Source organism: Juglans regia, chromosome 1 (genome assembly GCF_001411555.2).
Source record: "Juglans regia cultivar Chandler chromosome 1, Walnut 2.0, whole genome shotgun sequence".
Classification (NCBI taxonomy): Eukaryota; Viridiplantae; Streptophyta; class Magnoliopsida; order Fagales; family Juglandaceae; genus Juglans; species Juglans regia.
The window spans coordinates 31,896,354-31,962,204 of record NC_049901.1 but is presented as its reverse complement, the minus strand read 5'-3'; the positions used below and the strand labels follow the sequence as shown (position 1 = coordinate 31,962,204).

The 65,851-nt window shown below is 34.5% G+C and overlaps 3 protein-coding genes and 1 non-coding gene across 6 annotated transcripts; 1 reads left to right on the top strand and 3 right to left on the bottom strand.

Annotated features, from left to right (window-relative positions):
• Nucleotides 1–8,291: 8,291 nt before the first annotated feature.
• Nucleotides 8,292–17,652, bottom strand: LOC108993579 (protein FATTY ACID EXPORT 2, chloroplastic-like). The gene is made up of 3 exons (XM_018968557.2): nt 17,088–17,652; nt 15,482–15,616; nt 8,292–8,673 (listed from the first exon to the last, which is right to left on the bottom strand). The coding sequence occupies exons 1-3, from the start codon at nt 17,536–17,538 to the stop codon at nt 8,534–8,536; spliced, it is 726 nt and encodes a 241-aa protein (XP_018824102.1). The 5' UTR covers nt 17,539–17,652; the 3' UTR covers nt 8,292–8,533.
• A 10,070-nt stretch (nt 17,653–27,722) lies between these two features.
• On the top strand, nt 27,723–28,756 carry LOC108993570. The gene is made up of 3 exons (XM_018968543.1): nt 27,723–28,037; nt 28,161–28,415; nt 28,493–28,756. The coding sequence occupies exons 1-3, from the start codon at nt 27,723–27,725 to the stop codon at nt 28,754–28,756; spliced, it is 834 nt and encodes a 277-aa protein (XP_018824088.1).
• A 4,514-nt stretch (nt 28,757–33,270) lies between these two features.
• On the bottom strand, nt 33,271–33,377 carry LOC118344438. The gene has a single exon (XR_004798221.1). It is a non-coding gene; the product is annotated as a small nucleolar RNA R71 (small nucleolar RNA).
• Nucleotides 33,378–51,731: 18,354 nt separating this feature from the next.
• On the bottom strand, nt 51,732–55,817 carry LOC108993580 (protein FATTY ACID EXPORT 2, chloroplastic-like). 3 transcript variants are annotated; one of them, XM_018951055.2, is made up of 4 exons: nt 55,295–55,813; nt 53,697–53,831; nt 52,255–52,429; nt 51,732–51,904 (listed from the first exon to the last, which is right to left on the bottom strand). In XM_018951055.2, the coding sequence occupies exons 1-3, from the start codon at nt 55,728–55,730 to the stop codon at nt 52,293–52,295; spliced, it is 708 nt and encodes a 235-aa protein (XP_018806600.2). In that variant the 5' UTR covers nt 55,731–55,813; the 3' UTR covers nt 51,732–51,904; nt 52,255–52,292. The 3 variants fall into 3 exon arrangements, with proteins under 3 accessions (XP_018806600.2, XP_018824105.1, XP_018824103.1); XM_018968560.2 differs by lacking the exon at nt 52,255–52,429 and having other exon boundaries at nt 51,846–51,938; nt 55,295–55,817; XM_018968558.2 differs by lacking the exon at nt 51,732–51,904 and having other exon boundaries at nt 52,059–52,429.
• Between the last annotated feature and the right edge of the window lie 10,034 nt (nt 55,818–65,851).

Below are 65,851 nucleotides of genomic sequence, written 5' to 3'. Positions count from 1 at the left end.
GAAGGTTTCATATCATGAGTGAAGCAGATGAATAATTGGAAGTCGCAAAGTAATGAAAATTAGGTTTAAAGTCACATGGATAAATAAGATTAAGTTAGGAGGATGTTGGACTTCATTGGGTAGTCTTTCATGGCACATTTTTATATTTTATGTTATATTTATCACACGTGGATAAACCCATATTCAATTGTATGATTGCTGATAGGTTCTATTTGACGATTGTGACGCGTGCATTAGACTAATTATTGTATTAGACTTTAGGTAAGTGACTATTATCATACCTTTTGTATACTTTTATGTGACTATTATCGTACATGAAGTTGAGTGTGATGAGGGGCTCTGGTTTAGGTGTCTTGTAGCGACTTTGAAAGGGAACAAGTGATTAGATTCATGTTATATTTGAATAAGGGGGAAAGGCTAGGATTTTTGCTCGAGATAAACATTGAACCATCGCTAGAAAATATGAGTGAAAATGACATTTGAAAGAATAAGGGACTTTCGGCCACCATTAGGGTTCAACTAGGATTTTTCATTTTGAGAAGTTTTGGCTATGGGAAGTGATGATCACCATGTATGGCCTATACCACACACACACACATGTCATGCATGCCACTAAGACCAAGCCGTTGTTAAATGAGAATGAATGTCATTCGGCCTAGGGCAACCCCTTGAGGCCGAACACATGAGGAGTTACACTAGGCAAGGAAGGAGCTCTACCATGGAGAGGGACGGACCCTAAGCACGCCGCACACTCCCTCTCGAATTAGGATTTCATTATCTCATTTGATCTAATGCTTTACATGATATATTCATAGCTTGTATATTGTTGGTATTTCAATTCTTCGGAAATTTGTAAGTTAGTTATTAACCTACCTTTGGATAATGTTTGTATGCATTGTGTGAACTTTGCATTTTATTGAACAAATTGGATTATGGAATTGTTGACTGTCGAATGCTTTATATGCGGTTGCTCTTGTCTTTGCCATGTTTATATGTGTCGCCTATGGATATTGTGATATTCAGCCATACCTAGTTTGACATGATCAAAATATGTTTGCTCAACATGCTACATACCAATTGTTGTTTTATGACAAGTGTATCATTTGTTATTGTTGTTTTATGACAAGTGTATCATTTGTTTTAATATTTTCAAGCTGTAAATGTGCTATGCTTAGAAGTGTTGCATGAAAATGTGTAACCCACGGCCATGCATGATCGAGTCTCTCATAAAAGAGAAAGAGTTTTCAAAGTATATGTCACATCCATTTTGGGTTGTGCATCGTTTTGTAAAGAAAATGTTATTACATGATTTGTCATTACTCCAAATACTAGGACGAGAGAATGTCCTAGTGGAATTCCTATGTCCACTTTAGAGTGTATAAATTGGAAGTGGTAACCCCTGGGTCGATGAAGCACAGTCGGCGGGTCTCAAATGGGTCATTGCTAAAGGATTCCAAAACGAGGTAGCACCTAACGCTAGTGGATGCCATAAGATGGATGCAGTGAAGGCGTAATGCGAACTGCCGTATAATAAGAACTCTGATGTAGTCACCACTGATCAAGTGGGCTGAAAAGTGATGTGGTAACTAGCAGGGAGCCCATGGTGCATAAGGGAACCATGAGGTGTCCACCCATATGTTATAAGGACTATAAGGCTATAAATAATGTGAAATATGAAAATAAGAAAAGTGTTTCACTGAAAAGTCAAGCTTGATTTTTTGTTACAATATTCCACTGTCAGCGATTTATGAAATGTACATGCATAAGTCAAGTTTTTGGGTCGAGTACATGTCCATGCATACATTCTCATGGTTTGCCTTTATATATTGATATTATTTGCTTGTCTATTATTTGTTAACTTACTGAGATTTCTTGAAATCTCACCGTGGTAGTTTTTAATACTATTCCCCACCTGGAATGGTAGAAGTTATAATAAGACTAGAGACCGAATATGTAAAAGCGCAAGAGGCAAGATCCCCTAATAGTTAAGGAGGCCCCAAAGAGCCCTAAGCACTCGGAGGAGCCATCCCTAGAGAACAGGCTAGATGCAGCCAACCAATTCATATGTGAAGTATTGAAGTTATTTAAGGAGTTGTAGAAAATCATCAACAAGGACAAAGCAAAGTAGGCTCGAAGGAAAAGCTTGAAGATGGCTGAAGAAAGAAAACAAAAAAAAAAAGAGAAACGACCTTATGAAAATGATGAAATGGACGGATATGGTTTTGAAACCCTCTTGTATTTTGGTTGTTTGAACACATATGTCATTTTGAGATTTTAGTTAAATGGTACCATGCTTTTGGAATTGCTCACAATTTGACTTAGAATCGAATTATTTTTCTCTTTGATTATTGCATACTGCTAGAAATATGCTAAGTACATTACATATTATCTGTCATGTACGAGGGTATGTAGCTTTGAATTACATGTCCCGATGTTTCAGTTACCGTCCAATCCTAAGCGGGGGCGAGTGGCATCAGATAAGAGCCAAGACCTCAAGGGTCCCTAATTCTAATACACAGGGTTAATAGTATGTATTGGTCATTAAGGATAAGAGGATGTTTGTAATTTCGAGGTTGCTGCTATTTATTGCAATATGATGATGATTGACACAGTTCTATGTATGACTGGAACCCAATCTTATTACTATGTTTATTGTATGATGTAGCACTTATTGTATATTTTACTCATCTTTGTTTTTATGGATGTATATTCCAAGTGATAATCTTTATGATGAAATTATAGGACAAGACTTGGCTTAGGGGAACAAGACAGAGGCTTGAGGACTTGAATTTTTTAGTTAATTTTTCATAATTAAGTATTGCAGTACATGATTCTAAAGTTTTTCAATAAGTGCTATTGAGGATCTCTTTTGGATTTTTAAATAATGTATGTTGTTTTATGACTATTATGATAGAAAATTTTATATCGGGCTTCTAAGTGAATAATTTAAAGTTAGTAGCATTCGATTCATCTAAGGTGTCACATACTAACCCCAATTATGAACTTGAATTCCACCTCAAATAAAGTACAATCTATGTAATGTTGGCCACTGGTCACAACAACAAAAATGAGCTTAGGACATGACTCGCAAAACTAGTTTTGATATATCAAAACCAATTTTGATGCAGGCTACAAACAAAGATCAACATCTCACTTGAAAGACTTATTTATATGGACTAGAAGCAATAAAATAAAAGACAATAAAATGCAATATAATAAGAATAATAGAAAATAAAGTTGGATAACCTTGTGATGCCACTTGACCAAGGGTAGAGGATGTCACCCAACGTGACCAAGCCACAAGTTGATTAAAGGAGGAAGTCGCTCAACATCATAAGAGAATAAACTCAAGTTTTGAAAGCAAATGGGTGTTACTATTCATTCCACTTTCCATTGATACTTATAGCAAATACATCATTTAATGTTTACTACCACCAACTACTATATCAATGAACAGAACACCACTTGATGAGAAAATTAATGCTTAAACAAGTTCCTTGGATGCAATAAAGGCTTCAACTACCTTAATTGATGAAAACAACTTTTAATATCCTAATTATTGTTGTAGACAACTTCCAACATTTACTCTTAATAACTAGACAAATTTCAAAGCAAAATCTAAAATTAAACAACTTTCAAGACAATTTATTAAAATGAATCTGGATAACCCAAGTCAATGTCACATATCGCCCATGCATATGTCATGTAAGATTTGGATTGTGCAATTCCATCATTCTTCTCTTATTCAAAAAACAACTTAACCTCAAGTTGAAAGTTATGTCCTTTAAAAGTGGTTTGTCGATGATACTTTTTTCTAAAAATCACAACAACGTGGGGTATGCCCTCCGCCTTGCAAGTCTACTCCTGCTCGTTGTAGGACAACAAGCTAGTCTTGACTCTTTGGGAAACCAAGCTTTCAACATGATCTTCACTATACTGTTTGTCTTAGTCTCTTTTAACTTCATCGGGTAGTCATCATAGGATGGATGTTTAGACTCATCAACAACAACTTCAACTTCACTTTTGAGATAATTAAAAACGATCTGCAAAAGAAAAACTTATTTTTGACCCACATTGAACCAAAAACGTTAATACTAATTTGATGCAAGCCATGGGTAGCAAGCCCAAAGGGAGCCTGACTCGTGACTTGCAAGACAGATTTTTAGGGATCAAAAGCAATTTAGGAATGAAAGACAATGCAATAAGAACAATGAGAAATAAAGTTTGATAGTCCTAGGATCTCACTAGACTAGGGCAGAGGATGTCACTTGATTCTTCTAATCGCATAATCACTTAATACGACCAAGCCAAATGCTTGAGTGGAGAAGGAGATACACTCAACTTCTAGGAAAGTTAATTTTTCAACAAAAGATGCTTACTATTTTTGTCCATTTCATTTTATTATCGAAAAAATATACTAGCCAACCTTTAACTACAACAATAAATGTTTCAGACACCCCTTGGTAGATTATTAATGCTACATATTCCATAATTAAGATTTAATAAGTTTCTAGGACTTAATTAATACAAAAACAAATTCTAAGTAACATTAATTACAAATTACACTTGAATTTAGAGTTTAAAGTTGCCAATTAATTTCTTTTGACCATCCTAACTTATTTATCTATTTTAATTAACTCGTTTCAAGGGGATCCTCCCATTGAACCCCCTATTTCATGGGGCACATCCCCTCGAACCCCCTATAAGAAGACCTACTTGGCCTAGAAAGCAAAAAGTAGGGATGAAAGTGCTAGCCATTGTGAGAGCATTCTATCCCTGAAACTGTAATAACTCACTGGTCTAGCTCCATGGCACCGGGCAAAGTGGTAGAAACGTGACCTGCTCCAATTAGCTCGGGCATGGGGCATACATACCATAAGGTCTTGATAGTACTATAGGAAGCCCTCAAGTGAAAAACTCCAACCTCATAACTTTGTAACTTTGCACTGAATTAGTTTACTGCAAGGTAAGGGCAAAGTGGTAAAAATGTGACCGGCTCCGATTGGCCTAGGGATGGGGCATACATACCATAAGTCATGATAGTACCACAGGAAGCCCCCAAGTGAAAAACTTCAACCTCATAACTTTGCAAATTTGCATTCAATTGGTTTACTTACTAAGCAACAGTAAAGTGGTAAAAATGTGACCGGCTCTGGTTGGCCCGTAGATGGGGCATACATACCATAAGGTTGTGGTAGTACCATAAGAAGCCCCCGAGGAAAAAACTTCAACCTCATAACCTTGCAACTTTGCACTCAATTGGTTTACTACTAAGTAAAGGCAAAGTCGTAAAAATGTGACTGGCTCCGACTGGCACGAGGATTGGGCTTACATACCATAAGGTCTTGGTAGTACCACAAGAAGCCCTTAAGCGAAAAACTCCAATCTCATTACTTTGTAATTTTATATTCAGTTGCTTTACTACAAGGCAAGGGCAAAGTGGTAAAAACGTGACAACTCTAATTGGCCCGAGGATGGGGCATACATACCATAAGGTCATGGTAGTACCATAGGAATCACCCGAGTGAAAAACTCCAACCTCATAACTTTGCAACTTTGCAATCAATTGGTTTACTTACTAACCAAGGGCATACACTCAGACTACCATTGTTTGGATCCCTTTACGGCCCGAGTTTATAACTCTTGTCATGTTGTTTTTGACGAGTCTCTCTTCCCATTTGCAAGTGTCCACCCTCGCTCACCACCTCCTACGAACCCAGCTACTCTCTCTCGATGGTTTACGGACCGTCCAGGCTCTCTGCATAGCTGTCCACTTGAACCTGACCAAATTCGATTTATTTGCCCCCGTATTCTGGGCATGTCATGTCTCTCTCCTCACCATTGATAGATGCTACATCTACTTCATCTCAGCCATCTGTCCTATCTCTGTCACCTACCAATTATCCAGTGCAACCAATTGCTCCTTGCTAGTCTTAGCTTTTATCTTGTGATGTCTTGTCTTGCCCTCTTCTGCTTCTGTTGTTGCACCACTCCCCCATTCATCACATACTATTACTACGACTAAGGTTGCTTCCTCTGGCTCTGATGGTCCTCCATTGACCTTGGATCCTGGTTCTAGGTGTACTACAACTGACATGACTACACCACCACCATCATCTTCTGCCGCCGTGTCACGTCATCATATGATTACTCAGTCAAGGGATGGCACCAGGAAACCAAAGGTCTTTTCTGCCACTTGCTACCCTGTTCCGGCATGCTTTCTTGCTCTTTTGTCCGATGCTTCTTTTCGTGAACCGACCTGCTTCTCTTAGGTACGAGAATGGCGCGCAGCCATGCAGAAATAATATTTAAAAAAATCATATTCTAATAATATTTTAACTTTATAATATTTTTATTTAATTTATTCTCTCTCATTTTCCAAAACCCCATAAAACATCATAACTCAAATCATTTTACTACTATTTACAAATCATTTCATTACCATTCATAGATTTCTCATCTCATCTCATTCATATATTCATTAGGACTCCAAATAAACCTATCTTCAAGGAAATTCAAAAAGAAATCCAAACCAGATTACAAGGATGGAAATAAAGAATCTTAACTCAAGTTGGTAGAACCACTCTAACTAGATCAGTAGCTAGTTCTATTACATCATTTATTATGTTATCTCTTTGAATTCCAAAATCAATTACAAAGCAAAGTAATGATTCCTTAAGAAAGGACTACCAAAAACTCGACAATCCATTTGTGTGCCAAAATCCTTTAGGGACCTTGGCCTAAAAAACCTTTCATTGTTCAATTAAGCCCTCCTTTCTAAATTTGCATGGTTCCTCATGGTAGCAATAAAACCTACTTCTAACATTCTTTGGCAGGTACGGGACAACTATCAATTCACCCATTCACTTAGTTGCGTATGAACACCCATTCATTTCGTAGCTTGTTTGCCCTTGGTTTTGTTGTGGTTGGCGTTTCGTCAATACTTTGTGTGCCCTTGGTATTTGTTGTGGTTGGCCTTTCATCAATACTAGTTTGTCTCTAAACTAGTTGGTAAACCAATCATGAGTGGTAATATCAAAGTATCCGGTCTTGTTGACAAAGTAGACTATGAATTAGTAATATTGTTTAAGTGAACACAAAGTATTCATAAAAGAATAATGCTAGTATACCTTCTCATTTTGACCGCTCATGTATTTATTTATTTTTTTTACTTATTGATTAAAGAAGTGCTAGCATTACTCATTCATAAAATTGTTCAAGCGAACGACTATATAGAATAATAATGAGCAACCGATTGAGATGGCAAAGCTTGATGGAAAAAAAACTTTTGTTTGAGTTGCAAAAAATAGAATTTCATGATGCCTTGTTACAAACTGGTCAACAAAATGCTTTACTTAATAAAGAAAGAAGCCAACAAGTACGTCAAACGAAAGATGGAAAAGAGATGGATATGGGCAGGTTTGGGACAACAAACAAAACACAAAATTCTCATCTCATCTCATCTCATCATTACACATTTTTCAAATCTCCATACAAAATATAATAAACAATTCAACTTTTTAAAATCCTAATACACCTTTTTCAAATCCCAAAACAATAATAATATTAGAACTTAATATTTTAAATTTCAAAACAAAACACAAAATTCTCATCTCATCCCCCAAACCTACCCTAAAGCCGTCTCGAATGAATCTACACTAAATTTTATAGACTACTAGTATGATTATGAAATATCTCTCTCTCTCTCTCTCTATAACGAGTTATATGCAGTGAATGGTAGCGTATTGTACACATAGTAAGAAAAGCAGAGACACTGAAGAATAGAGTTTTCTTACAATGGATTTGGTCCAAAAGCTATTTGATGGTGCTAGTAACTTATTTCACCACGAGTAAATTTGTCCATCGTCGATTACCCATAGACGTAGATCTTAATACTAGACCACGTAATATTGCATATTGCTTGTAGTTGTCGTGTTATCTACTTTCCTATACGCTTTGTAACCTGTTTGTAATCAGTTTGCCTTGAATTCACACGAGTCCTTCAGGTCACAAATTGATCCTCATGCAAACACATTCTGTTATCGAGCCAACTGCTTATGTCAATGCATGGCACATAGCATCAAGGTCAAAACAACATTCTGGCTAGCACGACAACGTAACTATTGTAATTTTTTTTTTTTTTTTTGACAAGTCACTTCCAAGTAAATACACGAGTTCTAGCCTTATTTGAGCTTCTAAAGATCATACCGACAGTTACACTAACTTAAAAAGTCAAACAATCCAAAGTAATTTCTAAGGGTAGGGCAGGGGGAAGGGGGGAGGGACAAGGCTTAAGTAGAAGCATCCATATAGAAATATGTGTACGTGAACATAAACAGCTCTATTAACAAAAAAAAAAAAAGATGGAACACTAACACAGCAGACAATGGTCCAAAAAAAAGTTCAATCCATACTACAACACAGAAGACATGTGAAAACACTGATCCTGGTTACTAGATGAGATATAATTCGATCAAAGTTGGTGAGTACCATACAGCCTCAGCTGAAAACTAGAGTCTCGCTTGTAAACATTTCAGTGTAGACTACGCATAATCCCATGTAAGTAGCCACCGGTCATTATAAGCGACACCAGAGATACGACACCTGCTGGAAATATCTTCCCAGAATTCTTAAAACGAGTACCCATCACTCCCAAAAGTGCAGCAGACAGGCCTAGCAAGTAGGAGATAACAAAAGCACTTAAAGTTAAACAAAGTTTAGATTGGAAATGAAGGATTCAGAAATTGACAGCCTTCAATAAGTAACTAAACCTTAATAAGATTAGGAGGTAGACAAACAATTAGGAATTCAAAAAATTAAAACACCTACCTTTCCATTCAATTTCCGCAAAATGTTTTAGAAAAATAAATGTAAGGAAAGGCATTTTTAGTCAAAAGTCAACTAATAAGAATGTATATGTCAATTTGTGCATTGTAACGTCCAGACCCAGATTTTTTAGGCTATACAAGTTTGGACCACAAGCCCAATTTTGTTACAGCTAGAAGGAAGATTATTTTATTGGGCCATTAGCCTGTACGTATTATTCGAGGAGATAGGATCGGATATGAAATTATGGTCCAAGATTCAAAATGGAGTAGGTTCGGGCCATTAGGCTCATAAATGGAGAATAAGCCCAAGAATTAACTAGCCAAAGCCCAATTTTTGGCTGTTAAATATGTTATAATTGGAAACCAGCCGTTATTGGATAAGTTAGAACTAGATTAGGTGCCAAGAAATCCTCTAGATGAAGGTTATCCACACTTAGGCTATTAAGTAAGAATTCTTGCACCAATAAGAGTCCGTTGCAGCCTGCCAGGACTCCTTTAAGATAAGATTTGAGCTGTTCCAGCTCTCGAGAAGTAGAAATCACACCCATTTATGACTCTTACATGGATCCAAATAATAGCAACATATTTACCCAAGAACTCCTAGCCATTAGGATTCTTAGAACCCCTTTTCAAAACAAACGGAGTTAAATTGGTACAAAAGCTGCTGAGTATGGAAAGCTTTTATGGCAATCCCTTGTGATGTTCTTCAAGAAAATCAATCCCTAACCCTAGATAACTGCTGCAATTTCAGGAGATTGAAAAAAGAACCATCCTCACCCTATCAAGGCCAACCCTTTTCCAGCAACTTCAAGTAGCTGATTATTGGTGTGTTTGTTATCAATGGAAGCAAAGAGGTAAATGAGTAATGATACACTCACACCACACATTTTCACAGCTATCTTGTAAGATGAGGGTATTTTTGTAAAATGATGCTACTTTTATAAGGTATTTTACAAAAACAACCCTCATTTAAAACATAGTTGTGTAAAGGGTTGTGAAAAATGTTGTGTAAATCATTTTCCTTATTGAAAGCCCTTTTTACGTATCAAGTTATGATGAAAGTGACTTTTCAATGTCAAGTTATTATGTGTTGTATATGCATCATGATAGGTTTTCATTTCTGATTACGACGAGCTAGGTTATTATGTGTTTTACATGCATCATGGTAAGAAATATAAAAGACAAGATATGAAAGAAGCTTTAAGAATGTCCATAAGAGATGCATGGCACCAATGCAGTTATTGGTGGATGTGCAAGTCATGGACCTAATAAGCATGGTCCACCATAGTATGTTATGATAAGTTAATTGGTTCCCCTTGTGCCCACTGACATTGGAACCGGTGCACAACTTTGCACACAGGGGTTAAGGTGTGCTGGCCATTAAAGAAAGTAAATAATGAGCATAGTACATGTTTATGTTAGTATTAGTATTAATTATTAAATATTATGTTAGTATTAATAATGAGTTATCCAACTAATGAGTTATGTTAGTATTGAGTATTAAATATTATCCCTTGTTATTTGTGATAATATTCTAGAAAAAAATGGAGGAAATTGGCTAGTTGGAAAAAGATGTATTCATCCAAAGGTGATAGGTCACCGTAATCAAAAACACTCTTTCCAACTTGCCAACATCTTTCCTATCATTATTCCCACTCCCCATCAAAGTGGCTCATCACATGGAGAAACTCCAACGTGACTTCTTTTTTTTTTTTTTGGGGATCAATGATGAGTTCAAATTTCACTTGGTGAAATGGGACAAAATTTACTCTCCTATTCAGGAAGGAGGTTTGGGTATTTGGAACTTGCAGTTTTTCAGCAAAGTTTTGCTTGGTAAGTGGCTGTGGAGATATCACTATGAGAGGGGACTTTGTGGAGAAGCAACATTGAATTGAAGCATGGGGAACCATGGGGAGGATGGTGTACCAAGGAGGTGAGTGGGCCTCATGGGGTGGGATTATGGAAGAATATAAGAGGTTGGGTCACATATTCAAGATATACCCGCTTTAAAGTGGGTGATGGATCCAAAATTAAATTTTGGCATGATGTATGGTGTGGCGATATGGCGCTCAAGGAAACTTTTCCACAAGTTTATGGCATAGCAAGCATGAAAGAAGCCTTGATTGCGGACCTCTTCATACTCTCTAACGACACTCCACAATGGAATGTCACATTCCTTAGACATGCACAAGATTGGGAAATTGCGGCTTTTTCAAAGTTCTATAACCTAGTTTACTCCACTCGGTTGTTGGCAGGAGTTGAAGATAAAATCTTTTGGTGCCCTTCTAAGATAGGGAAATTTTTAGTCCACTCTTTCTACAAAGCCATGACAATGCATGGTACAAATTCATTCCTATGGAAGAGTATTTGGAAGACAAAGGTGCCCCTGAAGGCAAAGTTTTTTGTATGGACGACTTCCTTGGGGAAGATCCTCACTCTAGAGAATCTAAGAAAACGTCGAATCATAGTCTTGGATTGGTGTTGTATGTGTAAAAAAAGTGGAGAGTCGATTGACCATCTACTACTTCACTGTGAGATTGCCAGGACATTGAGGAATGAAGTTTTTGCTTGGGTGGGATTAGCTTTTGGGTGATGCCAAGATGGGGAGTGGACCTCCTAGCTTCTTGGAAAGCCATTCAAGGTAACTCTCAAATTGCCTCTATTTGGAAGTTGGTTCCAATATGTTTATGGTGGTGTATTTGGAGGGAGAGGAACGAAATAAGTATTAGAAATCAAGAACGGTCAACAGAAGAGCTTAAAAGTCTATTTTTCAATACTTTAGTCCATTGGTCGATTATAACTGATTTTAATGGCTTGTCATTTCATGAATTTCTTGTATCTCTAAACTAAGCATGCATAGGCGTTGCTCTTGTATATATCGTATACTTGGGCTTTTGCCTAATCTTTTGATCAATAAAATCTTATTTACTGATAAAAAATTTTTTTATTAAGTCTTTGATATATAATATTTTTTACTTATAAAAAAAAAAGTTTTATTAAGTATGCAAACTTTTCAAGAAAACTCTATGTTTATTATGTTTATGGTATGATGTACTACTTATTGAATATTCGATTCTTTTGGGTGTTTATTTATTTTTTTATGTCTTCAAAATGTCCAAGTAAAGACAATAGTGCTGACAAGCTGATGTCCATGCATATATACGTGTCAAGGGATTTCAAACTTAGGCCTTGTTTGGTTACACAGATGAAATGAGATGAGATGAGAAACTTGTGAATAGGTAGTGAAATGGTTTGAATTAAGATTATAAGATTTTGGAAAATGAAAGAGAAAAAGTTGAAAAAAAAAATTATAAAATTAAAAGAGTTAGAATATAATTTTTTAATATTATTTTTGTTTTGAGATTTGAAAAAGTTGAATTGGGACAGAGTGCTTTTGATTAAGGTGGGTGTGTGTCGAGAGAGAGAAACAAGTTATCAGTTTTCTCTTCGTATGAAGCCTAACCCGTGTGTGAATAGTGATTCGAGAGAAATGCTAACCTTCCTATCCCACCGCCACCCCCACCCACCATCGATTAGAGAGGGACACCGCAGTCACAGATGAGGCCAACGAGCCCTGGCATCCTCACTGAGGGTCATCGGCGTCGGTTCCTCGCCGTCGAAAGTGTTTGCCGACGCCAGTCTCTGTGCACTTTGAATCTATCACAGAACTGATCGACAGACCCAGGCGTCTCCGTCGTGGGGCCTCCGACGTCAGTCCTTCTCCAACGACTGGTATTTTTTTGCTGCTCTTCTATTTCCTCCTCCGGTGATCTGCAATCTGAGCTTTTCCATTAGCCACCGCTACAGACTATTTCGATGGACTCCGGAGACCACATTGTGGGGCATCCGACGTCATCCTCCAGCAATTGGAAGTTCTCCGTTATCTCAAGGATTTTTTGCAAGAAAATCCGTGAACTCAGGGCCTCCAACAGATTTGTGTTTTACCTTAGGATGAAGTAGAAGCAGTAGGGAGTACTAGGAATAGATTTGCAGTGGGATTTGACAATGACGACGAAACACGATGCGGTTTCATCCCAGTTGGAAGGTGAGAGGTGGTTGAAAATGGAATAAAAAACTTTCATTATTACGAAAGAGGGAGGAAATATCTTTCGTATTTCTGAACGTAGCAAAAGGATAGCTAAGTTCATGTATCTAGGGAGGACGACAGCTTCGTGGGTAGCTAAGGGGATTGAGGATTGTTTAGACCTTAACTGCCATGAAGGTTTCTTCAGAGAGCTAAGGATGGGTAATGGAGTATTTAGCATTCAACATCATGTTAATGCAAGGGGCAGTTTTCTACAACTCTCAGAATTCCATAATAGGAGGAGGAAATGTTTGTTGGTGATTTCGGAGGGCACAAATGGCATTGAATGGATAGGCTTTCTGCAGTCCATTCTAAGTGTCACCGAATCCAAAGCCACTTCTCAAAGTGGAGAGTTTGTTGATGGGAAAACAATGGGAAGGCCTTCCTGAATCAAAGGTGCTTCGTACACAGCGGTGTTGAGATCACTGGCGGGTAGTCAGGCCTAGAGCAACTCAACAGTAGAAAGAAAGGGCAAGGCATTTGTAGGAGACAAAAGACCTCAAGTGACTTTGGAAGAGTTGGAAGGGGTCTTGTGGGATGTCAAATCTCAATTGAAAGGAATTACGGATTATGTAAGAGATCTAATGATTAAGGTGGATAAGGGGCTGGACCTAGTCATGGGTAAAAGTGTGCCAGCAAGTGTGTCGGAAAGTGTGCAGGCAAAGAGTGTGTCAACGATAGAGTCGTTGGACGCTGACATCTTTGTTCATGCCAGTGTCACTATGCCTTCTGAGGGAGCTGTAGGGTCTCATGCACCAATTACAGATGTAGTTGGTCTTTCTGTCCAGGGTTCATTTGTAGTTAAAGATGGGGGTCCCTCCAAGGTCTTGAGTATTTTGGAAGAAACAATCGAGCCTCTTTTAGAAGATGCAAACAAGGTAACAAATGGTAGTGCTTCCCCTCTTGATGAAGCAGTAGGGTCAGACAAAGTGGCACAGCAAGGATCGTCGAAGGGTGGAGCATATACACAAAATGTTAATGGAGGGGAGGAACCTGTAATAGTAACAGATGGAGGGGAAAACAACCATATACCTGTCAAGCAACCATTTGGTGAGAAGGAAATTATCGATTTGTCATTGGTGCCTCGTGTGGGGGAAGGTTTAGAGACGGGAGTGCAGTTGGGTACTGTGGTTGGGGATAACATCGTTTCCCTGGTTTTTCTTCCTCCGATTAACGATATAGCGAGTTCAATAGCGGATTGGATTCTGAATAAATATAATGGGTTTCTACAAACCTTGGGACTTTCATATGGAGAATAGGGAGAATATGAAGACCAATTAAAAGCACTACTCACAGCAATCGAGGCGAGCCACATGCTTGAAACCAAATCTAAGTTTAAGAAAAGCATGGAGTTAAAGAATCTTTCTTGGGCAATCAACTATGATGCTAAAGGAGCTAGCTCAAGTCGAGGGAAGGCTAAAGGGAGGGCTTTGTGAAGACGTTCTCGTAGTGGGATGTTTGGGTAGAGGATTATTTTCACGGAATCTAGGGGATGGGGTAGGGGAGGTGTATTGATAGTTTTCCAATTCGGGCTTTGTGTATTTTGGGTAGGTTTTCATGGGCTTTTGGATCATTAGGGGCTTTCTTGTAAGGGCTAGGTATTTTTCTTGTATACGTCCAATGTACTGGGTTACTCATATTGATATATATATATATATATAATATTATTACTTATAAAAAAAAAAAAAGTTGAATTGTTTTTTGTGTTCTGTTTGGAAGTTTGGAAAAATTCTAATGATTAGGTAATGATTAAATAAAAACAATGAAAATTTAAAAATTTGAAATTAAAAAATATTTGTGTTTGAATGGCATTTGGATGTTGTGATAAGATGAGATGGGATGAAACCAAATCAGGCCTTAGTTAATAACTCACTTTTTTTTTTCACAAAAAGATCGGTTTTATATTTTCTTGTTATGAGATTATATTTTTATGCTATGTTTTTTGGGAATTTATTTTTGAAAAATTAGGTGTTTTTATTATGTTGGGTCTCTTTACCAGGCATAGTTACGAAAGTACGTAACAAGCCTAACCTACGGGAAAGGGGTGTTACGTGCACTTACCATTGCGATGTCCCTTTCATTAGTTTCCAAGAATTATTTTGTATAGGTAATGCATGCATGAGTAGGATTACAGGGGTATGAGTAATTACTTTAGTTACTAACTTTTTTAAATCCTTTAGAAGACCGTAACTTAAGTTTGCTTCAAGTGTTATATTTGCAGGTCCTTCAAGTCTCACTAACTCAATAAGGCTAGAATAGATATGCATAGAAGGCTAACAGAATGAATCAATACCATAGGAGCTATTTCCCCCTTTTTCTCAAAAAATAAAAAATGCATTGATCTTTGCTCTCAATAAATCTTCTGCAAAATTCTAATAACCATGAAGTCCACTAAAATTGAGCATCCTTTAATAAAAAGATTTTAGTAGGGACCATGCTAATGAAAACAAAAACAGGTCTTATTCATACATGCATAGGATAAATCTCTTGAAACATGGCTCTAGCAACATAAATATATAATAAATATGGAAAATTTAACATAATTGGGAAGAGTATGATTAAGTCTTACCAAGCCCTATGGATGATGCAAGAACGGGTTTTGTGGGAAGCGTAGCATAAACATAATACAGTAGTGAGGCTGATACTCCTCCTGCCAGGAGTGACTTCTGGCTGCCACTCTTCATGTAGCCCATAGCTCCACCCACTGTCAAATATCAGTCATGCTTCAATAATAATTTTTTTTAATAAGATCATGCTTCAATAATATATACAGATTGGAACAGAGCAAAAAAGGTGAAAATACAGTAATAATTTAGTTTTGCTTCTTGATTAGTTTACTTAACCAAGGCTAATAGACATCAAGGACATAGATATGACTCATTTGCATAACGATTCAACTAAATAAGAAAAGAGTAAGACTAGATACAGTCCTAGGATGTAAAAGCTTCACGCACTTTCTTTGAAAAAATGGGGTCCACCATGAAAATGTTGGTCTTTTCACGTGGATCCCAAATTTCCTCTACTTTTTTCAAAGAGAAGTGTGCAAACTTGCACACTTAGAACACTAGCATTGGTTTCTTTATATGCATATGCAAGATCACATCTTTTGGATATTGATTTTACATATCAAGAAAAACTCTCACATTGAATTATGCATCTTTGAGCCAAAAACTCCCATTGCAAATTCTATCATATAGCACCTACTAAAATTTTTTTTCTTAAAATTCTATCAATTGGTGGAGAGAGAAAAAATTAATAAAATAAGATTTTAAGAGTGAACAGTACATCTTCAAATTTGTAGAAATACTGTTTATAGCTATGCAAATTTTTGGATATGCATAATCCAATGCAGTCCATTTTAAGGTAATATTATGCAAATATGTATATGCATATGTAGATGCATAATCCAATGCTAGTGCTCTTAAGGACTGTATAAATCATTTTCCACAACAAAATATGCTCAATATCATTGTCTTTTTATAAATAACCAAAGCTTTTAGTAATAAACACGAAGGATGCAACCTGAGTAAACAGGCAGTACATTCAAGACCTAATTCAGCAGTCCCCAATGGTGCAAAGCAATTATTTTTCAAGTAATTCAGTGGTCTGCCAACTTTAGATGGATAATTAACCCGAATTAAGTCTTACAACCGAAGATGGAGTTACAAAACTTAATTCCTTGCACCCACCCATTACATGCCATGCTCGAATTATTGTGAAATATTATGGCCCAATTTTTCCACAAAACTTTTTCATAAATTTTATAATTCCGGATTCTTTAGTTGTTTTATGGTAAAAGTTTGTAAAAACTTAAGGGAGATTTGGATAATAAGTTGAGACGAGATGAAAGTTGAAAATTAAATAAAATATTATTAGAATGTTATTTTTATTTTAAGATTTAAAAAATTAAATTATTTATTATATTTTATGTGAGAATTTAATAAATTTATAATGATTATATGAGATGAAATAAGTTTAAAGACTCTCTCAATCCAAACAACTCCTTGCTGTTGTTATTAAACCTCATGCAACTATTTTTCGTTTGCTTAGCCAGAAAGATATGAAATGAATCCTTCGCGGCTACACTCCCCAATCAAGCAAACAAAAAGAAAGGGGAGAAAAAGAAGAAGGCGTCAATAAATAAAGTATTTATGTTGAAAGCGTTAGTTCTTTACCTCCAACAAGAGCGGCATAAGCCAGAGTTAACTTTTGAGACATTGACATGCCAGCCATCTTCTTGCTGTTTTCGTCTGAGCCGTCTCCGCACTCTTCGTCGTCTTTGTTGTCACCACCGCCGCCTCCGCCTCCGCCGCCGCCTCCGCCTCTGTTGCCGAATTCGTCTCCGTCACCACCACCGCCAGTAGCAGTATCCGGACCGGAGGAGTATATGATGGGCGCTTGAACTGGGTCAGAAGAGACGGCCCCAGAAGCAGCCAAAAGACACCGTCTTTGATCCGATCTGACCCCAAATCCCCAAGAAGATCGCAGTTCTGAAAGCCGTCGGCTTGAACAACAAATGGTGCTGCTACTACCACCGTTGTTGCGTGTTTCCCGATGTAAGCGAAATCCAACCCTACGCCGCACCACAAGTAGAGAAGACTGAGAAAGACCAATTACGTCCGCCATCCCTCTCTTTTTTTTTGTTTTGTACTTTATTCGCTGCGATCGCCTTTCGTTTCAGTGTTCTCGACCTTTCCAAACCCGAAGTTCTCAACCGGGTCTTAACTACGGATCGATTGCTGTCCAAGGCCCGAAAAGATTTGCGATTTCGGTTTTGTTTTTATTTTTTTTCAAATTTTAAAATCAGTTAAAACTCCGGATCAAAGTTTTAAATACTATTTGGATGGATGTTTCGGTTAAGGTACTGAAATAAAATATTTTAATACTAATACTATTTTGAATATCGTTTTTAGATAATTTATATATAATAAATTAATTATATATATAAATTTTATTTCAAAATAATATCAATAGAAGTCTTAAAAAGTTAAAACAAATATTTATAAAACTCAATAATGTTTTTAAGTTCTCAATCTAATTATTTTAAAAAATAATCATTCATCTTCATCACGAAAATGAGAGTAATGATTTAATTTTCAGCTCTCGAAAAAAGAAGATTAAAAAAAATTAAGAAAATAATCTTCAGATGTGAGAATTAGAGTGAAAATTAAGAAAAATTTAGAATTTTTATATTGATTATAAAAATCCAATAATTTCGGCCGGTATATATCAAAACACACTGATACGACCAGTATTTAACCCGGTACAAAACACATACATTTTCTGTACCGATCACTATCTCGGCAAGATAAATACCAACATACCAACTAATAGGGCACAATATTTAAAACTCTACTCCAAATACATATGCACATTCAGATTTGAATATTTGCATATGTATCTATATTTGTATGTGCATCCGGGCGTTTCAAGATATCCGAATTTGGATCTAGATGAAGAGTACTAATTATTATAGAGAGGTCTAGTTGAAAAACACTCACTATAGGCACAACCTGTTTGATAAAGTAGATTGAACTTAACATCGGGTTGCAAATTATCCAACCCGTTAGGGGTATAACCAGTTCAGTTCAGTCTGATTTTGTACATTTTTTTAGTATCAAACCGGTATACACCAGTTTTAAGAATTTAAGAACCGATTCACTACTAAATCAGAATTTCTGATTTTTTCGATTTTACAGATTATCTATGTTAGTTATAATATAATATTTACATATACTAAACTATTAATATATTTGTATTATAATATAAGTACATTATTTTATAATAATTAACACATACTAGGATAATATTGAAATTAACTATAGTTTATATAAGTTCTAAACTTTTTATATGAATATATATGATCGAATGTATAAAAATGTATTTATAAAAAAAATATATATTATAATTTATTATACCAAAAGTGTATTTATCCTTGATATATATTATATATACTAGGTCGGGAGCAACGTGCAAAGCACGTTGACTAGTTGCGTGAAACAATTTTTCTTTTAAATAATATGGTTTTAAAAAAAATAATTAATGAATTATTTAATGATTGAAAAAAAATAGCAAATATAGAAATAAAAAGTATAGTAATTAAAGAGAATGGGCCAGTAAATCAATACTGATCAATACTGTCATTTTCAGAGTTGATGGAGACATAAGAAAAAAAAATCACTTTTACCTCTTGTCACATAATATCTTATCATTGTTTATAGGTCTTATGATGTGATATTTGATTATTATATGTAAATTATTTATTATATTTTACTTATAAATCTATCATTTAATTAAAATTGATAATGAATAAATTTTTTTATATATAATTATATATATATTGAAATGAAGAGAGATGACAGTAAATAAAAAAAAAAATCTCTTATGCAGATACAAAATCACTGACATAAGCAAAATGATTTCTTTTCCATAACTGATGCATTGGCTATTGACCCACTCACATAAATTGAAAAAAAAAAAATCTTTTTATGAGATTTTTCTCTTAGTCTTTTCTTACAGTTTTGGTGTCTTTCTCAGCTTTATTATTTTTATCTTTTCTCTTTCATTATTTTAGGTGTTATGTCAGGAAAGAGATGGGTTGATCGAAAATTTACTGATATGAGGGACAAAACCATAAAAGTATGAATAAAACAAAACAAATTAAGGAAATAGAGAGATAAAATTGTAAAAATGCGAATAGAAGAGCACCATTCTCAAAGAAGTCCTTTTATGGGTCTTTTTCTCTTAGCTAGTCTTTTCTCACAGTTTTGGTGCCTTTCTCAAGCTTTACTATTTTTTTTTTTGTCTTTTGTCTTTCATTCTTTTTAGGTGGTGTCAGGAAAGAGATGGGTTGATAAAAAATTTACTGATCTAAGGGACGGTTTAGGGTACGTTTGGGTGTTGAAAAATGTTGAAAAGTGTTGAGAATGTTTGTGAATAGTTATGAGTAGAGATTAGAGTAAGTTTGTAGGTCCCATTGAGAGTATTTTGAATTGTTTGGATGTGTGAAGTATGTTGAGTTGTTGACTTTTGAGTAGGTAGTTGAAAAATGTGTGGGTCCCATAAATATTATAGTGATTTGATTTTTAGTAATAAATATTATAATGATTTTATTATAGTGATTTTTTAATATTAATAAATATTGTAGTGATTTTATTTTACTTTATATATAATAATGATAAATATTATAATGATTTTATTTTTAATTTATATATAATTGTGATAAATATTATAATGAGATTATTTATATATATATATATAATAGTTATAAATATTATAGTAATGTTATTTTTTATTTATATATTATAGTGATTTTATTTTTAATTTATATATAATAGTGATAAATATTATAGTAGTTTATTTTTTATTTATTTATAATAGTGATTTTATTTTTTATATATATATTATAGTGATTTTTATTTATTTATATATTATCATGATTTTTTTTATATTTAATAGTGATAAATATTATAGTGATTTTTTATTTATTTATATATTATAGTAATTTTTTATTTATTTATATATTATAATGATTTTATTTTTTTTTTTATTTATATTTATTATAGTGATTTTATATTTAATATTATAGTGATTTTATTTTTTATTTATATATTATAGCGATTTTATTTTTTATTTATATATAATAGTGATAAATATTTTTTATTTACATATTATAGTGATTTTATTTTTTATTTATATATTATAGTGATTTTATATTTATATATTATCGTGATTTTATTATTTACATATTATAGTGATTTTATTTTTTATTTATATATTATAGTGATTTTATTTTTTATTTATATATAATAGTGATAAATATTTTTTATTTATATTATAGTGATTTTTTATTATTTTTATATTATAATGATTTGTTTATTTATATTTAATAGTGATAAATATTATAGTGATTTTATGTTTTATTTATATATTATAGTGATAAATATTTTTTATTTATATATTATAGTGATTTTATTTTTTATTTATATATTATAGTAATTTTATTTTTTACTTATATATTATAGTGATAAATATTTTTTATTTATATATTATAGTGATTTTTTATTATTTATATATTATAATGATTTTTTTATTTATATTTAATAGTGATTATTTATATATTATAATGATTATTTATTTATATTTAATAGTGATAAATATTATAGTGATTTTATTTTTTATTTATATATTATAGTGATTTTATTTTTTATTTATATATTATAATGATTTTATTTTTTTATTTATATTTAATAGTGATAAATATTATAGTGATTTTATTTTTTATTTATATATAATAGTGATAAGTATTATAGAATGTTTGTGAATAGTTATGAGTAGAGATTGAAGTGAGTTTGTGGGTCCCATTGAGAGTATTTTAAGTTGTTTGGTATGTGAAGTATTTTCAAAAGTACGAGAATACTTGAAAAGTGTTGAGGATACTTCGTCACCCAAACACAGCCTTGATTTACTGATCTGAGAGAAAAAACTGTAAAAGTACGAATAAAATAAAACAAATTAAAGGATAAAAAAGGTAAACAAATAAAATAGAGAGATAAAATTATAAAAATGTGAATAGAAGAGCACTATTCTCAAAGCTGCAATAATAATTAACGTTGATTTAACCGAAGCTAACGAAAAATAAGAATTTTCGTTTAACCTTCATTTGATAGCTACTTATTATATAAGTAAAGATATATATCAAAAATAAGTTTATATTAATAATCTAATATTAATGTTTATGTTTCAAATTAAAATTTTATGTAATATTAATTTTATATTATAAGATGAATAGACTTGAATAATCAGATTAGGATTTCATGTTATATTAATTAGAAACTTAGTATATAATATAAAAAGTTATAAATATATATATATCAGTCTGGTTTGATTTAAACCAATTTTCAAAATATGAAAACCGAAACTGCACCAGTTTAGGACTAGTTTCGATTTTTAAAAACAGGTACCGCACTAGACTGCTTATAAATCATACCGAACCCACTAATTCGGTCTGGTCGAATCTGATTCAACTGATTTTTCAATTTTTTTCAACTAGTTCAGTCCAATTCAACTGATTGTTTATCAGGTGAAATAATAGCCTGACCAACCTTAAACTTCTGTTCTTTCTCCAAAACCCTAGCCCCCCCTTTCATTATCCCATCTCTCTCTCTCTCTCTCTATATATATATATATATATTTATATATCCTCAACCGCCCCTCCAAGATCACCTTTGTTTTCTTTACCCATACTAACCCTCCTCTCAATTTTCTCTAGATTACTTTCTTCACCAGGTGAGGTTTGTGTTCAACAACTAAACATCGAGGGTGCCTTTCTTTGATGAGGTATGTTACGTTCTTTGATAAGGTATTGACCCAGCTCGTGATCGTGAAACCCACTAATTAAAAGACTCGAGATCCAAAAATCGCTTGTACTTACATCCCCTTTGCTCCTCCTTGGGGGAACCTAATGACTGAACTTGCAGGTGACATGAGTAGCGTTTACATTGCTGATCCAACACATCCGAGATGCGATTAAGTGCTCATACTAACTTGCCATCTCTCCCCTCATTCGAAGTCTCTCCCTCAAAACCACCCATGCTCATTCTTAAACTTTGTCACATAACCCAAACCTATCACTTTTTATCTCAACACTCATTTTATAGATGCAGATTTAAGCCTAGGGTACTTTAAATTTCAAGCTTACAACACTAGGATCAATTCCTACAACATGGTACTATTCCTATGTAAACATGTGGCTTTTACCCAAAATCTTGTATACATGCTCTGATACCATGTTGTAGCGCTTTGTTCCTCAGCAAAAGACCTGGAGAGGATCCGTGGTGCCAAGGGTGCCAACTAGTCAGCAACACCCAAGGTTCTAACTGGGTCAGGTGTGCAACATTCACATGGAAGTGCACATGTAAGGATATAGATATTGAATCCCAATCAGGAAGCTAAACATTGTAGTATCAAAAGTCTAATCCATTTTTAAATTCACATAATATTCCCTTTTTTCCAATAAATACACAAATACTTAGTTCATACACTCAAAACGAGGTAGACCGAATACATATGGTCGTCTGACTAAAGTTTTAAATTTCATACCATACCGGCCGGTACGGTCGAAATTTTTCGTTTCGGCCGTCCGGCCGGTACAGGTACTATATGTGTTCCGTACCGGCCATACCGGACGGTACCGGCCGTTTCGGCCTAAATTTCGGCCTGTACCGGCCTATATTTCGGCCGATACCGGCCGATATTTCGGCCTATGTGTTTTTTTTTTTTTTCGTTTTTTCAAATTACAAATTTATTTTTTAACCCCTAATTCAGACTAGACTATTTATAATTTATATATATATGTATTTATATATAATTTATTTATATATATACTATTATTTTGAAATATAATTTATATATATATTTATATATATAATTTATTTATATATCGACTATCCCGAAACGTTATCCCGAAACGCTATCCAGAAACAGTACCGGTACCGAAATATTTCGTTCTAGTGTCTTGACCGGTACGTCGTCCGGTACGGTATTCAAAACATTGCGTCTGACTGGGAAATATGCACAACTCTCCAACAGGGTAAATAGATTCTACAATGGAAGCATGCTTCCGTGCCAATTCCTCAGGCAAGGCCGACTCTTCATCCTCGGGTATCACTCATGGATCTATCATTGCATCAAAGTCTATGGTTCTATTATTAAAACCATAGGTAGGTTAGATAGCTGTGACAAAACTGCTAATGAGAGGGAATGCTTGTGCAATGTACAGTTTCATGCAACAGAATTGGTGAACACATATATTAGTGCATGGTGAGGAATCACCCTCTTTGGCAAAAACACAAGTGTTCTTAAACATGGCAAGGAATCACACTCTCAGCAAAACACAACTATATAAGCATTGCGAAGAATTACCCTCTGAGGAATTACCCTTTATGCAAAACTCAGTATATTGTATGTATAGGTTGCTGAGGCAAGGAATCACCATCTTCTCAAGCATTAAAACTCATCACATTCATCACATATATGTTCACATTTATCACACAAACATTTGTCTCCTAAAATGGCGACAGGGGAAGCCACTTTATCATTTGAAACATAGGAATTATTCCCACCCTACGAACGTGCAACCTGGCTCGCCTATCCCACACAGATCGACACTCACACAAACTTTTCTCACACACAGATATACATGTTGCACCCGAGAATGTCTGCCCGACCAACCAACTCGAAGACACCACACGTGATATGCCTGGAGTATCCTCCTTGTCATCTATCAGGTGAGGCCAGCATGATTCTGTTCCACCCTAATCATCACAAGGACTCTCTCTACCTGTATGAAACTCGTGGCAACGTACCACAAAATGGTTCGGGGACTCTCTCTACCTATCCATGATGATTGATACACAATAAGGTTACACACACTCGGATATTATACAAAATTAATCCAAAAATAGTCATATTCAAGATCACATAAAACTCAAAGTAAACATATTCATAAACATAATGGTAAAAACATTTAGGCCCCATTTGGATGGTGAGATGAGATGAGATGGTTTTATATGAAAGTTAAAAGTTGAATAAAATATTGTTATAATATTATTTTTTAATATTATTATTGTTTTGAGATTTGAAAAATTTGAATTGTTTATTATATTTTGTGTGAAAATTTAATAAAGGTGTAATGATGAGTTGAGATGAAATCGTTTCTATATCCAAAACGGGGCCTTATTTATTCATGATTAGAAAGGGAGAGATTACAGAGTATGCATATGCCACTTTTATACATTCTCACAACATGCACCCCACCTTCCCTAACAATGTCTTAGAAACTAATATATCTCTCTACTCGAAATTACTATGGCAGCATTGCATTGCTGCTCCTCTTTTTGTCTCCTTTAAAATCTCTTGCTTTCTCTAAGGAATCTAACTCCAAGGACACTCAAGTGTTTGTGATTTCAAAAGTGGGACTTTGTCCCATGTCCAATCCCTTCTATAGGGTGGGATCGTCAGATGTCCTTTTAACATACTTTTGACTCCAAATATGCTTAAAAATGAGTCCTTTAGTCTCTATTGTCAACTATAGGATGATAGAGACATACTGGAAGGACATGGTTTGCACGTCCTTACAGCCTGCCTTACCTCCAGTCCTCAGTCTCTCCTCGAGTGAGGATCTCCCACATGGCATTTGACCATATCTCTAGATTCAGACGGTATGGTTTGCAATACCGTAGCCTTTTTCCTACAAACCCACTGTAGATTTAACCTTTTAGGTGGAGTTTGGGCTCCTGCGTATGACCCTTCCACCTTATGAGCATTTCCGTGTTGTTTCAGAAAGCTTCTTTATTTGCACCAATCCTTCCTCGACCATTGCCCGCCTTGGGCTGGTAACTCTCCTTCTTGCCCAAGCTACCAGCCTCTTCAACTTTTCATTCTTTTCTTTGTACGACTTTTCTAGCTTGCCTACCACAAGGTGAAAAGTTCTTTTTCACCTTGCGCCGAGATGCACCTGCCAGACTTTCTACAAATTGTTTGCTTGCCCATGTTCTGGACAAGCTGCACTTTGCTGAACCAGCATCTATTTTTCACCAATCCAATGGTGTGTTCCTCATCTTTGCCTTTCATTCACGCTCAATTGGCGGTCTGTCACCTTGCGCTGGCATGGTCCTCACAGTTGGCACCACAAAATCACAAATATTTTTATTGCACCATAAATTTTTAAATATCCAGACTAGTATAATGGTGCAAATCTTTTTGTCTAATTATGACTAGAAGTATATCGATTAAATCTAAAAAGTTTCGGGTTCTCTTAAGGATCATAAATTGACTTTTCTCTTGAAATAAAATTCTAACAGTTTAATCTATAGAATTTTCTATATTTTCATTTTTTATAAATATGTCCATGAGTAAAGAAATTCATTTGATCTAAGTTTCTTTTGGGATATCATAGTTCTGGAGTCCCAACTAGATTTAAATCATTTACAAATACCACAATAATAACAAATCCAAAATTTGACCTCTTAATGAAAACACGAGCAAATTGAATCATTCTCAAATCCTCATTCTCTATAGATATTCATTGAGACAATTGTAAACTAGGCATCAAAATTATTTAGCCCATATAAAGATCTTTTTAGTTTAACAAAATAAATACTTTGAGATGTTGTATTATATGCTTCATTCATTTTATTTTCTTCATGGATTTTAATATATATCATTAGCTGAGTATAAATATGTTGTAACCACATCTCTTAAATGCATATACATAATAAAATATTTGAATATAATCTCACATCCACTATAGAGAGTATGTATCCTCATAATCAGTATCAAGTTTTTGAGAGAAACCTTCTACAACCTTTCATGCTTTGTATCTCACAATTTCATTTTTTTCATTATGTTTATGTACAATTATTCGTTATATTCAATAGGTGTTTGGACTATATGTATTAATACGTTATGTTTTGCTTGTGACATCCTTTATTCATAAATTGTTTTTTTTTTTTTTTCATTTTGGGAATCATATCTACATCGATATTTTCGACGATTTTTAATCAATTTCATCATCACTTTTGGTGATGTTAAGGGTAACTTTGAATGAGAATATGTTATTAAAATATATTGAGATCTCGTTATTTTTAGGTACCTATTGCTCTTCAGAGATTGTGTGTAGACAGGGGTGGATTTACATTTAATGGATTGGATGATATGGGGGATGAGCCTAGTCCTATTTGCTCATTACCCCCGGCTCACCATTGCAACCACCTTCTGTAAAACCTAGTCTTATTTGCTCACTACCCCCGGCTCACCATTGGGCTAGATTTCATTCAAACTAGGTTCTACAGAAGATGGATGAAATTTGTGACTATGTAGGGATCTCTTATGAGGGCTTCGAAGAATAATTTAAAGCTCTACTTACTACTATAGAGGCGAGACAACCTTTTCTGGCTAAGTCATTCTCGAAAAAAGAAAAGGAGCTAAAGAGATTGTCTTGTTCAATCAATTATGATGCAAGGGAAGGTAATGCAAGTAGAGGAAGGCATAAGGACAAGGCAAACAACAGTGATACATGAAGCCAAAGATTCTTTCTTGGAATGTTCAGGGATTGAACGACCCGTGCAAGCATCTTTGCTTTAGAAATCTGATTTGGGAATGGAAAGTTGATGTCATTTGTTTGCAGGAAACCAAATTGAAATTCATTGATATAAATATTATAAGGATTTTGTGGGGTTGTTCTTATGTGGGATGGGTCTATCTTGCTTCGCAGGGGGCTTCGGGTGGTATTATTTTGATGTAGGATAAGAGAGTAGTAATTTGGTAGAAGAGTATGTTGGAGAATTTTTTGTGGCTTGTTCTTTTAAGAATATGAATGATGGTTTCGGGTGGGGTTTTTCTAGTGTGTATGGGCCCAATGTTGATTCTGATAGAAGATTTCTATGGAATGAGATGGTTGGTTTGTGTAGTTGGTGGGAAGGCCCGTGGTGCATTGGTGGTGATTTTAATATCACTCAATTTTCAAGTGAACTGTTAGGGAATTCTTGTATTTGTCTGGCTATTGATGATTTTTCTCATTTAATTTTTAATTGGACTTGGTTGGTTTGCCTTTGTTAAGGGGTGATTTCACTTGATTGAACGGGAGGGCATGGTCTAGGTTGGAAAAATTCCTTGTCTCTTCTTCTTGTGAGGAGCATTTCCTTAGCTTATGTAAAAAACGCCTTTCAAGATTAAGTTCTGATCATTTCTCCATTTTATTGGACTATGGGGGTATCCATAAGGGATGGAGATATTTTAAATTTGAGAACATGTGGTTAAAAGTTGATAGATTTGTAGATAAGGTGAGACCGTGGTGGTCCTCTTATCAGTTGTCAGGTACACCTAATTTTGTTTTAGATAATAAACTTAAAGTTTTGAAGAATGATTTGAAGAAATGGAACGAGGAAGCTCTTGGGAACATTGTTTATCAGAAAAAGTCTCTTTTTGAGGAGCTTCATTGCTTTGATGAAAAGGAGCTCATTGGGGATCTTTCAGTTGATGAGAAGGAAAGGAAATTTGGCGTTGCTGCTCAGTTGGAAAAAATTACTCTTATAGAGGAGATTTCCTGGCGACAAAAGTCTCGGGCTCTTTGATTGAAGGAAGAAGACAAGTGCACCAAATTCTTTGATAGAGTTGCCAACTCTCATCGAAGGAATAATGACATTGAGGTGCTTCACTCAGATGGTAGAATCCTTTTGGATTGTCAGGAAATTAAGGATCATATTGTTCATTATTATGAAAAGCTCCTTTCGGAGCAATATTCATGGTGGCCCAAGGTTGATGAGTTGCATTTTGATTCAATTGACCAGCCTAGTGCAGTTTGGTTGGAGAGAATGTTTGAAGAAGACGAGGTGCTTAACGTGACAAGAGGAATGGACAAAGATAAAGCATCGGTACCAGATGGCTTTTCCATGACATTTTTTCAGGCTGGTTTGGACATCATTAGGGAGGACATCATAAAGGTTTTTCTCAAATTTCACTCGTTTAAGAAATTTGAGAAAAGTCTTTAATACTATTCATTGCACTTATACCTAAAAAGGTTGGGTCCGTGGAGGTGAAGGATTTTCGTCCCATCGGTCTTGTCAATGGTGTCTACAAGATCATCTCGAATGTGCTTGCTAACCGATTGAGTGTGGTTATGGGAAAGATCATCAAGAAGTCCCAAAACACATTTTTCAAAGGAAGGCAAATACTTGATTTCGTTCTCATTGCTAATGAATACTTAGAAAGTAGAATAAGAAGTGGCGTTCTAGGCATTCTTTGTAAACTGGATATGGAGAAAGCTTTTGACCACGTAAATTGAGACTTTTTTTGTATATATTCTTGGTAGGTATGGTTTTGGATAGGGCTGTAAATGAACCGTTCGAAAGATCGCCCGATACTCGTTACTCGTTTGGTTAAACTCGAATCGAACTCGACTCGTGAAAAAAAAAAAAAAACTCATTTGTGAAAGTAGATACTCGCTCGATTTGTAAATGACATATACTTGATTAAACTCGACTCGACTCAGTTAAAGTTCATTTAGGCTTGCTCATTTATGCCCGACTCGACTCGTTTGCTCGACTCGATTAAAGCTCGTTCATACATATGATTTTGTGTGTGTGTGTATAAATCAACTTTTATACTTAAATGTATAATATGTAACCTAATTACTTATACCTATTCACCTATGCATATATATTGAATATACTATATATATGTATTATTCAGTTTAGCACTTAAGACTTCTCAAATCATTAAATTATAATTTGTACAATAGTTAATCGGTATGACTTAATAATTTCATATAGGATATGTTACTATATATTATTATGTAATGTATGTAATATGAGACACATACCATGATGCTAATATATACATATATATATAAACATTTATTCATAATAACTATAAATTATATGTTTACATAAATTTAAAATTAGTTATATGTTATAATTGTATCTTGTATAAAATGTTTATGACATAGTCTATAGCACGTAGTTAAATATTATCAATTCTATCTAGAATATATTTAATAAGTTTAGTTATATAAGTATTTTTCTTAAATTATTAACTCATAATATATTTAAAAAATTATATTATTTATTATATATACTTTCCTTTATGCTTAATTGTTATAAAAGGCAATTGAAATGTTGCCTTGAAAGTTTTGTCTTTCTAATATTGTATAATGTTTTGTCTTTTATGAATATGATTTCTTTTAGTGCTTTTTGGTATATGCAATTTTGAAGCGGCATGGGTAAAGAGCTAAATTCAATTTTTTTCTATGTTAAGATTATGCACACTTATTGTTTTTGTGAGGATCGAGTATAACTTTTAAATTGTCTTTTAAACTTCTCAACTCTCTTTTAATCTTATTATATTGAATTTATTTTAACAAGTCAGAACCAAAGACCTTTCAAACGACGGTAAAGTTTTCACTTTCCCATCTTTCCTTAACGCACTGCTCATAGTCACTAACAAGGGTTTCACTACAAGTTTTCCATTTTAGAGTGTCAAAGGCTCATATCTTCTTGCTTTTGGTAAGAGTAATCTTTTTTCCTATTCTAAATAAATAAAAAAAATAACTTTTTCAGTTTGTAATTTATCTCTTGGGTTCCATTTCAGCCTTTGAGACTCATTCTCTTGGCTCCATAGAGTGGACCGCAAGACAAAGATTCCCTTTTATCTCACCACTATATATACGTATTTATATATTTTATGAATTTGTGTTATTGTTTGTAATTTTATGGATTTTCAAGGCAACTTTAATACATATATTTGTTGAGGAGTTGGTTTGATGATTGGTTTGCCTTTTGCAATGCTAATATAATTAATGACACACGTATATAATTAGCTCTGTTATTTTTCTGTTTACTTTTTTTTTTTTAAATTTTGTATAAATAATTTTGTGTACAATTTTATTTTTTATTTTTAGTAAAAGTTATTATGAAATCTGAATCTCTCATTAGATCCAATAAAATATTCATTTAGGTTTTATAAATTGTATGAAAGATAATAACTTTTTAGAGTACTTTACACATACATGCGGGTAGTATATAATAGGCATGTGCATAAAGGGCTTAGGAGTTAGGCCCGATACATTCGAATAATCCGACATATCCAACCGGTCAAATACGGGTTCTTCGAGTCAACAATTAGATATTGGGTTTAGTTAGATGCTAGCCCGTTCAACCCGAGTAAACCGATAATTTCCTCTTTCTCCCATTGCAAAACCCTAGCCATTCGCCATCACGATTCCCTTTCATTGCTGCTCCCCTGCCCAAGTTACTCTCTCTTACTTTGTGTTTCTCTTTTGCTTCTCTCGACAACTGCCACTGCAAGAACCCTCATTCTCTCCACAACCCGTGTAAGCTGTTTCTCTTTTACGTTATGATTGGGTTAGGGGTTGAGAATGTAATAACCGGTTGCAAGACTTTGAAGGTGGTGGTGAAGGGTGAAAAAGCCGATCCACTGAAGGACGATAAGTGTGATTTTTATTACTCTTTAATTTATGAAAAGTGCTAGTTTTCCTTTAATTCTATTAATTTTATTTTATTTCTATATATTTTTCTTTATCTTCTTGGATTTGAAGGAATGAGAAAGTTTAATGCGAAAGGAGAGAATTTTGGTATAAAAGAAGAGACTACGGATCCAAACCAATAAGATGCGACGAGATCTGAAGAGAGCTGATGAGATTTAGGGGAGGAGACCCAATGGCAACTAGAAGGCGTGACCAAAAGGCGCGACTAGTATTCATGACCAAGATTGGTGACAAGAGTTAGGCGATAAGTGAGAAAGTTTACCTTCTGGGCGCGAAGATCTGGCGCCAATATATTTTACGTTCTGGGCGTGAAGACTTGGCTCCAATATATTTTACCCTCTGGGCGAGAAGAATTGGCGCAAGGCTCCAGGTGACTAGATTGGACAACCAGTCTAAACGACCAACCTAAACGACATCATGGGCAACAACTAGCAAAGGCGAGCAGCCTTACCACTCGGTAGGTTTGTAAGAGGAATATTTCATCTCGGTCGGGAGTCTTTCCTCTCGGTAGACGAGGAGACTAGTTATATTCAATGCACACGGCATCTACCTGGTGGGATGTTTCTGAGTTTCAAAACCAATCTGCTGACCACCAAATCCTCCCGAACTCCGTAAATCAAGCTGCTTATTACTGAATCTTCCATTTTAGATAATTCCATTATTCTTGGGATAATTTCTTTTATGCTAACTTTTATCTTAAGAAACTATTTTCCAGATCTTTAGACTAGATTTTAGCCGCATTTATCGTGTTTCCGAATTTGAGTTTTGACATCTATTTAATTATGTCTTGTGGGATGAATAGAGGAGAGTTAGTTTTCGAGAGTCTGAGTTTGAGAGTAAAAATATTCCAGAGTTATTATTTAAGTTTCTTTCAAGGAGGCAGATCTGGGGAAGCAGAAGCGAGAGTCGCATGCTTCATCAACTGACTCCAACGAAGAACACTAGTTTTATTGTATTTGTTTTCAATTTCATTATGAACTAATTTTTTTTCTAGAGTTTTGATGTAGTCTAGCATTGAACATATAATTTATATGCTAAGTTATTTTATTTCAATATTTCTATGATTGAGTGTTTATTCCTTGTTCTTAATGCTTGCAATTTTCTTACTAATTATTGTTCGATCTATTGAATCACAATGAGACTGAGAGGTGATTTATGATTAAAACACTAGGATTAAGCATCATTGGTTGAGCAAAAGTAGAGATACTTTACCGCGATTAGTGTGATTTTCAAGAAAAATCCAAGAACTTTAATGTGTCTCCAATTAGTTAAATTCACATAATATATAGTTATTAGTTGGAGATATTTTTGGTATTATTCGAGAGAAAATATTAAATAGTTAAGGAATTTTTATCATCAACTTGAGATAATTAGAATTCTATAACAAGGAAGAATAAATTGTTTGGGATTTGTTAGGTGAAATCAAACACACTAGATTTTTTCTTATTATCTTTAAAATCTTAATTTTAATGTTGTTTTCTTCAGTTTAATTTAGATAATCTATTCTTGAAATTTCAGTTTTCCAAATAGTAATTAATTTAGTGAGTTTCAATACTCAATAGCATAATTATTCCATGTTGGTTCGACATCTGTTTTTTTTAAAACACTTTACTACTTGTTACAATTCTGTGCACTTGCAAATATAATTTTTAGCACAACAAGTTTTTGGCGCCGTTGTTGGGGAATAGTTATTTGTTATTGATATTGATACTTGCTAGATTTTTACTACTTTGAATTTTATTTTATTGGTTTAAATTAGATCTCAGTTTAGTTTTTCTTTATAGGAATTAGAAGTGCATGTCCTAATCTAAATCACTAAAGCATACACTTTTCGATCCCGAGATTGAAAGACCCATACGTCGGGATCAATAAAGAGAAAAAAAAAGAGATCACCACATCTAAATTTAATATGGCCGACCAAGAGCACAAGGAGTTAAGAGACTATGATATGCCCTCTGTTTATGGGGCGACATCTAGTATAAGGCGACCAGCTATACAACCCAATAACTTTGAGATCAAGCCAGCCATCATTCAAATGATTCATTAGACCGTCCAGTTTTGGGGGCTGTCACAAGAGGATCCTAATGTCCATATTGTTATTTTCTAGAAATTTATGAGTAACTCTTAATTGCAACAGAGTGATAGATGATGTGATTTGATTGAGACTTTTTCCTTTCTCACTTAGGGAAAAAGCAAAAGCTTGGTTGAACTCTTTGCCACCTGGCATCATCATCACCTGGGAAGAGTTGGCACAAAAACTCTTAACAAAATATTTCCCTCCAGCCAAGACAACGAAGTTAAAAAATGATATCACTACATTCACCCAATTTGAAGGTGAATCATTATATGAGGTATTAGAGAGATACAATGATGTATTGCACAAGTGTCCACATCATGACCTCCTAGCCTGGCTTTAAGCACAAACATTTTACAATGGTTTGGGACCCACAAATCGATCTATGGTTGATGCAGCCGCAGGAGGAGCATTAATAAGTAAGACCCCTGAAGCGGCATATAAACTTCTGGAAGAGTTGGCGTCTAACAACTATCAGTGGACCACAGAGAGAGCAATGCCAAAGAAGGCGGCCAGTGTCTTTGAACTTGACTCTATGTCCGCAATTGCGGCTCAATTGGCAAATTTATCCAAACAAATAGATAAAATGAACGTTAATGCTATTCAAACTAATATTGTTTGTGATTATTGCGCAGAAAATCATTCAAGTGTAGATTGCCACGTGAGGAATCCTTTTGCCCAACCGAGTTATGAACAAGCTCATTACGTGTCAAATTTCCAACGTCAAAACAATCCTTATTAAAACATGTTCAATCCCAGATGGAGAAATCACCCTAACTTTTCATAGAGCAATAACCAAGTGCCGGTTAAACCACCTCAACAGTTTCCACAGCAAGAGAAGAAGTCGAAATTTGAAGATATGTTCATTCAGTACATGCAAAAAAAATGATATGGTGATCCAAAACAACTCGGCTTCAATCCACAATCTTGAGGCACAAATCGGTTAGCTCTCAAACATGCTTACTGAGAGGACAACAAGGACTTTACCAAGCAATACTGTGACCAATCCGAAGGAACATGCCAAACCCATAACATTGAGAAGTAGGTGGACATATGACCAGCCACAAACAGTAAATATCAAGCAAGATGTAGAAACTGCCGAAAATATGGAGTTTGAGAAGAAGGAAGTTGAGTACGAGGTGAAAGAAGCAGAGCGGGATGTGACGGACCAGCAAGCTGAAATGACTAAAGAGAATAAAGGGGCCGCAAAACCCAAGAAATCCAGAGAGTTCATTTCTGAAACTTATTCTTCTTCAATTTATGATCCACCAATTCATTTTCTGCAAAGATTAAAAAAAATAAGATTAATAATCAATTCTCTAAATTTCTAAGTATATTTAACCAATTACATATTAATATTCATCTCATTGAAACTTTAGAGCAAATGCATAAATATGCAAAATTTTTGAAGGATATATTATCCAACAAGCGGAAGTTGGAGGAGTATGAGACTATAATGCTGACCGAGGAGAGCAGTGCAATTTTGCAAAAGAAGCTGCTGCCTAAGTTGAAAGATCTGAGGAGTTTTACGATCCATTGTACTATAGGAAATTCATATTTTGATAAAACTTTATGTGACATAGGGGCAAGTATGCCTCTCTCTGTTTTCAGGAAACTAGGTCTTGGAGAAGCAAAGTCGACCACCATCTCTCTACAATTGGCAGACAAATCTATTAAATACTCGAGAGGACTCATTGAGGATGTACTAGTGAAAGCTTATAAGTTCACCTTTCTGGCCGACTTCGTTGTACTTGATATGGAGGAGGACGAGGAGATCCCTTTGATACTGGGTTGACCTTTCCATGCGATAGGGAGAACTTTAATTGATGTCCACCAAGGGAAACTCATTTTGAGGGTTGATGAGGAACATGACACTTTTGACGTATTTAAATATATGGAATTCCCTTCCGAGGTACATTTTTGTTTTCAAATAAGCGACCGAGACATGGTCATGACCGATGAGGGAGCTGAATTTCCAAAGCTACCACTTGAGATATGTCTTACTCATCCTATATCTATTGAATTCAAAGATGAAGAGGTTAAGGAGTGTGAGAGATATTTTAGGGTTACACCATCCTTTCCTCCTTCAATAAAACCGAAAGTGGAGGAGTTAAACTCATCTCAACCAACATCTCCAAGTAAGGAACCACTCAAGCCTGAACTCAAACCACTTCCATCAAATTTAAGGTACGCTTTCTTAGGCTAGGACTCTACTTTTCCAATTATTATTAACAATTCCTTGAGTGATGTAGAGGAAGATAAGTTGTTGAGAGTCTTGAGGGAACATAAGATGGCCTTGGATTGGAACATCTCAGACATCAAAGGAATTAGTCCTTCAATTTATATGCACAAGATTTTAATGGAGGATAATTTTAAATCGATCGTCCAAGCCCAAAGGAGATTGAATCCATCGATGAAAAAAGTGGTGCATAAAGAGGTATTGAAACTTTTAGATGCCGGTATCATTTATCCAATCTCAGATAGTGCATGGGTAAGTACAGCGCAAGTTGTCCCAAAGAAATGAGGGATAATCGTGATCTAGAATGATTACAATGAACTCATACCAACGAGGACGGTCACAGGATGACAAGTATGTATAGACTATCGAAGACTGAATGATGCAACTCGAAAACACCATTTTCCCTTACCTTTTATTAATCAAATGCTAGAAAGAATTACCGGTCACACTTACTACTATTTTCTAGATGAATATTCTGGTTACAATCAAATCACCATTGCACTCGAGCATCAAGAAAAGACCACTTTGACTCATCCTTATGTCACTTTTGCATATAGGCGCATGCCTTTTGGTCTTTGCAATGCGCCAACCACTTTCCAAAGATGCATGATGTCCACCTTCTTGGATATGGTGAAAACTTTTTTAGAAGTCTTTATGGATGATTTCTCATTTTTTGGTCAATCTTTTGAATTGCTTATCTAATTTATCTTTGGTTTTGTAGAGATACAGGGAGACAAATCTTGTTTTGAATTGGAAAAAATGCCACTTCATGGTCGAGGAGGGAATAGTACTCGGCCACCGCATTTCCCTCAAGGGAATTGAGGTCGACCGAGCAAAGATAGAAGTTATTGAAAAACTGCCACCACCGACCAATGTGAAGGGTGTGAGGAGCTTCTTGGGTCATGTCGGGTTCTATCGTCGGTTTATTAAGGATTTTTCCCAAATTACTAAACCTCTCTACAATCTGTTGGTTAAAAATACTTAGTTTGAACTTTCTGATGAATGCTTGCATGCTTTTGAAACATTGAAAAATAAATTAATTTCAGCACCTATCATTGTATCACCGGATTGGAATTTACCTTTTGAATTAATGTGTGATGCTAGTGATTATGCTATAGGGGCTGTTTTGGGACAGAGAAAAAATAAAAATTTTCATGTTATTTATTATGCAAGTCGAACCTTAACAGAAGCTCAACTTAATTAACAGAACCTTAACAGAATTGTTAACAGTTGTGTTTGCCTTTGACAAATTTTGTTCTTATTTGATACGTTCGAAGGTGGTCATCTTGAGCTTAAAGAGGCAGTTGGCGAGGAGAAACTTTCAATTAATGAGACCTTCCCAGACGGGTAATTAATGGTTATACAAGTTGTTCCATGGTATGCCAACATGGTAAATTATTTGGTGTCTAGAATTCTATTGGTTGAAATGACATATCAATAAAAGAAGAAGTTTTTCTTCAACTTGAAATATTATTTTTGAGAGGAACCTTTTCTATATCAGTATTGCGCGGACTAGATAATTAGGAGATGTGTGCCCGAGGAGGAGATAGAGAGCATACTCAAACATTGCCACTGATTGGAAGCGGGCGGCCACTTTGGTGTAGCAAAAACATCAGTGAAAGTTTTACAATGCTGCTTTTATTGGCAGACTATTTTTAAAGACTCTTCTAATTTTGTTAATTTATGTGATCATTATCAAAGGGTTGTCAACGTTTCTAAGAAACATGAGATGCCTTTAAACAATATTTTAGTGATTGAATTATTTGATGTTTGAGGAATAGATTTCATGGGTCCTTTTCCATCCTCATATTCTCATAAATTTATTTTGATGGCTGTAGATTATGTCTCCAAATGGGTGAAAGCGTTCGCCTTGCCAACCAATAATGTGAGGGTCGTAGTGAATTTCCTGCGGAAGAACATCTTCTCCCGATTCGGCACTCCGAGGGCCATAATCAGTGATGACGGGAAGCATTTTTGCAATCGTCAAATTGAAGCGCTACTGACTAAGATGGAGTTACCCATCACGTGGCGACACCATTACCATCCTCAAATGAGCTGCCAGGTCGAGGTGTCTAATCGGGAGCTAAAGTGCATACTAGAGAATACCATGAGTGTCTCTTGGACAGACTGGGCGAGAAGGTTAGATGGCTCGCTATGGGCTTATCGGACAGCATTCAAAACACTGATCGGGATGTCGCCTTATCGACTTGTTTATGGAAAAGCCTGCCATCTACCTGTGGAGCTAGAACACAAAGTCTATTAGGCGACGAGAACACTGAATTTTGATTTACAGGCTGCTGGCGAGAAGAGAATACTGTAGATCAACGATATGGATGAGTTCAGAAACGATGCTTATGAGAATGCTCGGATTTACAAAGATAAAACTAAAAGATGGCATGATAAGCATATTCTGATAAGGGAATTCGAACTCAGGCAGAAAGTTCTATTATTTAACTCAAGACTTCGACTCTTCCTAGGAAAGCTGCACTCTCGGTGGTCGGGACCATTTGTGGTGACCCGTGTCTTTCCTTATGAGACGGTTGAAGTCCCTTACGAGACAAAAGACACATTTAAAGTAAATGGACAGAGATTAAAACCCTATGTGGATGGAGACTTTAACTCAAAAAAGTGTTCCATCGATCTCGCCAGTAATAAATGATGAGAGGACAATATCTAGCTATAGACTTTAAATAAAGCGCTTTTGGGAGGCAATCAAAGTTGTTATTTTATTTAATTTCTTTTGCTTAATATTATTCTGTTGCTTTTATCTTGTAGGAACGAAGAGGCGAGGATATCTCCAAAGAGTAAACGACTCTACCTTCAAGGAGAATATTCAATTGGCAGAACTGGACAAAATCAAGGGAGTATCTCTTACCTTCTCTCATTTTTTGCTTTAGTTTTTCATCTTTTTTCTCATTAAGGACAATTCATATTTAAGTTTAGGGGGAAATGATATTATTTTATTGAATAATAATAATGATGATGATGATGATAAAAACAGTATGGTTTGATGAATAAAAAACCTATAATAAGAATATGATTGAAATTGATTATAATTTTTAGGAAAAGTTCTTATTGCTTGAGTCTAATTGTTAATTCTTCACTTGATCTTACTTAATTTGATATATTCTATGTTCAATGAATGCTTTTTATGATCATTAATTATTTTGAGTACCTAGAGAAATTTTATGTGAATTTTGTGAATTTGTATGGTCTCAACTTATGCTAGAACTTGTTTGATTACACTTGAGGTGAAATCCTAGACAAAATATTACTGGGAAAATAATTAAGGCATTCTTTGGACCGATTGAGCCTTTCAAGGTTACTTGCTTAATTTCTTTATCCCTAGCCACCCATTTGAGCTTTATTGAATTATATATTGGCCTTATATTTTTCTTTCTTGTAAAGCTCATATTGTCTACCCTATTTGAGTTTAAACATTGATTTCCTTACCTTTCATGACAATTAAGTTTATACAAAATCACAAACTCACAAGAGCAAGAAAGGCAAAAGAGGTAGAAGGTCTACAAGTAAAGTTAATTATAGTCATATTACCAAAATCATAAGTTTGGGGATGTGAAAAGTCAACTCATCTATTGTGTCAACAAGAAAAGGCCGACGAGGGTCATCAACAAAAGCAGTTGAAAAAAATATGGAATATTTCCATGATGAAAAACAAAGAGAGAAAAAAAAAGAAAAAGAAAAGAAAAGAAAGGGTCTAATTTGCCAAATAGAGGGGTAAAGAAAGAGATACTTGAAAGTACAATAAAGAGAGGTATGTTGAGAGATTTACAATGATTGAGAAGAGATGTTAGATGTGAGAATGCTCTATTTGTCTGTTGGTGTTCAAACTTAAGTTCTCTTGCTTTGTTTAAATCCTACATTTTCTTTGTAGCCCTCACCCTAGCCTTACATCACAAACTTAATAAAGACCTATTGATCCTTGGTGATAGTTTTTGTTCTACATTAGTGGAGAGTGATTTGAAAAGCAAGCCTATGGAGTGTTTAGAGATCCATTATTTATTTACTTATTTGCATAAAACTATCCGGCGAGCTAATGATGAGAGAATGATGGGTATGCATGAATGTGGGGATGGATAATGCGGTGGAATTGAGTTTTGAATTCACTTTTGGACTTGATTGATCTTGAATGATTCATTTGAATTATAGACTTTAGACAATTTTTTAGGTAATAAATTTTACGAATCAAACCAATGCTTGTTTTAATTGTCTTTCTTTTTTTCTTTGCTCGAGGGCGAGCAAAACTTAAATTTGGGAGTATTTGATAAGTGTGATTTTTATGTGATTTTTATTACTCTTTTATTTATGAAAAGTGTCAGTTTTCCTTTAATTCTATTAATTTTATTTTATTTCTATATATTTTTCTTTATCTTCTTGGATTTGAAGGAATGAGAAGATTTAGTGCTAAATGAGAGCATTTTGGTACAAAAGAAGAGACTACGAATCCAGACCGATGAGAGGTGACGATGAAGAGAGCCGAGGAGATTTTGGTAAGGAGAACCAATGGCAACCAGAAGGCGCAATCAGTATTCATGACCAGGATTGGCGACAAGAGTTAGGCCATAGGCGAGATATTTTACCTTCTGAGTGAGAAGATCTGGTGTGAAGACTTGGCACAAATATATTTTACCTTTTGGGCGCGAAGACTTGGTGCCAATATATTTTACCCTCTGGGCGAGAAGACTTGGCGCAAGACTCCGAGCGACGAAATTGGGCAACCAGTCTAAACGACCAACTTAAACAACCAACCTAAACAATATCGTGGGAAACAACTAACAAAGGCGAGCAACCTTACCGCTCGATAGGTTAGCGATATGAGTCTTTCATCTCGGTCGTAAGTCTTTCCTCCTAGTAGGCGAGGGCAACATTTATCTTGTTTCCGGATTTGAGTTTTGACATCTATTTAATCTCGTCTTGTGGGATGAATAGAGGAGAGTTAGTTTTCGAGAGACTGAGTTTGAGAGAAAATATTTTAGAGTTATTATTTAAGTTTCTTTCAACGAGGCAGATCTGGGGAAGCAAAAGTGAGAGCCGCATGCTTCATCACCTGACTCCAACGAAGAACACTAGTTTTGTTGTTTTTGTTTTCAATTTCATTATGAACTAATTTTATTTTCTAGAACTTTGATGTAATCAAGTATTGAACATACAATTTATATTCTAAATTATTTTATTTCAATATTTCCATAATTGAGTGTTTATTCCTTGTTCTTAATGCTTGCAATTTTCTAACTAATTATTGTTTGATCTATTAAATCACAATAAGATCGAGAGGTGATTTCTAATTAAAGCTCTAGGATTAAGCACCATTAGTTGAGCGTAAGTAAAGATACTTTACCGCCATTAGTGTGATTTTCAAGAAAAATTCAAAGAAGTTAATGAGTCTCCAATTAGTTAAATTCACATAGAGATATGGAGTTATTAGTTGGAGATATTTTTGATATTGTTCGAGAGAAAATATTGAATAGTCAAGGAATTTTTATCATCAACTTAGGATAATTGGAATTCTATAACAATGAATAATAAATTGTATAGGATTTGTTAGGTGAAATCAAACGCTTTACATCTTTTCTTATTATCTTTAAAATCTTAATTTTAATACTATTTTCCTCATTTTAATTTAGATAATCTATTCTTCAAATTTCAGTTTTCCAAATAGTAATTAATTTAGTGAATTGCAATACTCAGTAGCATAATTATTCCATGTGGGTTCGGCATTCGTTTTCTTTAAAATATTTTATTACTTGTTACGATTATGTGCACTTGCATATATAATTTTCAGCACAACAGAGGATCCAAGTCAATATGTAGAAAATGAAAATGAGTCAGTTGATATTAATTTGCTTGAAAGCCCTACACTCTCTACCCACAAAGATGGTGACCCCAAAAATGTTGAGGATACTACCTCTACGACAGGTGCAACTAGTGTGACTTCTAAGGATCCCTTTGACCACGTATATGAAAAGAAGACAAGGGAAAAGACTTCAGTTGTTTGGAAAGACTTCTCAATAATAGAGTTACCTATTGGTGAGAAGAAGTCATAGTGCAAGTGGTGTAAGGCATTACTCACCATATCGAGGTCAATTTTTACTAGTACTATGCGTAGGCATAGAGATATGTGTCTTGCATGTGTTGTATCTAACAAGAAGCAAAAGATTTTGAGTATTGAATCTAAGGAGAATGATGATGTCGTCATTATTAGAAACTTTACGTACAATCATAAGAAGTATGTGAACTTCTTTCTCATATGATTCTTTACCATGAGTACCCTTTTAATATAGTGGAGTATGTACTATTCAACAAGTTTATGAAGGCATATATACCTCATTGGTAAAAAATATCTCGTGCAACTGCTAAAAAGGATTGTATAGACACATATCAAATTGGCGAGAGAAAGTTGAAAACATTATTAAGTGGTGTTGATAAAGTTAACATCACTATTGATATGTGGACTTCTAGCCAAAAGGTTTCATATATGGTGGTGACTTGTCACTTTGTGGATCCAGATTGGCTTCTTCAAAAACAGGTCTTGAACTTTTGTAATATGCTGCTTCCGTATGGTGGTTTTATTATTGCTGCTTTGCAAAAGTGTTTTGTTGATTGGGGTATTGAAAACAAAGTATTTACAGTGACAGTCGACAATGCCAAAGCTAATGATGTTGCCGTTAGAATTCTCAAAGATGATTTTCGATTGAAAAAACTCTTAATTGTTGGGAGTAAGTTATTTCATGTGTGATGTTGTGCCTATGTAACAAATTTGTTGGTGCAAGACAGGCTTGGCCAAATTGGAAATATTATTGATTGTGTTAGAGAAGGAATCAAGTAGTTGGTAGTATCTGAGGGAAGATTGAGACAATTCAGTGAAATTACAAAACAATTGCAATTACCTTTTAAAAAATTGATATTGGATGTTCTCACTCGATGTAATAGTACTTACTTGATGTTGGTGACTGCTATAGAATTCAAGGAAGTATTCCCTAGATCTCAAGATAGGGATCAAAATTTTCAATGGGTGCCTACTATTGAAGATTGGATGAAAGTTAAAAATATTTGTTATATTCTGGAAGTTTTCAATGAAGTAACCAACATTGTATCTAGAAGCGGCTATCCAACTTCTAATTTATTTCTTCCTGAGGTGTAGAGGATGAAAGAAGTATTGACTACAAAGAGTGTTGATAGAAATGAATATATTCAAGCAATGACAAAAAAGATGAATGAGAAATTTGAGAAATATTGGGTTGAATGTAATTTGTTAATTGCAATAGCTGCAATATTGGATCCAAGATACAAAATGGTGTTGATAAAGTTCTGTTTTCCTTTAATTTATCCCGAGTTTGAAGCCTCTAAAAATATTGATCTTGCTTTTAAAATATTGCATGAGTTATATGATGAGAATGTCCAAGTTCATAATTCAATAGCTATGGGCCAAACTACGCAAAAAAGTATTAATGTAGGTTCTTCAAGCAACTCCACCAATATTTTTGCACGAACCATGCCAAGTGGGCGGTCATTGTTCCAATCTTTCGTTTGAAGTGTTGATACTTTTCAACCTATTAAGTCAGACTTGGATGTATATTTGGAAGAGGGTGTTGACATGTGAGGAAGGTACTGATGCAAAGTTTGATGCTTTAGAATGGTGGAAATTCAATAATCTCAAATATAAAATCTTGTCTAAGATGGCACGTGACATATTAGCAATTCCTATAAGCATAGTTGTTTCAGAGTCCACATTTAGTTCCTGTGGTAGAGTTATTGATCCATATCGAGCATCTTTGACAACTGAAATGGTTCAAATACTACTATGTGGAGCAGATTGGGTTAGAGCATGTCATGGAGTTAAGAAAGAACTAAAAGTAAGTATCACTTTCAAAAAAAAAAAAAAAAAAAAAAAAAAGCTATCACTTTCATGAACACTTTAATTATTTTCTTAAGTATAAAGGTATGTGATTATTTTTATTTTTTTATTTTGTAGGAGGAGTTGAAATTGGCAGAAATTGTATTGTCATAATTGAAGCTTATGGATGGATGCTATGCAATGCAATACTTTTATAGAATTATGCATAATTCAAGCTTGTGTATGTAGGGGAGTAAAAATACTTTATAAATATTTTTTGAGCATATATGCAGGGTCCTTTCATATTATAATTAATATTTTGAAACATGATATTATGAACTAACCTTTATCAAAGTTAGAAACATGATTGAAACATGATAGTATGAACTAGAGTTTATCAAAATTGACTTCTATTAAAATGTGTTATTTGTCAAACCTCATTGGACATATTTGCTATGGTTAAATAATTTTGATAAAAAAAATGCAAGGAAGTAAAAAGATATGACAAATTCTATCAGTTTATGTATTTAGAATTCTGTGAGATTTCAAAGTTTGATGTAGTTTAGACTTTGAAATCTCTTTACATGTATTTTGTTTATTTGAAATAATTTTTTTAACCACTGATGCTGATAGAGATACTATAGAACAATAATTCCAAATATTCTATTCGACATGCACTCTTATCCCTGATTTAATTGGATTTTCTATGTCAATATTTTCTCCTCTTCTTTTTTTCATTTTTCTAAATGTAAATAACTATTTTTCTTTTGTGGTTTTCTTTGAAGGCCTTTGTGTATATTTCTAAATTACTAGCATTAGCTCGTTTATTGATTCTTTAAATTGCAAATGGATAAAATGAAAAAAAATTAAGTTATCTTACATGCATTTTTTTTTTATTTCTCTAATACTTTATATTATTGATTTATATAAATAAAAATTAAAAAAACACAACTCGAGTTGAGCTGACTCGGCTCGAGCTCGTTTTTGTCTTGAAGATCGAGCTTGAGCTCGAGCTCAATTTGGAAGCTTAACTTATCGAGCTGAGCTCGAGCTTGAATTTTTTTAGTCGAGTTAAGCTTGACAATTCAAGAATTGGCTTGGCTCGGCTTGGTTGCAGCCCTAGTTTTGGAGATAAGTGGTGCAAGTGGATTAGACAAAGCATTTCTATTGTTAGATCTTCGGTACTGATTAATGGCACTCTAATTGGTTTTTTTAACAGCTCATGGGGATTGAGACAAAAGGATCTACTGTTCTCTTTCCTTTTTGTTTTAGTCATGGATGTGTTGAGCAAAATGTTGGAGGCGACAATGGATAGGGGTTTCATCTCGGGCTTCTTAGTGGACAGTTCTTCACATGACTACATTAATGTTTCTCATTTACTCTTTGTGAATGACACCTTAATCCTTTGTGAGCCAAGTTCTGATTAGATCTATTCATTACGAGCTCTTTTGTTATGTTTTCAAGCTATATCCGACTTAAAGGTTAACTTGTCAAAGTCTGAAATTGTCTACGTATGTTTGGTCAATAATTTAGGAGATTTGGCTGATATTTTGGGTTGTGAGGTTCCCACTTTTCCTATGAAGTATCTTGGTCTTTCTTTAGGGGCTCCCTTTAAATCTAAGGCAAAAGGGGAAAGAATCACTTTAATTGAGAGTACTTTATCTAATATCCCAACCTACTTCCTTTCTTTATTTCCTTCACCAGCAGGAATGGCAAATAGAATGAAAATGATCTTTTGTGGTTTCTTGTGGTGTAGATTAGAGGATGAGAAGAAATTTCACTTGCTTAAGTGGGACAAGATTTGCACTCCTTTATCTTTGGAAGGTTTGGGGATTAGAAAGCTGAAAACTTTTAACAAGGCACTTAGGGGAATGGTTGTGGCGGTACCATTTAGAAGGGGATGCTCTTTGGAGGATCGCTATTGATGCCAAATTTGGGAGCAAATGAGGAGGGTGGTGCTCTAACGAAATAAGAGAGGCATACGGTGTGGGTCATTCGTAATGGATGGGGGGAGTTCTCCAAAAATTTCAGATTTGATGTGGGCAGGGATAACCGAAATAGATTTTGGCACTACTTATGGTGTGGAGATGAGACTTTGAAGAATACTTTCCCTTCTCTTTTTAGAATTGCCTCGAATAAAGGCTTCATGGTAGGTTATATGGATATTACTATTGCTTTTATTCATTGGCCAGTTAGCTTTATTAGAGATGTCCAAGATTAGGAGGTGGGGCCATTACTGATTTTTAAAGTTTGCTTTATGCTTTCAAAATAAAATCTGGAGAGGATAATAGATTACTTTGGAACCAGCTTGGCAATAAGATATTCACGGTTAGATCTTTGTACGAGGTCTTGGTGTCTCATTCTTCTATTGATTTTTTCTAGGAAAAATTATTTGGAGATGCAAAGTGCCTCTCAAGGTGGCCTTCTTCGGTTAGTTGGCTTCTCATGGAAAAATTTGTACTATCGACAAGTTGAGAAAGCGGGGTATCATTATAATGGACTGGTATTTCATGTATAAAAGGGGTGGTGAATCGGCAAATCACCTTTTCTCCATTATGATGTGTCGAAGGCTTTGTGGGATGAGGTTTTTGCTAAAATTGGCATTGCTTGGGTGATGCCTAAGATGGTGGTGAATCTCTTGGCCTGTTGGAGAGAGATTCAAGGCAATTGTCAAATAGCGATAGTTTGGAAGATAGTACCTCTTTGTCTTATGTGATATATTTGGAATGAGTGAAATGGGTTTTGTTTTGATAGAGAACACTCGGTGGGAGGGATTAAAGACTTCTTTTATCATACTTTGTTGCTCTGGGCTTTGATTATTGTAATGGGTGGGACTAGTCTAAACGACTTTTTTGCTTTTTCAGCTTTAGTTTGTAATTAGGTATTTTTCTCTTCTATACTTATTGTTTACTGCTATGCCTAATTGCATGATTTAATAAAATTCTTACCTAGTATCAAAGTATCCGGTCTTGTTAACAAAGTAGACAATGAATTCCTAAGTGAACACAAAGTATTCATAAAATTGTTCAAGTGAATGACCGTATAGAATAATGATGAGCAACCGATTGAGATGGTGGAGTTTGATGGAAGCAAAACTTTTGCTTTTGATAAAGAGTGGGCAACAAAATGCTTTACTTGATAAAGAACGAAGCCAACAAGTACGTCAAATGAAGATGGAAAAGAGATGGATATTAAAGCCGTCTCGAATGAATCTACACTTAATTTTATAGACTGCTAGTGTGATTATGAAAGATCTATTTCTCTTTGACAGGGTTTATATGCAGTGAATGGTAGCGTATTGTACACATAGTAAGAAAAGCAGAGACTGATTGATGGTGCTATTAACTCGAGAACAAAAAAGTGTGATAGATCCATGAGAAATCTCACTCAATTATCAATGTATTTAGGTTAAACAAACTGTGAGCATGATATTGTATACCACAGCTTAGAGAGTGGGTCTCTAAGATTTTCTTGCCGTAACTTTTATCACCCAAGAGTAAATTTCTCCATCGTCGATTACCCATAGACGTAAGCCTACTTTCCCATAAGCTTTGTAACTTGTTTGTCATTGGTTTACCGCGAATTCACGAGTCCTTCAGATCACAAATTGATCCTCATGCAAGCACATTCTGTAAGCGAGCCAACTGATCATGTCATTACATGGCACACAGAATCAATGTAAAGACAACATTCTGGCTAACACAGCAACCTAATTATTGTCATTTTTCTGTTTAATGTGTCAGCACTTTTTGACAAAATGGCAATGGCAAAATTCACATTAAGTAAATTCACGAGTTCAAACCTTATTTGATCTTCTAAAAATAATTCTCCTCATTTATTTTCATAAATAAGATGAAATGAATTGAGATTAAAATTAAAAATTAAATAAAATATTATTAGAATATTATTTTTTAATATTATTATTATTTTAAGATTTGAAAATATTAAATTATTTATTATATTTTGAGTGAAAATTTAAAAAAATTGTAATGATGAGATAAAATGAGTTGAAATGTATAACAACTCGTTAGAAATTCACTGGTAAAATTTCTAGTGACTTTAAGAACCTCGTGAAAACCCCTAAGTTTTTACGAATCGATCAATCACTTATGTTTTAGTCTATCAACATAGTCAATGTTATCACTCATTACAATGCTAAAAATATGAGTTTAATTGTTTGAGGTAGTTAGAAGTATCAAAATGTGTTTCGGTCTACGCCATTAGACTCGGTTGATTATTTAGGATTTTATGACGCAATAACCAATTTTCATAATTCTAGATGAAACGAATGTTCGAAATTGTGAAATTATTTTTAGGGGCACTTCGAGATTAAATTTCGGTAAATGATTTTCACTATAAGTTAATATGAATATTAAGAATTTTTCAGTACTAGAGTTATTATGCATTTTTTTAGAGTAAATAGTAACTTCGATAAGCGCACCCAATGCAGTGTTTTCAAAATCAGTGTGGAATGTCTAAATTAGGTTAGAGAAGTTTTATTTGGACACTTGACAAGATCTTAGCCACACAGTGAATAGTATTAGACACTTGACACCATGAGAAACAATTAGATAGATTTGTGAAGGAAATCAAGGTGTGAAATCATACCACCTAAGAAAAGCTTTGTTTCATTTGATCAACCGAATTGTGTTATACCAAAGAAGGTTTCAATCCTAGCGAAATCCTAAATGGTTGGAATCCAATTGAAACCCCAAAAGTTTGGTTGAAACCGAAACCCTGAACGGTTTCCCAAACCCTAAAGTTGGCCTCCAAACCATTTTTAATCTGATTTCTAGCATTGTGTTTAATCGCTTGATTAAATCACTTTCACATGCTATTAATTAATCAAATCTTTGTTATGACATCATTATCCAACTTTGAAAATTTGATTGGGCCAAGAAAAATTGGATTTGGGCTTGATAACATCTCAAACCGTAACCAAACCCCTTTCAAACCCCCTTTAAACCCCAAATTGAAACTCATTTGGTTGATGCCCAACAAGGCCCACGAATTTGACCACTTTGGCAAAACTTCTTGAAGAAGTTTTCTCCCCCACATGGCAGACATCTACTGCCATTAGCTGCACCCAATAGTGCCTTAATGTGAAGGAGAGATCCACCCCCATCAACATCCATATCTCACAGTTGATGTAGGTAGTGCTTTTAATCTCGTACCGTACCGGCCAGTACGATCGGTATTTGCCGTAGCGGCCACTGGGCCGGTACAGGTACCATATATATTTCGTACCGGCCCAAATACCGATCGTACGGGCCGATACCAGCCTGTATTTCGGCATTTAATTTTTTTATTTTTTCATACTATAAACTTATTTTCTGACCTTCAATTCAGACTAAGCTATTTATAATATATATATATATATATGTATTGATATATAATTTATTCATACATCAACTATCTCGAAACGGTACACAAAACGATACCGGTATCAAAATATTTCGTTCCAGTGTCTTGACCGGTACGACGTCCAGTACAATATTCAAAACATTGCTTGCAGGCAATCCTTGCTCCTCTCTATTCTCTACTTTATACCACATAGCCACCTCCAATCAAGGGTCATTCAAGCCCATAACTTTCCCTTCCAGAAGTCTAAAGTCGTGTAACACACATTTCATTTCCTTTAACCACTTATTCACCCGTTCTTTGAGAGAGACTCAAAAGAGCTCTCTCGAGCAGGTTTCTGTGTCTTTTTGCGTGGAGATTTGCAACCCTTTGTAGGTATTTTCGCATGATCACTTCTTCATAAAAGTTGTTCGTCTTTGAGTGTAGTTTCCGTATATATCTTATTAGTCTCATTTTATGCTCATTTGGTCGGTCAAAAGTATTTTTAACCATGTAAATGTCATTCTGGGCGTGAAACTGAAAAATAAATTATGTTTTGAAATTTTTGACCAAGCTAATGGATATATCTTGATCCGAAAATTTTATGGAGTGTTTTTAGCATGTGTTTATGAATGTTCATTGAAATTTTGTTGTATGAATAAAGCTTTTGATGATAGATTTCCTTAGATCTAGAAACTTGAAAACTGGAAGTGGAAAAACAGTTTTTGTTTGTGAAAGTTTGAATATTTCGTAGTTTAATCTTATTCTCAATGCTTTGATATTTTTATGTGATGATCCTAAACCTCTTATATACATGTTAGAATGTTATTTTGTAGATATTTAATATTAGTTTTAAAGATATGATTTTTCTATGCAAGATGATTTCGGTTAGGCCTAAGATTTGGTTTTTTGGGTTAGATTCATATTTTATTGAGTTTTAGCCATGTGATTTTAAGTTTAATGGTTGGATTTTCTTTAGGACACATTTTTAAACCATGAGATGTTTTAGTTTGAAGATCACATGCCTTTAAGCCATGGATCAAGAAATTGATTAAAGTTAGTTGAGAGAAAAGTTTCTGTTTTTGGACTAAGTGTAAAACCAAAAACTCCAAGTGTTGTTTTGTGATTGTGGTGACTTTTGTTTGATGATTTAAATCATGGTTGATCTTAGGATGATGTTATGAATATGTTAAAAGCAAGATTTGATTTTTTTGAAATTCTTGGAGATTTTTTTTAAGGTCAAAACTTATGATTTAATAGTTTATTTTTTGTTAAAAAGTTTAGGTCTTTTAACAAAAAGTTTTGTGTTGATGATTAGTTTTTCTTAATAGATATTTTAAGTGTATTTTTAAACTTAGGATAGAAAGATCCTTATCAAAATTTTGGTTTAATCATGAGTTTTAAAGATGAAAGAAATTGCAATCAAAATCAAGAGAAATGACCTATGAATATTTCAGCAATTGTGAGTCTTCCATAATTGTGAAAGATTTTAAATTTTCTGAGTTGATATTTGAGTCTAGGACAAAATTTACATGAGGAATGTACATTTTGGTAATTTTTGAAATTAGGATGTGAAATTCTTAAGTTATGAGTAAAATGATCATTTTTTCACATGTAAAAGATAAAATGGTAATTTTACTCTAAGTTGTCCATTTTCATTTTTCTAATTATTAGTAATTAAATTTCTAATTTTTAGAATTCTCTCTTATAGTTTCTCGTGTTTCGCACTTTATTCTTGTAGAATGCGACGATTGAGGTAAGTTAGATCTTAACTTACTATCAGTTTACTGTGTATTTGTGATGGGTAAGGAAACTACAGTTTATGTTCGTATGTCGTTATATATGACATGTCATCACATGTTTATCTATTACACAAATTATTCTGTCACAAAATACTTGTCTATTACACAATATATTCCGTCTCATGTTACTATCTGTTGCAAGTATGTCATATTATGTATGTTATTTGTTAGATGTATGTTATGTCATGTAATATTCAATGTCACATGTTATGCCATGTTACAAAATATTGTCTGTTACATATTATGTCATATTACAAAATATTGTATGTTACATCACTTATAAAAAAAAAAAAAATATTGTATGTTACATGTATGCTATGTTATGAATGTTGTCTGTTATATTTATATCTCAAAGTATGTCATGTATGTCGTCTTACGTTCATGTCACGTCATGTATGCCAGTTAAGTTATTCATGTCAATTACGACCCTAAGCGCTAGGATAGGGTAATATCTTAGTGGAATTCCTTTGTTCACTCTAGAGTATCTAAATAGGTGTGAAATTTTCTGGGTTGATGAAGTACAATCAACATGTTGCAAGTGAGGCCTAACTAGCTGATCACCGGAGCACGCCAGACACTAATGTCGATGGAGCGATACTTTGTGTTACGTGTGTCCACAGCAAGTGTGGCACAAACAATTCATGGGGCCACAACAACTGTGGAGCATACATTACGTGAGACACAACAATTGTGACACGTAAAATATATGGGACAACAACTATAGAGTACGTATTAATGCACTCACAGCTAGTATAGACACCTGTGTTGTGATGCAGTAACCGATACAAATCATGTTTCCCGTTATGTACGCTCATGTCAAGTTTCAAGTTCATATTTATGTCATGTTATGCTCAAGTTCACGTTCATGTTATGTCATGCTTACGTTCACGTTATGTTTTAAGTTCACGTTTATGTTATGTTACTAGTCCATGTTATGTTTTAAGTTCACGTACATGCCATGTCACTTCAAGCTAATTTTCAGTTTCAGTTCAAGTTATACTATACTTACTTATGATTTTGATTATGCATTTATACTTTTACTGCTATGCATGCATTATTAACCTGTGTGAAAATTTACTGTTAACTTGCTAAGATTTGTAATCAAATCTCACCGTAGTAGTCCCAATTACCATTCCCTTCAAATGGTAGGTGATGTGTCAGGATCAGAGTAGAGAATAGACACTGGCAAATTAGAGGAGATTGACTAGATGCCGTAGATGCAACACGGAGCTTACAACCTCCATAGTTAGGACTTTGGATAGTATTCTAGCATCGTTAGTCAAGTTACGCCAGTTACTCAACGAATTAGCCCAATAGTATATTTTGACAATGTAATTATGAAACCAAGTCTCCATTATTTTGAGATTACAGTTTTGATACCCGTGCTGTAATCGTGGATGTTTATTTTGTTAAGTATACATGAATTATGTTTTAACTATTTGGGATATTATAAGTTTGGTGCATAATATTGCTAAAAAAAAAAATTTATTCGCTGCGAATATTGCATAATGCTAGATGCATGTTATATATATTACATCTTATATGTCATGAATGGGGGCAGGTAACCTTGTGTTGCATGTCCCGACGTTTCGAATGTCCGTCCGATCCCAAGCAAAATCTGGGAGCGTCACAAGATGAGCTTTCAATTCAAACTGCGGCTTAAAAATGATTCTAACTGTTATACCAACTTAAAAAGTCAAACAATCCAAAATAAATTCTAAGGGTAGGGCAGGGGAAGGGGGAGGAACATGGCTTAAGTATAAGCACCCATATAGAAACATGTGTACGGGAATATAAATAGCTCTAATAACAAACAAACAAAAGAAAAAAGAAGAAGATGGGACACATAGACAACAGACAATGGTCCAAAAAGAAGTTCAATGCATTCTACAACATAGAAGACATGCGAAAACACTGATCTTGGTTACTAGATGAGATATAATTCGATCAAAGTTGGTGAGTACATACAACCTCAGCAGATAACTAGAGTCTCGCTTGTAAACATTTCAGCGTAGACTCCGCATAATCCCATGTAAGTAACCACCAGTCATTATAAGCGACACCAAAGATACAAGACGTGGATATATCTTCCCAAATATCTCAAAACGAGTACCCATCACTCCCAAAAGTGCAACAGACAGGCCTAGCAATTAGATTAGCTAGGTTATTATGTGTTTTACATGCATCATAGTAAGAAAGATAAAAGACAAGATATGAAAGAAGCTTTAAAAATGGCCATAAAATATGCAAGGCACCAATGCAATTATGGGTGTATGTGCAAGCCATGGACTTAGCGTGGTCGACCATGGTATGTTTTGATAAGCTAAGTGGTTCCACTTGTGGCCATAGACAGTGGAACCGGTGCACAGCCCTGCAAACTGGGATTAAGGTTTGCTGGCCATTAAAGAAAGGGAATAATAAGTTATGCATAGTACATGTTACATGTTTATGTTAGTATTAGTATAAGTATGCAAACTTTTCAAGAAAACTCTATGCTTATTATGTTTACTATATAATATACTACTTATTGAGTATTCGACTCATTCTGAGTGTTTTTTTTTAATGTATTTAAAATGTCCAGGTAAAGAAAATAGTGTTGACGAGCTGACGTCCAAGCATAGATCATGTGTCAAAGGATTTTCAGACTAAGTTAATAAGTGTCTTCTTTTTTCACAAAAAGATCAGTTTTAAATTTTCTTGTTATGAGATTATATTTTTATGCTATGTTTTTTGGTAATTTATTTTCGAAAAACTAGGTATTTTTATTATGTTGGGTCTCTTTACCGGGCACAGTTATGAAAGTACATAACGCTTACCATTACGTCCCTTTCATTATTTTCCAAGAATTAAAAAAATATTTCAAAAGTGAAACTTCCAACTGTAAATGCTCAGCATTCGAGCAGCAGTTACATGGATGACCTTTTGGCTTATTATGATGCATGAGTAGGAACTTTTGTATAGGTAATGCATGTATGAGTAGGATTATAGGGGTATGCGTTACTTTAGTTACTAACTTATTTAGATCTTTTAGAAGACCGTAACTTAAATTTGCCTTAAGTGTTATATTTGTAGGTCCTTCAAGTCTCACCATAACTCAATAATGCTAGAATAGATATACGATGGCGAGCAGAACAGTGAATCAATACCATAGGAGCTATTTCTCCCTTTTTCTCAAAAAATAAAAAGCGCATTGATCTTTGCTCTTATAAAAAATCTTCTACAAAATTTTAATAAACATGAAGTCCACTAATTGAGCATCCTTTAATAAAAAAGATTTTAGTAGGGACCATATGCTCAAGAAAACACCAACAGCAGGTCTTATCCATACATGCATAGATAGTAGCAACATAAGTATATATAATAAATATGGAAAATTTAACATAATTGTGAAAAGTATGATTAAGTCTTACCAAGCCCTATGGATGATGCAAGAATGGGTTTTGTGGGAAGCGTAGCATAAACAAAATACAGTAGTGAGGCTGATAGTCCCCCTGCCAGCAGTGAGTTCAGGCTGCCACTAATCATGTAGACAATAGCTCCACCCACTATCAAATATCAGCCATACTTCAATAATATATACAGATTGGAATAGAGTGGTAAAGGTGAAAAATACAGTCATAGTTTAGTTTTGCATCTTGATTAGTTAGCAGAACCAAGGCTAACAGACATCAAGGAAAATGATCCCAATTTGTCTATGGTGGTGTATTTGAAAGGAGAGAAATGCAAGAAACTTTAAAAATCGAAAGCAGCCAATGGATCAGCTTAGAAGTTATTTTTCAACACTTAACTCCATTGGTCGATTGTAATTGATTTTAATGACATGTTTTTTCATGACTTCTTTGTATTGCTAAACTAGCATGCATAGGTGAAGCTCTTGTATATGTCTCATATATTCAGCTTTGGTCTATTTTATGCTCAATAAAAAAATTTTATTGATAAAAAAGCAGACATCGAGGACACGGATATGACTCCTTTTGCGTAAGGATTCAACTAAACAAGAAAAAAGTAATGCTAGATACAGTAATAGGATATGCAAGTCTCGCACAATTCCTTTAAATAACCAAAGCTTTTAGTAACAAACACGTAGGATGCAACCTGAGTAAACAGAACAGACAGGCAGAACATACAAGACCTAATTCAGCAGTCCCCAATGGTGCGAAGCAAAATTACTTTTCAAGTAATTCAGTGGTCTAACAACTTTAGGTGGATAATTGACCCAAATTAAGTCTTACTACCGAAGATGGAGTAACAAAACTTAGTTCCTTGCGCTCACCCATTACATGCCATGCTCGAATTCTTGTGAAATATTATTGCCCAAATTTCCCCACAAAACATTTGTGTAAATTTTATAATTCCGGATTCTTTAGTTGTTTTATGGTAAATGTTCGTAAAAACTTACTACTGTTATTAACCCTCATGCAACTAGTTTTCGTTTGCTTAACCAGAAAGATATGGAATGAATTGTTAGGGGCTCAAGAGAGGAGATCGGCGCATGGCAGGAGTTAAAGCAGGGACCTTGGCTTTGTGGGCAAATGAGATCTGGCAAAGAGGGATTCTGAGAAGCTGGAAACGGTGCGCATGGTGAGGAAGGTTACGGCGTCGTTAGAGTAATTGGCTGTGATGGTCTGAACGTGTAGTCTTTTATTTATTCAATTAAAACGCTGTGTTTTAACAGCAGTCTATGTAAGGGTGTTTTAGTAATTTTACAATAAATCTGTTAAGGAGCGGGAAGGAAAGGAAAAAGCAGGATTATTCCAGAACCTTCAACTTTTTGTAGTTCTGTTTTGGGAGGTTTTGGATTCCAATTTTCATCCATCATCTTCTCCACTCATTTCCTGTTTAATTACAGTCATCCTTACATCTTTATCAATTACACTATCAAACTAGCAGATTCATAACATGAATCCTTCGAGGCGACACTCCCCAATCAAGCAAACAAAAAGAAAGGGAGAAAAAGAAGAAGGCATCCATAAATAAAGTAGGTATGTTGAAAGCGTTCGTTCTTTACCTCCAAGAAGAGCGGCATAAGCCAGAGTTAACTTTTGAGACATGGACATGCCTGCCATCTCCTTGCTGTTTTCGCCTGAGCCGCCTCCGCACTCTTCGCCGTCTTTGTTGTCACCACCACCGCCTCCGCCTCTGTTACCGAATTCATCTCCGTCACCACCACCGCCAGTAGCAGTATCCAGTCGGGAGGAGTATATGGTGGGCGCTTGAACTGGGTCAAAAGAGACGGCCCCAGAAGCAGCCAAAAGACACCGTCTTTGATCCGATCTGACTCCAAATCCCCAAGAAGATCGCAGTTCTGAAAGCCGTCGGCTTGAACAGCAAATGGTGCCGCTAATACCACCGTTGTTGCGGGTTTCCCAATGTGAGCGAAATCCAACCCTTCGCCGCACGACAAGTAGAGAGAACTGGGGAATACCAATTAAGACGTTCGCCATCCCAAATTCCAATCTTCTTTTGTTGTGTTACGTGTCCCACCCACAAAATAAAATTATGTTCCGGTGCTTCGAGGGACCAGTCTCCCACAATGCGTCCAAGAAACAAAAAGGGTTCAATGATTTCATTAAAGAATTGAAAACTCACGATAATTTATCTTATTTTATTATTATAATTTTTTTAATTTTTTATATAAAATATAATAAATAATTTAATATTTTTAAAATTTTAAAATTATAATATTATTAAAAATAATATTTTATTTAACTCATATATATATTTAAATACATACCCTTCACAATAATTTGACTAAAATAGCAAACTAATAATTATAAACCACTTGTTATAATTTCAACTTCTCACAAACAAATACTCAATGAACCAAATTAATGTAACTGGTTGTAATATGTAATTTAATATTAAATATCAGACAACCAAATCTCAAGAAAATATATGATTAATGTGACCGGTTTAGTTTTCTATTTAAATTAATTTAAAAAGTATATAATCATGCAAGATAAAAAAATAAAAAGCAAGAATAGTAAAAAAAAATGCGTAATCAACATAAGAAATTACCTGGACCCTAATAGTCTACATCCACGGCAGGAATAGTCTAGGAGTCTTTATTATTAAAGAATGCATAAAAAATACTTGAGTTTATAATCACTTACAACCATTGATCATCGTACAAAATATGGATTAAATTCCTCATATTATCCTCTAACGAACCTACTCAATAAAAACACACTTGATCATCTCCTCAAGCTTCAATTTGATCTTGGTAAAATTAGGATTTGAAAAAACCCTTTCATTTATCTCTAGTATAGCGTGGCTTCAAAGGAAAAATGTAAAGTTTCTCTTTTGCATCTCGATTCCCGTAGGCAATTGCCTTTATATATAAACTTCATAATTTCAACTTTGCCATCAATTAAATATTACAAGTTTGCCATTAATCTATTTACAAAAATGCCATTAATGAAATACAAACTTAAAAGCTTGACACATCTTCAACAAATCTTCACATTGACAAGTCTTTTATTCTTGTAAAGCGATATTCTTCTTCCTCTGGACTGTTCCTGCAAAGTAATCCAAACTCTAATAGCTCCACATATTAATCAAATTTAGGCAATGCCTAAACTTGGTAGTTGGTAGGGATTTTATCATCATATCAGAAGGGTTTTCCTCAGTTGGAACATTTTCTACTTTAACCTCTCCAGATGCTATTACATCTCTCACAAAATGAAGTCGAATGTCTATGTGTTTAGACCTTTCGTGGTATACTGAATTCTTGGCAAGATGTATAATGCTTTGGTTATCACATAACCCGTTTAAATATGCCTAACTCATGTGAAAAACCATTTAATCACATAGCCTCCTTTATTATTTCTGTCATAGCAATATATTCAGTTTCAATTGTTAATAAAGCAACTACAGATTGTAAATTAGCTTTCTAACTAATAGCCCCTCCAAATGCTATAAATACATACCCAATCAAAGACTTTCTGGTATCCAAATTAGCAGCATAGTCAGAATCCACAAATTCCTCTAACTCACTCCTCTGTTGCACATCCCCTCCAAACCTCAAACCTAGACACTAAGTTCCAATTAAGTACTGTAATACCCACTTCATAGCATGCCAATGGAGCTTTACAGGATTTCTGATAAACTTACTTACCATGCTAACAACATAAGTTAAGTCAGGTCTAGAGCACACCATAACATATATGATGTTTCCCACCATGCTTGCATAGAGTATACCTTGTATAAATCTAATGTCTTCCTCAGTTTTAGACACTTGATTTATGGACAATTTTGAATGTTGTCCTATTGGTGTGCTAACAGGTTTTAAATTAGATATACCAAACCTGTTAAGGACCTTGGTGATATAGTTTCTCTGAGATAGATAGAGAAATCTTCTTTTCCTATCTCTAACTATTTTCATACCTAATATCATCTTAGTTGGCCCAAGTTCCTTTATCTCAAATTCTGTTTTCAGTATACACTTGACTTCCTCAATTAGATTAGTATCCCTACATGCTATAAGCATGTCATCTACATACAAGAGTAGGTAGATAATGTGGTCCCCGGAATGCCTAAAGTACACATAGCTATCATAATGACTCCTTTTAAACCCATTGTCCAACATATGAGAGTCAAATCTTTTGTACCATTGCCTTAGGGATTGTTTAAGTCCATACAATATTTTTTAAGTAAACAGACATGATTAATGTTGGACTCATTTACATAACCCTCAGGGGGTTGCATGTAAATAGTCTCATCTAGTTCATCGTGCAAGAAAGCTGTTTTTACATCTAATTGCTCGAAGTGTAAATCTTTATAAGTAGTATAGGATAGAATTAACCTTATTGAGTTGTGTTTAACAACAGGTTAAAAAATTTCATTAAAATATCTCCCTTCCCTTTGAGTGAATCCCTTTGCTATAAGACTAGCCTTATATCTAGGACCCTTGACTCCTAATATGCCCTTTTTCTTTTTGTAGATCCATTTAGATCGTACCAGTTTAGCCTTTTTAGGCTTAACAACCATTTCCCAAGTTTAATTCTTTTTCAAAGAATCAATTTCCTCATCCATGGCCTGTATCTATTTATGAGATTCAATACTTTCCATGGCTTCCTTGTAGGATCTAGGATTCATTTCTACAACTTCATCTGCTACGGTCAAAGTATAAAACAATCATATCAGCTTGACCATACCTCTTGGGGGGTTTTATAAACCTAATTTTTCTATCCCTGACCAAGCTGTATGAACTAACTCCATGGACCTCATCACCTAAAGTTGAAGTTTGAGTCTCAGCATCCTGGCCTTCTAATTTTCTCAAATTATTGTCAGGTTGCTCCACCTCAAGATCCATCTTCTCAAGGTTAGTATCTTGAGTGGGTTCAAGTCTTTTAATTTTAACTCGAGCCATTTCATGTTCATTAAAGATCACATCTCTACTAATGATACATTTTTGTATCCTTGGCTCATCAATTCATAACTTGTATCATTTTACTCCCTCAGGGTACCCCTACAAAGATATATTTCATAGCCCTTGGTTCCAGTTTGTTAGTTTGGGTGTGAGCATACACAACACACACAAACACCCTCAAGTAGTCATAGTTAGAATGTTTTACAGTCTACATTTCTTGAGGAGTCTTAAACTCTGTGGCTGAAGAAGGGCTCCTATTAATTAAATGGACTGCAGTTGTGGCAGCTTCAGGCCAAAAAGACTTAGGAAGTCCCAAGTTTGACAGTAAGCATCTAACCCTCTCCAATATGGTCATATTCATCCTCTCAGCTAGACTATTATGTTGAGAGGTTTCCCTTATTGTTTTATGCATAGCCATACCCTCTTTCTGACAGAACTGATTAAACTCACTAGAGAGATACTCTAACCCATTATCAGTTCTTAATTTCTTAACATTCATTCCTACTTGATTTTCTATCAATTTCTTCCATTCCTTGAATTTCTCAAAAGTGTCACTCTTATTTTTAAGAATGTACAGCCACACTTTTTTGGAATAGTCATCAATTATAGAGAGGAAATAACTACCCCCTCCATGTGAGTTGACCCTAGCTAGATGACTCACTCAAAAATGAGTAGCACAAAGGCTATCCCAAGTGCAGGAGGGTGTTGCGTAATAATTAGGAATAAATTCCTAAATCGTCTTCTCAAGAAAAGTTTCAAACCATATTTTATTAGGACACATGTGAAAAGAATATCATGAATCAAGGATTCATTCTTTTCCTGAATCAAACTCGGACACGTTTAGAACCTCTGCACTCTCATACCCATCACTCACAACCGAGGCATCCCCATCCTCCTTAGACCCATTTCCTGTGTTAGATATCTTATTAGGACAATCTCTTTTGAAATTTCCCTCTTTGTGACACATGAAGCATTTTAATTGCTTCCCTTTAGACTTAGACCTACCCCTCACATTATTTTTACTATTATTTCCCTTTTGACCTCTTTTTTCAGCTTTCCCCCTCACAGTCAAACCCTCCCCAGCTTCAAATTTTATTTCAGACATAGCTTGTAATTCTTTGGAATGTAATACGGCCCGAACCTCATTTAAAGTCAGTGTTTCCCTCCCATATATCATGGTCTCTTTCAAATTAGCTTAAGAATTATCCAGAGAACTCAACAATAAAATTGCTTGATCTTCATCGTCAATTTTAATATCAATATTAGCCAAATCTAAAATAATTTTATTTAAAGCATTGAGATGGTCAAAAATCAATATACCTGCAGACGTCTTGAATGTCTAGAGCTTTGTTTTCTTGTACAATCGGTTGGCCAGAGATTTTGTCATATAGATGCTCTATAATTTCAGTCAGATTCCAGCAGTGGTGTCTTCGTTGGCTACCTCTCTCAGAACTTTGTCTCCGAGAGAAAGAATGAGTGTGTTGTGAGCCTTCCTTAAGATTTCTTTCTTATCATTCTCTTCAACAGATTCCATTTTCTTTTTTCCAAGAAGAGCTTCTTGGAGACCCTGTTGAGTGAAAAAGGCTTTCATCTTGATCCTCCATAGCCCAAAGTAATTTTTTTCCATCAAACTTTTCAGTATTGAGCCTTGCAGTTCCCATTGAACCTGCCTCTGATACCACTTGTTATAATTTCAGACTCTCACAAACAAATATTCAAAGAACTAAATTAACGTAACTGGTTGTAATATGCAATTTAATATTGAATATCAGACAACCAAATCCCAAGCAAATATATGATTAACGTGATTGGTTTAGTTTTCTATTTAAATTAATTTGAAAACCTGAAATCACAGTATATACTCATGCAAGATCAAAAATAAAAGCAAGAATAATAAAAGAAATATGAAATCAACACAAGAAATTACATGGTTCGATCCTAATGGTCTATATCCACGACATGAACAGTCTATGAGTCTTTATTATTGAAGAATGCATAAAAAAAACTTGAGTTTACAATCACTTACAACTATTGATCACTGCACAAAATATGGATTGGCTTCCTCATATTATCCCCTAACGAAACCACACCGAAAAAACATACTTGATCATCTCCTCAAGTTTTAATTTGATCTTAGTAAAACTTGGATTTGAAAAAATCCTTTCCGTTTCTCTATAGTATCGCACGCGGTTTCAAATGAAAAAGGTAAAATATCTCTTCTGCATCTCGATTCTCGTAGGCACTTGCTTTTATAAATAAATTTCATAATTACAACTTTGCCATCAATTAAACATTACAAGTTTGCCATTAACCTATTTACAAAAATGCCATTAATGAAATACAAATTTAAAAGTTTGACACATCTTCAACACCACTGAATAAGGGATACTAGACCACTAAAAATTGTACTTCCAAACCTACCCCCTTGGGGCACCAAGCCCTTTTACTCCTAAAGATCAAGACAACAACCCGCAAATAGAACAATATTTGCATGATCACTGATAATAAATAATACATGGACTAATAAACAAACAAATAAATAAGACATAACTTGGATTCCTTCCAAACTAATTGCTTTTTTTATATAGTCTCATTTTTTTCGTAAATGAGATGATATGAGTTGAAATGAAACTTGAAAATTGAATAAAATATTACTAGAATATTTTTTAATATTATTTTTATTTTAAAATTTAAAAAAGTTGAATTGTTTATTTTATTTTATGTAAAAATTTGGGAAACCCAAAATTGAAAATCCAGATACATATGCACTTTCATATTTGAATACCTGATGTGTATCCAGATGTTTAAAAATACCCCAATTTGGATTTAGATAAAGAGTATACTAATTATTATAGGGAGCACAATAGATAATATAGCTTCTAGTTTTAGAGTATAAGTAATAAGCACTACTATTAAAAATGTATTTAATGTTTGGTAACCTTATGTCTAAAACACTTTCAAACATGTTTAATTTGTTTGAAAATAATATAAAAAAGTGTTTTTGAGGTTGAAATTACATAAAAGTTAATTTGATCTCTTAAAAATTATCACCATATCCTTGATAAAAATCAAATCTTATAATGAACTAACAACGAACATAATCTAATAGGATTTTCAGTAAGAAAAGAAAAATCCTTTTAACAACGCATAAGTGAAATAGAAATACAATTACGCTCAATATTCATAGGTGTCACGACCCCAATCCCCTCTTGAAATCTGGAGGCGATCAAAGCGTCGAGACATGCAACACTGGATTACAAACCCCCCTTTATAATATTTAACAAGTAATGAACCTAGCATGTTTTTACCAGTATGAGTAAATCACAGCGGAAAGCAACTAAGTAATCATATTTTTTCTTAAAACCAAAATAAAAGACATTTGATTAATCACAAACTTTAGCACCAGACAATACAAGATTAGAAATACAACAAGCAGTAGAATCTATATCAATCAATTCAGATGTGAGAGACAACCACTTTAGCAAGTCTATGTGCCACCACATTTGCACCTCTCTTGACATGTCTTATTCTCCAATTGGAATCAACAGACATAGTTCTTATTATTGAAATAAGACAACAACAAAATCAGCATGATCCTCCTTAGCTAAAATATCATCAACAACTTGGGATGAGTCTCCTTCAAAGCAAACATTCTTCAGACCAAGCTCCTTGCAAACGTTGCTGCTAGTAAACCCTTTACTTCAGCTATAGATGGTTTCTACACAAAATGTTAGAGATTTCATCAAACTTGCAAGTACAAGACCAGCACCATCCCTAATAACAACACCAATACCAATTTTTCTTATATCAGCATTAATAGCTACATCCCAATTGGCTTTGACCCAATTTGTTGGAGGAACTTCCCAATGAGGAGGTTGAGGCCGTGAGGTACAAATTGGTTGCCTTATATTATGCATAGCATCTGTATACTTAGAACATTCTTGTAAAGCATGGCTATACAGAATTGTAGGATGTGAGAAATTCCCTTCATAAATCAATGCATTTATTCTAAATTAGATAGATCTAGCAATGTCAAGAAACAAAACCAGTTCCTATGGAGATAACCTCTCCATCATCTGAGTAAAAATTATATCAAAAGCAATGGCATTAATAGGGCTTTCTGGAAATCCTTAGATCCAAGTAACCACACATCTGTTGTTAGAGGACAGAACCAAAGATCATGTATTGGAGTTTCATCCTCTTGTAGACAGATAGGGTATATAGAATTAGCTAGAACTTTCCTCTTACAGAGGTTCAATTTTGTGAGAAAAACATCAGCACAAGAACACCACTTGAATACTCGAACAACATTAGTTGTAGGTAAAGACCAGATCTTCTTCCGTAGTAGTTGGAATTGCCATTGTTTAGAAAATTTTCCCTACTACAAGAAGAGAGTTTCATACATAAGTGGTATGCACTTTTGACAGAAAAATGCCCATTTGAAGTTCCACTTTGCATAAGCTTGTTTGGAATAGCTATTGAAGTCATAGGAATTTTCAAAATTTGTGAGATGTCTTCCTAAGTAAAAATAGCTTGAAGAAGATCCATATTCCACCAACCTTAATGTGTATCAATCAGCTCTGCAACCAAGGCATCTTTAGGTAGAGAGTTTATAGTAGATTGAATTCGATTGGAGCTTGCTTGTGGTAACCACTTTTCCTTCTAGATATGAACTAGTTTACCATCATCAATCCTCCAGATAAGTCCCTCATTGAGTAGTTTTAGTGTTTGCCAAATACTTCTCCAAATAAAAGAAGACTTCGATCCCAATACAGTAGAAGTGATAGATGAATGAGGAAAGTATTTGGTTTTTGAAGATTCTGCTTGGAAGGGAATTAGGAGAATTCAACATTTTCCAAGCTTGCTTAGCCAAGAGAGTTAAATTAAAGCACTCTTGATCCCTAAAACCAAGTCCACCATGTTGCTTCCGAACACACAAAGTTCTCCAATTCTTCCAATTCTTCCTGGAACAACTATCCTGGTGACCCCACCAAAAATTAGAGATCAAAGAGTTAGGCTTCTTAAACAAACTCATACTATAGGTGGGTATAGCTTGCAAAATTGTTTTAATAGAATCTCCTTCCCAGCCATAGCTTGCAAAATTGTTTTAATAGAATCTCCACAAGACCATTGAATGCAACCACTTTAGATCTTCCAACTAGAGAAAGGAGATCCACATACTTATCAATATTTGAAGAGGCCTTTAATCCTGCAATCTCCATTAAGTGCTTTTGTGTAGAGTATTTGGTATTTTTGCTAAAGAAAAGAGATTTTTATCTCTATTGAGAAATTTTCCTGAGGCAGATTCATATACACCTAAAATATGATTAAGCCTCTCCCATTCATGCATGTTTGCTTGATAAAATAAGAGGCTGTCATCAAGAAAAAAAAGATTGCTCATCCTCACCACACCTCTAGCTATAGGGACACTAGAGAAATGACCATGATGTTGAGCAGCATGTAATTGAGAACTTAAAGTCTCAACGCAACAGATAAATAAGTAAGGTGATAAGGGCCAACCTTGTCTTAAACCCCATTGTGAAGTAAACTTGTCCAAAGGAACACCATTTACCAGAACTAAGAATGAGGAAGAAGTAATGCATTGTAAAATCATGTCAGCCTTTCTGCTAGCAAATTGGCAAGCAAGAAATAATGTCAACCCAATTTAGACATCACAGCTACTAGAAACTCTCATTCAACACTATCATAGGGTTTGCTCACATCTAATTTTAAAGTCATGTAACATTGTCTCCCATGAACTGAGTATTCATAGTGTGAAGAGTTTCATATGCAACAATGATATTATCTGTGATTAAACGCCCAGGAACTAAAGCACATTGATTTGGGGTAATAATGGAGGGTAAAACCACTTTCATTCTATTGGCAAACACCTTTGTAATAACTTTGTAAATCACGTTACAAAGGCTTATGGGTTGATACTCAATTACTGTCTTGGTTCCTACTTTTAGGAATCAATATAATGTATGTGTATTTATATCAACAGTATCAACACTGATATTTAAAAAAGATAGGATAGCATGACATATTTCATCACCAACATTGGACCAGTGAGTTTGATAAAAACAAGCATCATATCCATCAGAACCAGGTGATTTAAAAGGACCCAAACCCTAGTGAAATTTCAAATATTTAGAATCTAATTGAAATCCCAAATATTTTGTGGAAACCGAAACTCTAAATGGTTTTCGAAATCCTAATTGAAACCGATTTTAGCTTAGTGTTTAATTATTTGATCAAATCACTTCCACATACTATAAACCATTAAAATTCATGTCATTACACCCTTATCCATTCTTTTATACTATAGTATTTTCATTGTGCAATGAAAAATTAAATTTGGACTTGATAGAAACCAAAACCCCAAACCAAATCCTATTGAAACCCCAAATGATGCCCAATCGGTTTAGGCCCATTAAGGCCCACCGAATTGCACTACCTATTCATAGCTTCTTGGAGAAGTTTCTCCGCTTACATGAGTATACTTACACTACCTATTTCAGCCCCAAATAGTGGTTCAAGGGAAGGCAATTAGCCACCTCACCACCACCCCATCACATTGTAGCTTCAAGGCATAAAACCTTGTGCTATAGCCCATGGTTTTGAGTATGGTTTTGGCTGACAACACATCACCAAAAAGCCACCCTCAATTCTCCTCTCAACACCTACAAAATTTTATGAGTCTTCCATGACTTTTCCCTTAGGCTTTTATTACTTTTGAAACACTTTATTGGAGATAACTCAAGGAGAAGCTTTAGACAACTTTTTTGGCCTTTCTTGGTTGGATGCTTGGAAGCATTTGTATGTATATTCTCATGAAATTTTCTTCATATAAGTTGTTCATATTTAAGTCTAGTTTCTGTTGGTATATATTTTATATTTTTTCAATTTTTTTTTGTTAGTGAAAAATCTATTTAAGCATACAAAGGTCATATTGAGCTACAATCTCGATAGTGTGTGATTCTTTAATTTTTTTAATGATGTTCTTGACAATATCCTATTTCAATCTTTTTATGGTTTGGAGTTAACATATTAATATGCAAATTGGTTAAAGTTTTTGCATATTGAGAGTTTTTACTAAAGTTTTGCATGATATGAGAAAGTTGGAAATTGGAAGAGTAAAAACATTTTCTGTTTTGAGTAAGTTTGGATCTGTTGTTATGAAAGCATGCTCTT

Excerpts from the sequence above, each read along its gene's own strand:
- LOC108993579 (XM_018968557.2), bottom strand. The coding sequence starts at position 17,538 with ATGGCGGACGTAATTGGTCTTTCTCAGTCTTCTCTACTTGTGGTGCGG. Across the intron at positions 15,617-17,087 it reads TTATGCCGCTCTTGTTGGAG|TGGGTGGAGCTATGGGCTAC; the intron begins GTAAAGAACTAA and ends GATATTTGACAG. Across the intron at positions 8,674-15,481 it reads TGCATCATCCATAGGGCTTG|GCCTGTCTGCTGCACTTTTG; the intron begins GTAAGACTTAAT and ends CCTACTTGCTAG.
- LOC108993570 (XM_018968543.1), top strand. The coding sequence starts at position 27,723 with ATGTGGTTAAAAGTTGATAGATTTGTAGATAAGGTGAGACCGTGGTGG. Across the intron at positions 28,038-28,160 it reads CCTGGCGACAAAAGTCTCGG|GAAATTAAGGATCATATTGT; the intron begins GCTCTTTGATTG and ends TTGGATTGTCAG. Across the intron at positions 28,416-28,492 it reads TTAGGGAGGACATCATAAAG|GTTGGGTCCGTGGAGGTGAA; the intron begins GTTTTTCTCAAA and ends ATACCTAAAAAG.
- LOC108993580 (XM_018951055.2), bottom strand. The coding sequence starts at position 55,730 with ATGGCGAACGTCTTAATTGGTATTCCCCAGTTCTCTCTACTTGTCGTG. Across the intron at positions 53,832-55,294 it reads TTATGCCGCTCTTCTTGGAG|TGGGTGGAGCTATTGTCTAC; the intron begins GTAAAGAACGAA and ends GATATTTGATAG. Across the intron at positions 52,430-53,696 it reads TGCATCATCCATAGGGCTTG|GCCTGTCTGTTGCACTTTTG; the intron begins GTAAGACTTAAT and ends TCTAATTGCTAG.